The sequence below is a fragment of the Lutjanus erythropterus genome, chromosome 1, assembly GCF_056507025.1.
Source record: "Lutjanus erythropterus isolate fLutEry1 chromosome 1, fLutEry1.hap2, whole genome shotgun sequence".
NCBI lineage: Eukaryota > Metazoa > Chordata > Actinopteri > Lutjaniformes > Lutjanidae > Lutjanus > Lutjanus erythropterus.
Window position 1 is genome coordinate 48,235,775 of NC_139317.1, and position 72,089 is coordinate 48,307,863.

Here is a 72,089-nt window from a genome sequence, read left to right on the forward strand (position 1 = left end):
TATGTGTAACCCACTAGTTACTTCAGAGTTTGGACCAGGGACTAGGTTCGTGGAGGAGGACTTAAAGAGGAATTGACAGACACAATAACTAAATGGAGCCACAGGGTATGTTGGAAGCAGTCAACTATATTAGCAGTATGAAAAAAATAAAATAAAATAAAATAAAATTCAGTGCAATGGCATCTGATCACTCAGTGGTTCACAATTTTCTTTTTCAGTATAAAACCAAATAAAAGTGTCCCGTTGGAACAGTAACGTTCATGTAATCGTTCCTTGAATGTTCCTTTAATGTTCCTTTAATGTTCCTTGAATGTTCCTTTAATGTCTTGTCGTCGTTAGTCAGCGCGCTTTGTGTGTATGTCAAGTCAGGGGAAAGTTCAAAGAGTCAGGGGTCACGCGTCAAATGTGTGTGGTGGGCCTACCACAGACACTATCAGTTAAGGTGAAGAAGGGGTTGGATATCCTCTTCTGGCTCAGATGTGGATTCCCTACCCCGTTGGGCAAGGAAAATCTTCACTGGCTCGCCATCTCCCTCAACCAGGAGAATCCAGATCCACCTCTCAAGGCTTCTATAGGGTCTCAAAAACCTAGCCAAGCCTCTGCCAAAAATAATAATCCACAGATCCTCGACCACCTCTCTGCTGCAGGTAGGTACACTTCCACGGGTTATTCTGTGTTGATAAAGGAGTTAACAACCGCTGTTTTCGTGACTTCTTATTGACTTTCTCTTCCGTGATTTCCCTCTGCTCGTATCGCTGCTCTGACTCTGTAGCTCTGACTCCGCGCTGCACTACTCTGCATTCTCCCTCCGCACTGTAACTCTCGCGAGAAGAGGGTGGGACTACTTTCTCTCACAAACCATCTATATAATACAACAAATAAGATTTGAGAGTGTGCAAAATAATATTACTGACAGAATAATAACTAAAAAGGGTTAATTAAATAAAAAATAATATTTTAAGGGGAACAACAATAGTAACTGTTTTCTACTGGGTTACATATGCAAAAGATCTGCATGTGTAAACTTGCATTTTCTGGCACACAGGTGAAGAGAAGGAACTTCTAACCTGTTCTTCCCTAACAAACTTTACTGGGACTAAATGCCAGAAAACTTTCAGACAACAGTCTGAGAACACAAAGTCAATGGAGCCTCAGCGTTTTTTGTTGTGTTTAAATATTGAATGACCCTTCACTGATCTGTACAGTAAGTTAGTGTGAGTGTGAACAGAGGGCTGGGGGATGATTTCTGGATGCTACAGTGCTGTTTGAGGGCGTGTGGCAGAGCAGCGGTGCAGCATCACAGGATTTTGGTGCTCTCTCAGTTCGTCAGCAGTAAACTGTTGGTGACTGTGGTGTGATAGCCATTGACAGCTCACTAAGTCTCTCCCAGGAGTGGATCGGCTGCAGCTTTACTGCAGTTGCTGCAGCACTGTTGGCAGGCAGAGGAGAAAGTAATACATGCTGACACACATGCCAAGGGACAACTAAAACAAGAGTCAAACACAAGTGCTCAGACATTATGTTTCTGTGTGTGTGTGTGTGTGTGTGTGTATGATTGTGTGTGTTTTAAACAGAGTTGGGGCGGGGGGGGGGGACTAATTGAAACTGAAGTGAATATTTGAGAAGCCTAAAACTGAGTCATACAGTATGATTAATTTAGTTTAATCTCAGCTATTGGAGTTGAAAGAGAAACTGCTGTGGTTTGCTTTGGTTCTTCTGCGTCATTCTAAACAAAAGCAAATACAAGGGAATGAAACAGTCTGATGAATGTTAATAACATGTTAGCGGCAGAGGTGCACTTCAGTAAAACACAATTTAAGGAAGTCATTTTAATGGTTAATGGATGCTGAGCAACTAACGTTGGTTCCATTTTAGATATGTGATAGAGAGATATGATATAAAAATGATGTATGGACATCATTCTGTTACTCTTGATATATTCTGTATTGTAATTCATTGTGGAGGGAAGATGAATATCTGAACTAAATTCATGACAATCTATGCAATATATTTTGAGTCTAAACCACAAAAGTCAACCTCATGGTGGCACTTGAGAAAAAGAGAGATCACCAAAGTCAGTAGGATTCATCCCTTGGGGAACATGAATGTTTGTACAAAGCATGATATCAATCCATCCCATAGTTGTTGAGATATTCCAGTCTGAACCAACTGCCTGACACATTGAAACTGCATCCACAGAGCCACACAACACAAACTGCTTCAAGTGGCTGCATGTGTAAATCTGGTTCACTGTTGTCAGACTTAGAGACACAATCCATCAGATTTTCTGCTAAATTTCCTGTGGTGAGACACAGTGTTCAATATAGTGTGGCAGCTGTCTAACATTAAACTGTTGGGTCTGTGGGGCACGGCTGTGTCAAGTTCTGGCTGTGTCATGGCTGCCGGAACTGATCACGGCCATTATACACAATACCTGTGGTTCCACCAGCACCGCTGCAGCCCATCTAGGAAGTCAGACACAGGAACGGCGTAGAGCAGTGATTACCAAAGTGTGGTCCGCAACCAACTGGTGGGCTATGAAGGCCCTGCAGCTGGTCTTCGAGAAATGACGAAAAATACATAAAACCTTTTTACATTTCAATTTTCTAAATTTGAAATTACATTTAAGATTAATTTTTGAAAAGTAATCAGAACCAATAAAACAAAGCAAATTGAATTATGTGTTATTCTTCATTTATCTGAGCTTATTTAACAGGTGTTACACCTTTTCAGAATGGAAAAGATCACAGTGTCTGAGGGCAAACAACATTGTTTACCTGAACTGACATTAGCTGTCAGCCTGTGGCTAATGTTAGCAGTGCTAGCAGCAGCAGCTGCTCTGCTTGCAGGTTTTTGTCCATATCTGTGTTGAATGTGGTCACATGTTGCTCCAGTCGAGTGGTTATATACCTGTTTACTATGTCACAGTCTACATTTAACCTTATTTCAATTGTCTATATGAAAACCCTGCTAAACTGCGTTGGTTTTATGAACTGTCATCTGTCTGACTTTGCTGATAACAACATCAGGGTTGCATGGACCACTAGGGTATATTCGCTGGGTGAGGGGGGCTGCCGTCTGATGGGGCTGCAGCCCAGACTAGTGGTAACAGTTAACTGGCATTGCACATGAATAAAATGTTGGTAGAAAGTTTAACTGACTAGTATTTCTGGTTCCAACTAGTGAGGGTGGTGGCGTTTAATTATGTAGTCGACTAATTGCCAACATCCCTAAATATACTATGACAGAACTAAAGACAATATTTCAGTGAGCAGTCACCCATCATCTGTAGAGGAAGCAACTGAATCAAAAGGCTTGTGTCAACTTGAAAATGAGCTATACATCTTTCAAATTCATGCAACTGAAAACTGCAGCCTGCTGCAATTTCTTTCTCACTTCGGCTCTTTTCATCTTTTAATTGTCCCCAATGCATTATTGCAATTACAGAATAACAAGAAAAATTATAGTCCTTTCACAAGGAGAGAAATGTTGTGCTTTTTCTCCCTGTTAGAAAGAAAACATGTTCTTGTATGTCTCCCAACAGCAATAAATCACCCTGGATTATGATTAATATGCCACATCTGTAAAGGGATTATGTTTGGAATCAATGCTGCAGCTCGTTTTTCCTCTATCGAGATATGAATATTTTAGCCACAGTTATTAAGGATGCTATTCATCACCGCCCTTGTCACTGTTTGTTATGACTCGCTGAATGTCTCCATGGATACCAACAGAGCTGTCCGACTCATTAAATATACATGCCAAGGGCACACCTTTGAGGTATTAAATAAATTAATTGAAAGGAGATGATGTGAAAGCCTAACATATTCATCCTAATTAAATCATCATTGCCCTCCCTTAAAAACCTTATCTTCCTGCACAAGCATGGTCCAACAGGAAAAAAGAGCAGCTTACTGTTTGCTGTAAAATGCTGCACCACTGCTCTACCCAACACTCAGCAGTCCTGTTCCCTTCCCTATCTCCCTTGTCTCATCATGAAGACCTCATCGGTGTTCTCTGGGCTGATGCCTCCTCGGTCGCTCAATGAAATGGACACAGATTGAGGAAGCTGGCCAATATGTGGGGATGTGGGGGGTGGGGGGGCGTGAGAGGTGAACAACTCAATATAGCTGCCAACAGACCAGCTACCATCAGGTCAGACAAACAGAGCGGGCTTCACTCACACAGCAGCTTAAAGGCAAAGTAGCTGTCAGCATTGTCATTTAAAGTGCGTTTCAAATATTTCTTCAGCTAAATTCATGACACAATTATACTGACTGTGTCCACAGAGCCACAAGAATTAGTGTAATATTCATCATATGCCCAAGAAGCCCAGGATCCTGAAAAATTACTTGTCAGTTCTGGGCCTCACATGCAGGAAGTACTGTGGTAGAGCCTCTAAACGTCATGTGTAAGACTGGACTGGACTGGCCAGCCTTCAATTATTTTTAGTTATTTTTTAAAATTGATTAGTAAGAGCAATCTTGTCCCCCTACTGCACAATCTGTTGTTCTTCCTGCATCCAATGATGCCACAATGATGTCACAATGATGTCACTGGAGTTAGGGAAAAACTACAGATTATTTTAGCTTGGATTTCTAGTCTCCTCCTCTGGATGGCCAGGGGGGCGCTAGATGAATATTTTTGTTACCTAATGCTATGTTTTGTCCAACAAAGTAAACAAAGGGCATGGGCATCAGCAGCTCATGTGCAATGTATCCTGGTACATGTAGGCACTCCCAGTTCGGATCAGCAAGCAGGAGAGCTCAGCTTTTTTGGTCAGTATAGCAGCACTTTATTAGGTAAAGCTTTAATTTCCAGGTCCCACAATTTCATGGCAGATAAGTGGTAATTACCAAGTATTATATTTGAAATTTCTTAGAAATTACCTCCAAATTACCCCCAAATGTCATGGTTAATAATGTGATGTACCTATTTACTATGAAATTATGGGACCAATTTCCTGGGGAAAAATTGTTTTTGAGGAGTCTAGTGTTCATGCACAAAACATGTACAATATACACATTGTACACATGTACAATTGGTGCATACATGTGACTTGTGACACATCCTGCTGTCAATTATATTCTGCTGCTTGACACTTGGTGGCTGTTATACCCCAACAAAAGCTGAAATGTTTCAATAAAGACTGTGAAGAAGAAAAGCGCTAGTGAGTTAACATGGACGTAAACAATGCAGGATTTAAAACAGAAAATTGGCAATGCACATATTCTGTGAGGAGGGAAATGAATTCAACATGTTTATCAGACCTCAAGGATGCACACAATGGACGTCATGCATGAATGTTTTTTCATTTTTCTCTTATACTTTTTCAATCAGGAGAGACTAAGAGTAAAAGAGAAATGGTTTATTGGCACATGCATGATATATGAAACATGAACAGTCTTTGGCGAAACAAGTCTGAGTGAAACAATATGTATATATAAATGGGGGTGATGAAGCTGTAGTGAAGAGAAACCCCCGGGGTCTAGACACTGGTGGTGGTGGTGGTGATGATGAGGTGCAAAGCAGAGACTGGTGAGGTGAAGTGGCTCTGGACTCCTGCTGCCTGGACCTGAAGACTGGAGGAGAGGAAGTCAGGGAGGATCGAGGTGAACATCTTCTGCTACCTGGGTCCAATGACTGGAGGAGAGAGGGGTGGAGGAGGGTCGCGCGATTGACTGAATGACAACTGATGGAGCAAAGACAGAGGCGATTTAAAGATTTGGCAGCAGCAAATTGACTGGCTATCGCGACCGTGGCAAAATCTGATTGGATAGTAAAGACGAAGGTGAACGCCCACAAACAGCTGATTAGAGGGAATAGGAGGAGAGAGGCGGAGTAAAGGAAAGTTGTGAATGAAGGCAGCGTAATAGAAGGTCTTCCTGATTGAACTTACGCTAAGCTACATTTCTTAAACAAAGCATTAAGAGGAAAATTAGAAAATCCTATATGGGATTCATGAAACGTGCGTTTGCAGCTAAATTTATGTGAGTATGTTGATGAATCGCATTTGAGCCTAACTTGGATGTGCGTGCCAGGAACTTTGCAATTAGCATACAGAAACACTCCAGTATATCCATATAAAGGTGGCAGTGTGCAAACCACGAAACAACAAGCCAATGATGCTTGACAAGTGGAAAAAAAAGCCTCTCTTAACAGACATGGATGAGCGCATTGGAACATCATTGGAGAGGTTTTTCTATGGGGCTGCATGAAGGGCCAGGACAAAATAAATTAGGATGGTTTGAACTGTGAAGCAGCCAAAGCTACTCAAGGGACCCCCATAATTAAATCTGGATACGAGAATAATAGATTATATTTAATGTATTTTGGAAAGGTTTTGTAAATTAACGTTTGCATCTTGATCCACGTTTAACCCAGAGCTCTAACTGTGCCTGTAAAGTTAAGCTTGTCGAGGCCTGATGCTGACAAAATTGTCTGAAATGACCCAAACCCAACCCTCACTAGCATATTTCAGCCTCTATGTACCAGACAGTAGGATACATGCAGGGAATTGGCAAGGACTAAAATAATTTGTCAAATGAGTCCATGCAGATTTCAGTGTGCTGTTCTGTGAGAAGGCCTGCAGAACCTCTGTGGAGAGTGGAGCTGCTATTACACAGACCATCAGACTTCCCATAATGCAGAGCTCCTCACAGGATAACCAGCTTGAGGCATCAGTGCAGCTTTAACTTTAGCTGCTTTAGGGCCACCAGCTGCAGGGGGGCAGCCCTGATTTTATGTTCCCTATTGCATTAGAATGAAAATGTACAGAGCAGTTTTTGTACTGTCAGTTAACTCTGCAGTGTGAGAGGCACCACTGTAGCTCTGGGTTCCTCTCCTCATTCTCTATCATTGTTCTTCTCTGTAATTACACACACACTGTCAACACAAGCCTATCACGAATACATTCTTCTGCCTTATAGTTGTTGTAGCTTCTGTCGCTGCAGTAGCTCCCCCCTTCAGCTCTGGCAAACCAATCATCATCTTCATCTCCAGAGGTTGACACTTTGTCTGACCTCACAACCAACTGAGGAGAGTTAGATTTCTGCAAATCTCATGAAATCCTAATAAATCATGAAATGTATGACCCCTACCTGTCTCTGTGTTGCTTATATGTCAAAAACAGTCTTCTGATAATAACCAGATATATTTTGATTGATTCAGATATTTATCTATTTAAATTTAAATCTATTTATCTTGCTCGGGTGGGATTTGTTATCTCCTCAAAGATAATTTTTTTCTTTGCTAGTGTTTACAGCCAAATCTACATCAATCAAACTAAATGCAGTCCTTTACATTTTCTGATTTTATAGCCAAATTCTGCTGAATATTTTGAACTCTGGTTGACAGCACAACTTTGTCAGTATATCTGACAGGACTTTAATCTGTGTTTTCTTGTGTTTCCTCAAAGGTTTTTCTCCCTGTGGTCAGTAATTTGTTGTGAGATAGCATGTAACATGTAACCGACTTACAAAAATATGAATGGCCATATGCAGGTTCTAATAAAATATGTCGTTAAGCAAAAATAACATTTTTGAGATAACTAACCTCTTGTCTAGACTACAAATGTCACATCAGCATCATGCTCATGACATTGTTCATACCAAACTGAAGTGTCTATACTAACTCCATCTTGTCTGCAGTGTCAGCAGCAAATGGGCCAAAGTTTCTGTGCAGTCTGCAACTTTCCTTCGATATGTGTGAATATTTAGGCTGCATATGATCGTGTCATAAGCACAGTGGTGTGTGTGTGTGTGTGTGTGTGTGTGTGTGTGCATGTAGTGGGTGTGGTTGAGAGTGCTGGAGGCTACACTCAGGTAAGAAGGATAAAAGTTTAGCAGTGAATTTGTTTTGTGGCAGTAAATGTACAGTGAAGGTTAAAACAATGCAGAGGAAGTTAGCTAATATATTAATTCAGCACCTTTTTATTTCTGTGAGTTTTGCTGAAAAAATAGACTTGAAGCCTTGAAATGTTTCAGGTCGTGTTTATGCCTATGAGACGCAGTTGAGACACAAGACACATGAAGCTGGTGGAGACAGATGCAGCTGTTAAAATGAGTGTGAGATGTGCTTCTGATTCGCCTGCAACCTGTCTTGACCACAAGTGAATCAGACGCACATCACAGACATGACGTGTTCATGTCTAATAGTGCACATTACCATGTTGACAACAGCTAACACTGTGTTGAGGAATGGCAAGGATCCAGTATGTAAGATTTTAGGGGGATATAATATTCATAAGTATATTTTCATTGTATGTTGTATAATCACCTGAAATATTAGAATTGTTGTGTTTCCATTACCTTAGAATGAGCCCTACAGAGTGAGCTGCTCCTCGTCCGTGGAGACCTCCATGTCACCCCACCATGTTTCTACAGTAACCCAGTACAAACAAACCAAACACTGGCTTTTTGCATTTTTCATGGACACTGTAGGTTCTCCTACATGATTATAAGGGAATGGTGAGATGAGATCAGCTCACTGCTCGATGCCACTAAATTCTCCACACTGATCCTTTATATATCAACCGCACAAACAGTCAGTTGTCTCCAGCACTATGTTCTGTGGATCCATACAGACATGTTGAAAGGGTTTGTTTGTGTTTACTGATTTTGATGTCAGTCTATACTAGACTAAGTTTAGGTCACATCAAGTGGTGATAGAAGTACTCACATCTTCTCCTTAAGTAAAAGTAGCAATATCACAGTATATAAATACTACAAGTAAAGTTATTGCATGAGATCTTTACATACAAAATATACTTGAAGTAAGTAAAAGTATTCTTTATGCTGAACAGCCCATTTAAAAATATTGTGTCATTGGATTATAGGTAAAAAAAAAAAGTTGCAACTCATAAGGGTGGAGACAATTTAATTAAACCTTAATTTATAATAATACATCAGGAGTAATTATATTTTGTATTAATGATCTGCAAAGTAACAACTAATTGCAGTTGTTACATTAATGAAGTGGAATAAAAGGCTCAATTTTTCCCTCTGAAATGTAGTGGATTAATGTATAAAGTGATCATATAAAATTTAAATAGTCAAGTAAAGTACAAGTAGGCTACCTTAAAAATGTATTTAGTTATTTGTTGATTTGTTTGATCACTGGTCACTTGAGGGCCACTGCTTGTTGCTGAGGAATCAAGAGCGGGTGGAAGAGTCCTGAGCCGACCCCTGTGTGTATAAAAGAGAGTCAGATTATTGATATATTGCAAATAAAGCAGACAGAATTGTGTATCAATCACATACACACACAAATGCACACTCTAATTTCTGCTCTATCATTTGTGCATGTGGCCGCGGGAGCCATCAAGGCATAATAGAGTTGAAGAAGTTTTTCATGAGAGTGGAGACGAGGCCAGCATTGAGAAAAGAAGCCATCTCTTTCAGGCCGCCATTCTGAGAGCTCATCTTTATTATTCACTGTGGTAATCTGAGGAAACGGCTGCTGCAGCAGTCTGACTGCTCTGCTCACTGCCTCAGTAAACAGCCTCCAACTGATGCAACAGCTCCATTTCAATATTTCTCCTCTGCTTTGTTGAGAAAAACCAAATGTCTGTCAGAAAACAGGAGAGGACTTGGTATCACATGTTTGATTTGAGAAAGTCTGACAGGACTGTTTGCCTGAGTTGGATTGTAAAGTAAACTGATATGATTCAGTGTCCTCAGTCCTCTTGACCATCACACTTTCTTAGTGTTGACTAAAGTCTCAGATATGGTTCTTTCACTATGGATTCTGCAAAAATACAGACATAGCAGCACATCGTTGTTAGCAGCTTTCTGTGCAGCTTTTTGTCTCAGCTCCACATCATAATGTGTCTGTTTTCAGTTCTTGAAGGGCAAGTGGAAGCTGTCTTTTAGTCTACCAGAATCTAACACAGTACACTTATCTACCATTTTACTACATGACAGTTGAAATGTCCCTCCCAACTCACAGCACACATCATCACAGCTTCTCTTGTCTCTGGAAGAGTGCTGCTGTTACATCAGTCCAGACTACTGGATGATCCTTTTCTCCATGACATTATGTCCTGCCCCACTGTTCTACGTCACCATGCAATAGGTCACATAAAGAGGACGGCTGCTCTCATGATGCAATGTCATCCTGACTTAAAGCATTATTTATGCAGCAGCACCACTGTGCAGGGACATCATGTAATCTATGAATTATATCCAACAACATGAAGTAATGCTCCTCTGAAAAAGTATTTCCAACCATATGTCATAAAATGCAGCGCATGAAAGTAAGGATGTCTCATTGTCACAGGACAATAAAAATAGTACCTGGGACGCCAAGATGCGGTGTCTGGGACAATACAAAATTGTCTGAGCAAATTTCCAAATAGGAGTCATTTGGGTCCACTGACCGCATATTGGAAATGTAAAGGGTTACCTTCTCACCTGGAAAATATTCAAACTTAATAAAGTGACAGTTAACTGTTTGCCCACTATTGACAAGATGCAATTGACGAGCCATTCTGTCTGTTGCTGTTTTCACCGCCAGGAGGAAGGGGATGCTGTGATGGATCATCTAATAATTAGATTAATAACTAACAGCAGAAGAAGATGATGGTATTATGTAGCATGAAAACATCTGTGCTCAGCTGCAGATCCATGAACCAGTGAGCACCACGACCCAGCCACAGAGCCTGGCCACAGAGAGACTGCTCATATACTAGCTCCTGGAACTCACACTGCAGCAGGGGCAGAGAGCACTGCGACACAGACACAGGGCCCGGCCACAGAGTGGGGCTGCTAGTGCTGCAGTCCCCGGACTTCCGCCGCAGTCGGGGTACAGAGTGTTTCAGGCAGGGTGCAGGTGACACACAGAGCTAACGTTACCCACACTGGTGACAGTGATGTCACACATGTAATATGAAGTAAAAATAAAGATCTGTTCTTTCTTTTGATATGTTCCATGTTAACATATTCATTGAACTGAATATTCTGTGGGTGAAAAATCAGTGAATTTTGTCAAAAATGCTGGCCTCACATTCCTCACATTATGGAGTCTCATTGTTTGAAATCCAGCTGATGATGTTGGTGTCATCTGCAAACCTCACAATAAAGTTTTCTCCATGTCAGGCATTGCAGTGTTGGGTGTACAGCATGAACAAGAGGGGGCCACCTATCCAAACTGTCTGGGGTTTGTTTGTGAGGAAGTCCAATAAGCAGCTGCAGAGTGTGGTACTCAGGCCCAGAGTGTTCAGTTTGCCAATCAGCTTCACTGGGGAGAGTGTGGTGAGTGCTGAGTTGAAATCAAAAAATAGCATTCTGATGTAGGTGTTGTTTTTCTCAAGGATTTACCTTGTGCTATTTTTGTCTCAAAAAAGGTGTATCCACCAAGCTGGCAGCAGTAGACCTGAGGGCAGCCCAGTCTGCATCTCCCCAAATCCCTGAACCCATCGGCCATCATCTGATGACAGTTTAGCATTCCTGCTCATTCCCATATTCCCACAGATCCTGCATTCATATGCAGATATCGATATATAATGTCCAAAACTTGATGTTTAATAGTGTACCATGCAGGCTGCATACAGGCTGCAATGTAGCAGCAAAAGTAGAAGAAGACCAACATAAACAACATGGATGTACAGCACTGAGTGAAAGTTACAGTTACCAATGAACACAGCACTGACCCCTTTTAAAATAAAGGTCTGATAATGGTTTGATGGTAAACAAAATAATGTCTGTCTTTCCTAGATTTTTAATTTTTGGTGTTTCCATGAGGGCCACATGAAATGTTTCAGTGGGCCGCATCTGGCTGCATTTTGCCCAGGTCTGGTCTAAATAATAACTGCCCTATTTTATTCAGTTGTATATACCATATTATACTACAGTACATATTCAATATTTAGCATGCCTCAACCCTAAATCATCCAGTTCTGTATCACAATACGTTTTAGTGTGTTAATGGTAGGGACGGGAATCGAAAACCGGTTCTTGTTGAGCACCATTCCCAGCGTTTCAATTCCTTGGAATCATTTGCCAATTTTGCAAACGATTCCCTTATCGATTCCAGTGGGCGCGAATAACGTCACCACAAACGTGCAGCCAGCAGGAAACATGGCGCCCAAGCAGCACAAACGCTCAAAGGTTTGGTTACATTTCACGAGAAAGGATGACAACAGAGCAACTTGCAATACTTGCAAAGTGGATATTTCATCAAAGGGAGGAAATGCTACCACTATGCAGAAACATTTGCACACACAGCATGTGATAACTTTGAATGAATGTCGCATTTTCAATCCGCAAAAAATTACAAAACCGATAATTCTATTTATTTGTAAATGAAGAAGTGCATCAAGGGGTATTTCATAGAGAAGCAACTCAAACTCAAGCTCAAACTAAGTCAAAACAGCACAAGATTTTAAAATAAAAGTGCACAGAGCATTGAAAAATAATAATAATAAAACAAAACATTGCAAACAAACAAAATTAAACATTGCTTGATTGAGACATACATGTATGACATTTGCATGAAAACGTGCTGTGAGTGGTGGAGCTCACAGAAAGGTACAATGGTTGGTCAGATTTGCCGAAAAGTTGCAGAGTTCAGACAAAATTGTGTGAACTGTTGTGATCTGAACATCGCAGCTTCCTAGAGGGACTGACTGAAGCACATGACATGTAAAACTTAAACATCGTATTCCATTTAAATTAACCCAGATGTGTCTGTACTACCAGCAGGACAATCACCTGTCTGTAGTCACTTGTTTCTTCCTGTCCTCCATCTGTATTTCCCTCCAAATCAAAAGTCATGGGTAATGTTAATAAAGGACAAGACCAAAATAAATGTATTCAAAGTTTTTTGATTTAAGAATATGTATCAATAAACTTCAAATTTAGCAACTTGTTGTTCCAGACTTTTTTGAATGTGACATGTGATGTGCTGTGGAGATTCTAAGGTAGACTGGGTAGATTGTACAATATGGATTCATAGTGTATGTCCACAGAGACATACAACATTAGGCACTTTTACTTTTGATGGTTTGATGTGTGCTTTTTTTAAGCTTGATTCTTGAGTTACCTTTATCAAAAACCATCTGTTTTCTGGCTCAGTTGAAACAACCTGATATCAGTGTGCTCACAGTGAATCAGTCTGTAATGAACTCATTTCACTCAGTTCTTTCTTGTGACAGACACGTGTTCTACCACTGTGTCACATCTGCGCTCACTTTCCAATGAAAACGTGAATTAGGGGAAAAAAGAGTCTGTTACAAGCAAAGCAGTTAATTTTACTCTCAGTTTATTGCTGGACCCCATTAGCAACAATAGACTTTTAAACAGGCCTTTAAAGACACTAAGTAGCTCTCCAGATGATCACTGTCTGATATATTAGCCAGAACAGGAGGAGGCAGCTGATGCTGCTGCTGATACATGACGGGGAGAGATACATAAGACCACTTTTAGGATGTATTGGCTCAAGTGAGACATGTGCTGACATCCTCCACTGTTTATAGCAACTGGCAGTGGAACTACAGTACTGCTCACCTAAAGCATAAATAAGAATGAGGTTTACTAATCATCATACCTCCAACGCTAAACAAAAGACATTGTAATGATGTCTAACTGAAGGCACCTAATTAAACAGCTCTTCAGCTCAACAGCTCTCTTGCACTCATCAATACATCTTCACTCTCATAAAGATGCATCTGTGTGTACTGTATACTGACACCAAGTCATTTTAAGGTATCAAGGTCATTTCAGGTGCACAGGTGAGTCATCCCTGACTTATGCTGCTATAGGCCTAGATTGCAGGGTAAATGGAATGATTAAATTATAATGCATGCATCTCATGTCCACCATTGGCCCGCGGGCCGCAACTTGACAACCCCCCATGCTAAATCATGATTACCCAAAATTAATTACTAATGCTCAGATGCACAATGCACAGAGAGAGGGGGAGGTCAGCTGGGGCTCTTTTTTGCCATGTGCCCCCCAGAGGTGCCTGGTTTGGAAAGCATTTCAAGAGTTCAAACTGAAGCAGTAAATCAACATTTAAAGCTCATTTAAAGCCTGAAATGTTCAGTGTAAATGAGCCTCTTTATCACAGATCAGGGTATTCATGACTGTTAATGGGAACCAGACCAGGAGCTTTAGACAGACAGTGATGGGAACTCCACGGTAAATATTTCAGGAGCTGTTGTGGACACTTGGTGCTGATTTGAATCAGCTAGGGCACATTTTAGAAAACCTCCCAGCTAGTGAAGTGTGACACTACTGGGATTACACTTGACTTTGACGCTCCACAATATGAACATGGTGTGAAATGCATCACTTCTAGTCTATTGGCTGTGTTTCGAATGGACTTTAAGGGCATTGTCAGCCAGTACCCAACAAGTCACAGCATGCTAATCAATATTTCTCAGTATCAGAGAACAGATGACACATCCAAATATGCTCCACTTAAAGGGATAGTTCACCCAAAAATAAAAATTCAGTCAAAATGTACTCACCCTAGTGCTGATTGAAGATCAAGTTTATTTTGTTAGTCTGCAAAACACTGCTGGAGTTTTAGGGCCCTATCTTACACTGATCGAAAGCGCAAGTGACAAGCGCAAGGCACAATGGATTTAATTTATTAAGGCGTGTCCAAATCCACCTTTGCCAGGGGCGGGAGTGATATTTTGCCCTGCCCTGCCCTTTGCGCCGCCAGCGCAAAGCAGGATACACCTATCAGGTGTGCCCAAGTGCCCTCATTAATTCACAGGCGAGTTTAGGCCGAACATGCAATAAACCAATCAGAAAGTCAGCTCTCATCACCTTTAAGAGGCAAGCTGTAGCAGAATGATGGCAGAGTTACCAGGAGGAAACAAAGACAAACGATTTACGTGCGAGGAGACTGATCTCCTAGTTCGAGAAGTCAAAGCGCGAGAGCATCGCATTTATGGACAGGGCAGGGTACCACCAAAGCAGGCGGAGGTGAAGCAGGCGTGGGAGGAGATAGCGGCGAGCATTACCTCGTCTTCTGGCATCCACAGAACAGCTTCGCAGTGTCGAAAGCGATATAATGATGTCAGAAGACGAGGTAAGGAAAAGCTTGCTGCTAACCGGCAGCAGACTCTGGCCACGGGAGGTGGATCATCAGCCAGCCGGGAGCTGACGCCAGCAGAGGACATCGCTGACTCTCCCCGTAGCGGCTCAAAGCATAGAGGGATTTGGAGGGTTAGAGGTTGGCATCGAAGGTAATGCAATGTGTACAAACCATAGAGGCCTCGTGTGTGAATATGTGATTTAACATCAGAATCTACAATAATAGTAATACAATAAATTCACATTTACCAAACTTTTTATTCTGGGACATGCTTTTTAAAAATCATAAACCATCCTGACCCAATTCACCATAGGCCATATCAGTAAATTCTGCATAGATTTATTTTATACACAAATGAACATTCCTGACCATTTTACTGCCATTTCTGCAACATCTTATATTATCTTACACATGTTCTTGAAAACGCATAACTGAGTGAGAAATTACTGCATCAAGGCTGAGTTAATAGCTCATCTTGGTGATTTTATTTTCTTTTAACAGGACAACAATATAAATTAAAGCCTATTTCATAAATGGGAACATCACAGCACACAATTAAATATAAGAACACTGAAATTAAATTGTATTTTATAAATTGATTGTCGTCATCATCGTGCAGCTCCACCAGCTGAAGATCCGGGGGAAGGACCCAGCTCACAGGAGCCAGGGAGAATAGTGAGGAGTGGTGGAGAGCAGTCGGCGGCAGGAGGGGAGACCATGCGGTTGAGAGCAGAGGCAAGCCGACTACGCCGCGGGAACCTTAGGCAGGAGGAGCACCCATTCCTGGAGCTCCAGCAAGCTGGTTTTCATATGCTGCAGGAGGAATTGGGTGCCCTCCGCCGCAGCGTCCGCCAGCTCAACACCCACCTCAGGCGGATTGAGGTGCAGTTGAGGCCACTGCAAAGCATTGCGGACAGTCTGGGAAGGCTTGCTAATGCTGCCCAGCGCCGCCACGCTCCTGCATCCCCTCTCTGGCTGCCAGTTCTCCATTGCTGCCGTCGCCACCGTTGCCACCGCCCCCTCAGTCCCCTCCTCCTCCTATCCTCTCTCCTCCGTCCAGCCGCACCAGGTCCACGGCTCCACTGCCGCCTCCTCGTCCCGGACCCTCCCGTGGTCGGCCCTGCCGTGGTGCTCCTGCCCGTCTGCAAATCAGAAAAAGAAAACATTAGTTTTGTTATTTTTGTTTGTGAAATATCATTTGTAATTATAATTTTGGTTAACCTGTTTCTGAAATTATTTGATTTATTAAGAAAATAAATGCCTTATACACAAACCCAGCTTCATTGGGGGGTGGGGTGTAACTCAATGTCAGGGCACGGTTGACAGGGACTAAAAGACAAATAAAATGAAATTGATCAAGCTTTCAACATTTAACTTCAGTATATGCTGTGAAAAAAAAGTAGAGACAGCTTAAAATTTCAAGTCAACTTACTGCCAGATATTGTTGCATTTTGAAATCAAGTTCAGAAGTAAAACTTAAGTTTAAATTGGGCTCCCCACAAAAAACTCTTAAGTTTAAAGTTACCTTGAAATTGTATGGCCTTCAAGGTTTTGTTCTTTATAGTAAATTGCGAAATGAGTCCCGCACACTGTCGAACTTGCAATATATCATTTAATTTGGTTTGCAAGGTTTGCCTTGCGTGCGTTTCTCTCCAACGCACCTGTCTTATTTAATAGGTGTGCCAGGTGTTTCCCTTGTTTCTTTATACTATATAAAAGTGATAGTGTAATGTAACAATCCAAGTTTTTTCTGGACTATTTTTGATCAAATTAGTCAGTTTGCTTACCAGGCTACAGATGACGCAGCTCCTCTGCCAGCTGATCCCTCCTCGCCCGTGCTGCTGCTGTTGGCTGCATATTTGGGCCAATTGGCAGTGGCACATGCAGGTCAGCATCGCGTCTTCTCATGTCCCATAATGTGTCCTCATTTAGGTCCAAGACACATCCATGACGCATGGCAATGTTATGCAACACACAACATGCCACAAAGAATGCTGTGACCTTTTGAGGGCTGTATTGTAATGTTCCACCTGACTTATCTAGGCATCTGAAACGCATTTTCAGCAATCCAAGTGTTCTTTCTATTACAATGCGTGTTTTCGTGTGTTTGCGATTGAACGAAAGGTCACGCACTGTTGTAGGCATGAGAAACGGTGTTATCAGCCATGTCTTTAATGGATAGCCATTGTCCCCTAAAAGGCCACCCACTGGTGGGGGGGGGCGGTCCCCCTCAAAGACCGTAGGAATGACAGAATTAGCCAGTATGAAGGAGTCATGGCTAGATCCAGGATAATTTGCAAATACATGTGTAACTTTACACGATGCATCGCAAATTAACTGGATATTGATGGAATGGGTTCCCTTACGGTTGACATAGATGACTGCATTGTCAGCTGGGGCACGTAGATGCAAGTGAGTGCAATCTATGGCACCCAGGACCCCAGGGAACCCATACTTAGCCATGAACTCCTGTTTAACCCATTCTCGGGTGTCAGGTGTCATTGGGAACTTAATAAATTCATTAGCATGTCGGACTAGGCTTGATGTGACTGCATGTATGGCCGAACTTATGGCAGATTGAGACATGCCTCCAATCGAACTCAGCGGATGCTGAAACGACCCAGTGGCGAAGAAGTACAGCGCAGCAGTGATTTTGACAGCAACGGGGGGAGCATTTGGACAGGTAGAGGTGGTCTCCAGATCATCTGCCAAGAGATGGCAGATGTAGGTGACCACCTGGCGGGACAGGTGAAGCTTGTGGCGGCACTCGACTTCACTGAGGGCCAGATAAGTTGTTCGGGGCTGGTGGACCCTCAGGCGGCCCATCCTCTGCCTCCTCTGCCTCCTCTGCCTCCTCTCTATATCCGCCCCCAAGAGGTACTCCATTTGGCTGTGGAAATCAGCAATATATGAGCAAATGCACCGATATTTAACTGAGTAGATCAAGGAGTGATGTTTCTTTTTTTTTTTTTTTTTTTTTGAAGGGGGGGTCAACTTACACTTTTTAGTAATGCAGTTGTCCTCCTCTTCCTACAAAGAGGTGTGTGTGTGTGTGTGTGCATATCTATATATATTTGTGTGTGTGTGTGTGTGTGTGTGTGTGTGTGTGTATGTGTATGTACTGTGGGAAACAGGTGAAAACACTGATTACTTGGACAGGGCTATTGGCTGGGATTCCCGCTAACTCTACTGTGGGTGGAGGAAAGAGAATCATAAAGTTTATGCAGTTTGATTCATCCATGCGCAAAACTGCCCAAATTTCAAACAGCACCAGGCAGAAGTACACAGACCTTTTTTTTAATTGGGCCCTCCCTTGGTCAGATATAATGTATTGTTTATTTTATATGTTATGTATGATTATAATTGTTTAATCTTTGTTTTTATGGATCACAATAAACATGCAAACGCAAACACTACAGCTGCTCCAGCTGTCGTGCTGAGTGATCTTCTAAGGACAATCAGACAGCTGTGATCCCGTTTGCAGGTCTGCTGAGATTTATTGGGCTTTATAATTATAATAATAGTACTGCTGTACTTATTAGTGAGATTAACTTCAAAGACACGCGAGTGCACAACTTTTAAACATAAATGAAAGGTGTTTGGTGATTGTGGAGCCATTGCGCCGCCAGCGCAAGTGATTTTGCTATCTTACGCCAGCGCAAGTACCATTTTTGCCATGTGGGTAAGATAGCAAACGCACTTGCGCTGGGTCTGTGCCGCTGTGGGCGGGAGGTCTAAGCATTAAGGCAAAACGAAGGCGTGGCCGGGCGCATTTGCTATATTGTGCTCAGCGCATTGGAGTAAAACGTGCTTGCGCTTTAGACCAGCCAAAACCTGGTCGAAGCGCAAAGTCTGTGGTCTTTCAGCACAAGATCACAAGTTCTGTTCTTTGCGCCGGGCGTAAGATAGGGCCCTTAGTGTTGCAGAATCTCCCACACATTGAAAGTGAATGTTCACCAGTTTTCCAAGTTGATATGTAAGATCTGCAACACTGTTTTCCATTAAATTTGACATTTTTTCCATCACTAACAGGAAGTGTGAACATCAGGCTGTACTATATTGATTTATTTATTTAAAATTTTCTCCCCAGTTTAGTCATTGCAAACTCCAGTTCCCCCCGTGTAGTGTCCCTGTCACTGCCAACTGGCAGAATGTTGTTGGACTTAGGCCTTTTCGGGCTCAACTTTTCAGGCCTGATTAAAGTTCTAGAGAGGCCACAGTCTGCTCCAGCAGCCAGAGTATTCCTGCTGATCTGCAGCTCTACCGTTAACATCTGTCACTGTTCATGATTGTTTTGCTATAATATAACTGAATACATGTTTGTCTTTGAGTTATGTGGTGGAACTTGATTGATGACTATTATTTATGGCAACAATAAACATTTTTGTCTCCCATTGTATCAAAATAGAGGAAGGATTTGCTGGCAGAGGATGAAACATCTCCGCAGATCATCAACGGCTCATCACCTCCGTTTGCTCAAAGCCTCCTCGCTGCTCCCACATTGCAGCCACAGCTCACTTTAACAGATGAAATGCCTTCTGGGATTGTAAATGTAAATGTGCACCGCTCTACTGTTATTGACAGTGAAAAAAAAACATGCAACAAACAAAATGACTTGGGAACTGCCTACTAAATATTGCATTCATTCATTGCAATATGCAAATGGAAGCCATTAAAATTTATGAATGTGTATGTTTTTTTTGTTTTTTCTCAAACACTTCATGACAAGTGTTCCAGAGTGTCACAGTATGGCAGCTGGAGCAGAGCAGCAAATTAGCCATCTCAAGTAGCCGCCGAACAAGGCAGAAACGTGCTAATTGCTGAACTTGATGGGAGGAGAGAGCCACAGCTTCCCCGGCTGCTTTTATTGCAGCTCCTCTCCTGCTCACTGATGTTTCTGATGGTGATACTTCAAACCTATACAGTTGTGTTTTTGATTCGTTCTGAGCTTTGTGGCTCAGTGCTTCAGTGCTTTCCTTCAGCAGTTCTTTTCTTCAGAGGTAGTTATCAAATTACATATGACATTTGCAGAAATATATAAAATTGAGGTTTTATAAATGTTATATATGTACCTTTCTCTATGCTGTACTGCTGTATCAGAATCAAAATTGGGCAAGTAAGGTGAAAGCTTTTCACCACTAATAAGCATGTCATATGCACATGCGTACCTGGAAGAGTGAAGCAGTGCATCTTATTGCAGGGTTGCTATGAAAAACAATCCTGATGACTGTAAAAGGGATAGTTCACCCAAAACTCCTGATGACTGTAAAAGGGATGTTTCACCCAAAAATTAGGGCAGGTCAGGTTCAGTTTTTTAGTCCACAAAACAAAACAGTGTTGCAGAATCTTCCAAACAATGGAAGTGAATGGTGACCAGTTTTCAAACGTAAAAAAAAACAACAGAATAAAAACATAAAATGCCTCCATACCGCTTGTCTGGTGTAATCCAAGTCTCCTAAAGCTAAGTATGTTTTTAGCCTAAGTCTTAACTGTAGATCCCTATCTTGGCAGTTTATTGATATTTATCAGTTATCATAACTGATAAAACTGATGACCAGAGGCACAAATATAAAATCAATTTACTGGCCATCAGCAACTAGTTTACCTCAGTGAGCTGCTCTACAGAAACCCAGCTGATTCCATATAGAAGAACACAGTCTGTAAATAAGACAGTTCAGAGTTATTAGCGAGACATTCGAGTGTCTGTGGTTAGCATGTCTGCAGCAGGAGAGAGAACTGAATGATCTCTGGAACCTCAGACAGCAAAGATTACAACTAGACAATGACTTCATAAAAGAGAAGAACTGAGCAAGCAATCATCTGAAACGAGTATCTGGCCTGCACAGTGTCAGTTTTACACCAGTATACACCAGTATTATCAGAGAAGAATGAGTCTGAACTTGAGGACGGAAAACCCTAATGGTTAACTAACTCAGCATGCTGTATTCATTGATTCAGTTTATTGAATCAAGTTTATATAGAAATCCTTGTTCTGTAATAGTTCTCATGACCATATTTCTAATAGCTCTTATATTCTCATCTGAAGCTCAATTCTGAGAGGGTTCACTTCCAACAACCATCACTTTTAACACCACCCACATTTGTTCTGCCCACTCTGAGTATGAATACAGATCATTTAGTTGGTTGAACACATACAGAGACTGGCTCATCCCTAGAAAAGAGATTTGGTAAGTTTTATGTATACGGATTGAAAGGGTAGTTTACCCAAAAATGAAAATGAAGTCATTATCTACTCACTCTCATGCTGATTAGTCAGTAAAACAGTGCTGCAGTGTTGCAGAATCTCACAAACATAAAAAACAACTGGAAAAAATATATACATAAAATGCCTCCATACTGCCTGTTTGGCATAATCCAAGTCTCCTAAAGCCCTGACGTGCTGTTTGCACACGTCACCACACACACCCAGTTCAGACAGTGTGCATGTGAAAGTGGCTCCAAGTTAAGGATCTACAGTGAAGATTCAGACTAAAAACATGGTGGAAATAACATTTTTTTTAAGTCAACTTGGCATGTTGGGGCTTCAGGAGATGAGCAGTATGAAGGCATTTTATGTTTTTATTCTGTTGTTTTGGGGTTTTTTTTGTTTCTTTTTTACATTTGAAAACTGGTCACCATTCATTTCCATTGTTTGGGAGATTCTGCAACACTGTTTTCCTGTGAAACTCCAGCAGTTTTTTGTGGACTTACAAAATAAACCAGACCCTCAATCAGCATGAGGGTGAGTAGATAATGACTGAATTTTCATCTTTGGGTGAACTATCCCTTTACAGTTAGTTACAGTGATGCACAATACTCAGCAATTTATTAACCTCAGAGCTCCACACAGTGAAATTCTGTCACGTCAGTTAAAGTGTCAGAATTCACACTTTGTATGTCACACTGTAATAAAACCTTTTCTAGCTGTTCTGCAGCCTGCTGGGTGCACTGTGTCCTTTCAGAGGTCAGTGATTTAAAACCAAGTCAGTCTGAGCACAGATTATTATGCATGAGAAAAACGTATTCAGTTTGTTCACCTGTTTGGAATTAAATACCCTGCCTTGGGGAATTCTCTTCAGTCTTTTTTTAGATTCTATGCGATAGGCTGTGGCCACTTGATTCTTAATGATGTTAAATTCATCTCCCTGAATTTGCTGAACCAAATTATAACTGTGTCAACTTTAATCTTCCACTTCTGTTCCTTCTCCTTGTCTTGAAACCCTGCACTCATGGCTAATAGCTATTTTATCGATTTGAATGTGCTAAAGTCATTTGTCAAGTTAATTGATGTCCTCTGCAACCGTACATTGTGACTCATACATGAGGTTCACCTGCTCCTTCGGTTCAAATATATTTGGTGAAATTTATTTTACAGCGTATGTTCACAGTGGACCTCTCTGGATCTACTTTGTGTTTATGTCTATATTTTGTGAAAACTGAAGCTGACAGAAAATCAAACGCTTCTCAGGGAGGAGCAGCCTTTATCTTTGGCTCCATGCCTCTACTCAAATTTCTCTTATTGGTATTTTTTTTGACGGATACGGCAGAAGACAGTGCAGTGATCTGTAGTGCAGAGCAGCAAGGAGAAGCTGCTCTAACTAAATTAGGCTGATTAATAATTAGACAACTCCCACAGCAAACAAAAAGCATACAAACAACTTCTCTCTGCTTCACGCATGTATGTGTCAGACTGAACAGGAAACCACTGTCCTCTCTTCTGAGTGTAATCATCTGTTTTCAGTTGAATATGTCTTTTTTCCATGATAACAGGCTCCTGTTAAAGCAGACAGAGAGACAGATTCAGTGGTGCAGTTCAGTGGTGGAACTTGTCCAAGGATAGAGATATCAACAACTGCAGAAAACACAAAATGACTTGTATACATATCAGAATATTTTCATTCATTCATTTAACAAAGTCAAAATTCAACTCAACCTGAGAGCCATTACTTTGACTTTTATTAACAGTCAGTCGGTGCAGGATGAGTCATCACACAAACATCTCAGGAAATGAAAAGGTTTTTAAGTATCATTTTAAAAATGAGAAGAAATGTAGACAGCAGCTGGTGCTGTTATAACAATAAACAGTATTGTTGCCATGGTTCTGAGGACTGAACAAGATGGAGCAGTTTTTAATGTGGACACCAACATGCTGCTGGCTCTCATTCTGACTCCTGAAACTTCTGAAACCTCCATCTCTGTCTTAGGGATGTACATGTAATTGACCATTTGTTAAACCCTGCCTCTAAACAGTACCTGTCCAATCATACGTTAGCAACCATAACTAACGCTGTCAAGCTTTCCATTTCTCCACAGTCTGGATGGTGACGTCCTTTTGTCATCTCTCAAAAATGTGAAATACAAGAGCAGATGTGTGGGAAATGCACTCTTCATCTGCTCTAAGATAAGCTGTGAACATTAGCATGTCTGGCTAACTAACACTAGCTTACTGGCTGCAGTAATATACCTCCAAACAAACTTGTTAGATACCACTGCATTTACTTTTGTTCTGTGGGGGTTTGAGGAGGAGGATGTGGGCTGATGCAGAATCAAAGTGGGTCAACCATGATGCATCTCTCTCTGGCTTGCTGTCTCAGGTCTAAGCCAGGTTAGCTTAGCCTGAGTCTCTTCTGCGATCGTGGTCTGGCTGGTTTGGCTCGGTGACCCATCTCAAAGTCTGCTGTACTAATCAAGTCCCTGTGCTTCCGTTTTCCATGTTAATGAAACATTAAAACCTCAGCTGGAGACTTCTCAGCTAACTCAAGTCAAGTTAGCATTTGCTTACATCTACCAGCTACACTTATGAAAGTTGCTTGTGAGTTGTTGTTTAACCAACAAAATCCACTGTCATCAGCTAGAAATGAGAATCTGCTTTTATTTATGTCTCTAAGGAATCACACACCTCATGCTTCAGCAATTACTACCAACTTCAATGTTAAATCTGCCATCGTTATCAGCATAAACTGCATAAATACAGTGCAGAAAGAGTGTGGAAAGCTTGGCAGGATTAGTAACAGTGACCAAGCAGGGCGGGGCTTAGCAAAGGGTCAGTTGTATTTAGACTGTAATCTAGTTTCAGACCTAAACTTTAAATTCATCCAATCAAACCACGTGGTCCTGGTGTCAACAAGTGACAAGTGTGTGTTATTCCACAAACTGTGCACAGGAAGAGGAGGCAGGATATCACTGTAAAGTGTGTGAGAGACAGAGGATTAAAATACAGTGACAGGGAAGAAACAAAAATGTGCAGGAATGCTGGAAACCCAGTGATGGTGAGGTGTCTGTAAAAAAAAAAAGTTCTGCAGTGTGGAACTCAATTCATAGACAATGATAATGTCCAAAGCATCTTTAGTATGTCACCTTGTAACACTGAAAATATACTGTATACAACCACACAACAGAAAAAAAATAGTCTTCCCCCATATTTGCAGGTCTGTGAGGTTGTATTTGCTAATGCTAACATCAGCATGCTAATATACTCACAGTGAAAGTCCTAACATGCTAATGTTTAGCATACAAACATTTGCCAATTAGCAGTAAATACAAAGTACTATTGAAGCTACTCTCACATAGCCAGACCTCTCTCCACAATGCTCAGCGTTAAGGGAAAAGTCTGGCTCCACAAAAACACGTCCTGTCTTGTTTGCATTTCCAATCACAAACATCTTGGGCAGAGCCAAGCCCAAAATGCAGCAATAGCACTGCTGCAAAATAGTGTTGAGAGAAAGCTTGTTTTCGTGGAGCACATGCATGTTGACATCAATACAACAAAAGAAAAGCTAAGAGCTGTTAGCTTGTTTATGATTGTACCATTAGCATCCATGCTAATTCACTGTTTTCAGTATGTAGATTACAGCTCAGAAGTTGTTCTTGTTTCCTGGGGACTTCCTGGAAAACACAGATGACAGACACGGTGGGTTATTGAGTGTACTGGACACATTCAAAATTAGCCACAGCATTCCATCCAATTCTGATATTTTACTCAAACCAAAAATGTCCAAGGATCATCAATGTTGGTACAACTCCTCTAATGGGAAACATGAATGTCGGTACAAAATTTCAGTCTGGACCAAAGTGGCAACATACAGATAAACAGCTCCATTACCAGAGCCATGCCATCATTAAAAATACATACAAGAATGGTTTAGGTCAGAAACATCATAAAATCCCAGTTGCCAGCCACCATAAGGTCATGACTTCACCTAAATTATGACTCTGGTCAACACTACAACACAGGGGATTAATGTGTACAGACAAATACTACTTAATGCCTTCCTGCAGAGGTGGGAATGTGATGTCAGTTTTTTTGGAGATGGCAGATTTAGTTGTTGCAGGGACGTCACTCATCTGTTTGCTTTAGACTTTAAACAGCCTCATGATGATCTGCAGTGTATAAACAGACACCACAGAGCGATCTCCACAATGACTGAACTTGCAAAACAATGCTTTAGTGAAACACACTGTGTAAATGACCTGATGTAATTTCCCTCCAATCCATGAACGTACTTAGCGAGCATCACCTCATCTTCAAATCACATTCAGCAGGATTCTAAAAATAGCATTTCGTCAGAAGCTCTGTCTCATTAAACCTGATCTTAAGGCTTTATGTGCTCTCTCCAGGCTCACACCTCTCGCTGACTGAATGATTGAACATTGCAGTAATGAAGGCAGAGCTACAGCCTATTTACATGACAATGAAACAAGAGCTGCCTTCTGACTTGAATCTGAACTTGTAACCGAAAATGTAAATCATTTATGTGGTGTGCTGTTGAGCTGCTGGAGGTGTGTCTGTCTGGGTTACTGCAGGTCAGACTCTTTCTTTATCCAGATGTCCACAACAGAACATTGAGACAAAGACAGTTCTGATGAAACTATGACAGAGCCAGTCATGACCTGTGGCATGTGTTGCTCTGCTTGATTTGTCTGAGCTAGTCGTTCTTCCCTCTAGGATTTTGCAGGCTGTTTTTGGGATTGTTGCAGCTGAAAAAGCCTGATTTCATGGCAGCTTTTCTAAATAATTGTAATGCAATGTTTTTAGGCTTTTTTGCAATCGAATTGTGGGAGCAAGTGAAATTTGCAAGCAAAAGATGCATTTTTTTTCATATAATTAATTAAAATTAAAGGCAGCTTGTTCCAGGGAAAACAAAACTGTGCTCAATTATGAATATTCTAAATAAACTGTAACGAAATCTTTATTTGTAGATGGAGAAGTCCACCTGGGAGATATTTTCACAAAACAACAACAGCGTTTTTCCAGTCGCATCACAACATCTCACAGCTGCTCCACTGTCTGCACCTGCAGGCAGATGATTCGTCAAGACTTTCAAAGTTCATTTTGTGTTAGTGTACAGACTCACATTATCAGGCCAGCCCATCTCCTCTTCTCTCTTCTCTTATGAATTTGCATCTGGGGGAACAAAATGGCAGCAACAAGAAAGTGTTAATAATATGGTCAGTGTCCTAATAAAGGTATTTCTTTCTTCAGGGTGACAGTATTGTATCACTGCTAAAAACTTCATTCTACCTGACAAAAAAAAAAAAAGATGTGTTTACTGGCTCCAAATAGGGATGAAAATGAGGTATGGTCCTTTTGTGAGGAGCAGTCTGTCCTATAATGTAGGTTAATTAGTGCATGTAATATGATTTATTCTCAGAGTTAGACAAGGGCTGGATTAGGCATCTCAACTGTATTTATTTGGTAGAAACCTAAAGTATGTAAATATAAGTACAAAAGTCAGTGCTGCACAAAGCAGGTCTGTCAGTACATTTACATGCAGCAGCAACAGACACACACAACCTGCACAGTATAGGAGCTTTAATTCATCAACAAAACCAGCTGAACTGCTGCAGTTTGAAGTTCCACAAAAGGTAATATGATGTCCCACATCAGCCCTCTACTGTCGTTATTTATCAGACTTCAAATTAGACTTAATGGTCACACAATTTCTCCATACATGTCTATACATTGTCCCAGCACTCTGTAGGCGGGATAAAATATGCTGCTGCCAAACTAGTTGTTTGCTACCACAATTAAAATCAGAATCAGAAATACTTTATTGATCCTGGGAGGGAAATTGTTAGTATTACAGTTGCACCCATTCAAGAAATACTAGAATATAAGTATATATACATATATAAGCATATAGAAATATAGAGTTAAGATAGAAATATTATGCAGATAAAACTTTAAGAAATAAAAATAAAATATAAAAAAAAAATATGTGCATTGTAGATTAAACTATATACATCAATAGAAAAAAAATAAAACTAAGAGGTGTAAAAATATGTGAACATATACACTTGTATCTAAGTGATGTACAACAATATATACAGCAGTGGTACACATACTAGTGCAGTATAAATAAATAATGTAGTGATAATTTTGGTATAGTTCTTGTATTGCACTATCAAATCATTATTATTGCACAGAGTATTAAACAGTGGAAATTATTGCACATAACCACATTGAAAGGACAGTATTGCACATATGATAGATGAAATATAATTTTCGACAGTGTTCATGTAAGTCCAGGTCAGTTTGTTTATTTATTCTGAGTGTCAGACACTGAGGGAAGAGTTGTAGAGTTTGATGGCCACAGGTAGGAATGACTTTCTGGGGTGCACCGGTGCATTTTGGAGCAATCAGTCTCCTGCTGAATGTGCTCCTTTGTTTAACCAGCATGTCATGGAGTGGGTGGGAGACATTGTCCAAGATGACATGCAACTTACACAGCATCCTCCTCTCCAACGCTGTCATCAAAGAGTCCAGCTCCATCCCCACAACATCACTGGCCTTGCTTACCAGTTTGTTGAGTCTGTTGGCATCCACCACCCTCAGCCTGCTACCCCAGCATGCAACAGCATAGAGGATAGCACTGACCACCACAGACTCATAGAAGATCCTGAGTATAGTCTGGCAGATGTTGATGCCACAGTACAGCATGTTCATTTTATATGCTAGAACATGTATCACAGTAATGACAGCATAACAAAATCTATGTTGTGGGTGAGTGTGATGATGTCACCACCAATGACATACCAACCACCCTGGTGTGCTGTGGTGGAGCAGGTTTCTGCAAGACATGCAAGACAAGTCTCTGATTTCCTGTTACTAGGCCATCCACTGGTAACACTATATAAGGGTTAATAAAAGCATAATTAACATGTTTACTTTATGATCATAAGCACTTATAAGAAAATTGTTCACAGTTCATAGACTTCTTAAGAACATTAATAAAAGCCTTAAGATATTTGTATGAGTGTTTATAATAGCATTGCAAACACATTTAATCCTTAATTAATCCTTTATTATGCACTCATGAACAGTTAAGTATGCATTTTGAGGGTAGTGTATCTTAAGTATGAAAAGTGCACCTGGATGAGGTTTTCATTAACATCACAGGGGTTGAAGGAAGGTTTGATGAGGAGGAAAATGTGTTTAATGTGTTTTTAGACCCCGAGGAATTACATATGATTACTGCTGGGATTGCATTTTATAATAATACATTTTATAACATTTTAAATCCATAGTACGTTGTATTCTTTATGAGTAGTTTATAAATGTAGATTGTAAGGTACTTTATCATCCTTCTTGGGTCTCAAGCTAAAAGAATCACTGCAACCCCAGCACTCTTCATATAATCCTACACCTGATGCTGTGGAAAGTCTCAACAATATCAGTCAGTGTGTCTCTTTGTGTGTTTTCTGTCGAACTCTAAAGCTGAACTTTGAACACTTGTCTTTTGTTAAAAGATATAATGTAACACTGGCCTGTATTCACACCTTTGCAATAGAACACGATACAAAGAAATGACTTCTTCTTTTTCAGCCCACCTGTTCTGTCATTTCACTCATGATGAGCACAATGTGAACTAAAATGTACAATCTATGAGGATGAGTCATATAAGTGATGACAGTTTTTACATCTTCTGCCACATTTGTCAAGATAGTGGTGAAAATTAGCCAAACCATCCAATCATGCTGCAGAACAAGAGACCTCACTAAATTTTACATGCGCTGTAGGTGACAGTGGAAATTATGCCCTGCAACAGGTTATCCAGTGGAAAACGTGTCATTTCTATTGAGAGATGGCTGAAAGAATGACTTAAACCTCCACCTTGCCAGTTTTCCTCCTCTAAGCCATAAAGTAGGACATCCAAAGCTGCCATGTAATATATGATCTGTCCTGGTTCTCCATCCAAATGATGGCACAGCATAATAATCAGGGAAGAAGTGGCTCACTGCTGATGTAGCTGCAGAGATTATGTTTAGAAATGTGTCTTTGTCAAAGTGCACAAATTAGCTAATAGTGCTACATTTCTTATAACAGAAATGAATTCTGTGCGTTTAACTCCTCAGCAGGTTTCAGTAAACCTTTCTTGAAAGGTGAGCCATTAATGAAAATAAAAATGATTAGTTGGTGTGGATAGTGCCCTCGTGGATGTTAATAAAACAAAAATTGAACATGAAATTATGTCCAACATAATGTAAAGTACATAAGATCCAATGCCAAGGTATCACTGCTGCCATGTGCAGATATTGTACAGCAAAATATTGAGCTCTCCAAGTACCACCTTACTGTTTTGTGCCATTTAGTGCTAGCAGGCACTGTGGAAATGTCACTAGCACTTCTTAAGTTGGCACTATCACTTGTGCATGTTTCACTGTTGTCCATTTAATTTCATATTTGAAATATTCTCTGACAAATATACAGGAAAGGCTTAAATTATTTAAGGAATCTCATCTTTCATGTATTTCCATTTGAGATTTTGCAGTATTTTTATAGTATTTTATCTTTCTAATTTAGTTCATTTGATTTCCAAAAACTATTTCTGATATTTCTCCACTGATGAGAGCTTACGTACCACCAGTGGTACACCTACCACAGTTTGAGAATCAAGGCTGTAGAGAGAAGAATCAACATTCATGTCACCGTCAACTTGTTTCAGATGTCTTCTTGGCACGGGGCTCAGAACTCAGAGTTTCCCAATCCTTGGCCTTTAAGTGGTACCTGCCTCAAGAACATTCACTACTAGGCTGAATAATAATATTCAACTTGTTAAGTTTAGAGGAAGAATAAACTTTATTGGTCACTAACTTATATTACACATATATTTACTATTAAGTAATTAAGTACTTGCTTACACCTTAAATAAGTATATATAGTATATTTATTTACTTTTATTACATATATGACACTATTATTATATATATCCTACATTGTTATTATTGTTATCATATTATTATGCTATGCTATCATATTGTACTATTTATATCATATTATTGCTATTGCTATTACTACTATTATTTCTGCTGCTATTATTATATATTTTGAGGTATCTATTGCTCTACATTATTTTGTATTATATATAACTACATTATTATTTATCATTTAGTTATATTGCCACTGCGCGTACCTTGTGCATCCTTAGTATTTGTTGTTTATATTTTGTGTATTTTGTCTTTGTACTAGTTGCATGTATTTTTGCTGCTAGACAGTTTAATTTCCTTCAGTGGATTAATTAAGCTATCTATCTCTCTATCTATCTATCTATCTATCTATCTATCTATCTATCTATAACAATCCAACACAGTACAACGTACAGAAATGTTTGACCACAAGGAGCAGTGGGCAGCAGCCATCTGCATGATGATTTAATTACATTTATTTGCTATTTTTGCAGAAATTATCTTGAATCTGACACAGTCTGACCTGCATTTTTCTTCAACACTCCATGTGCCCAACGACAATAAACTGACTTTTACCTCCAGCGTATTTCTTTTGGTCAAAATTGACGCTGACATTCTTGACGTTCCTGATTCCCCTCATCAAACAGTCAATAGACACAATAAGAGATTAATTAATGAGGTTAAGAAGCAACACATTTTTATGATCCACAGCTGCCTTTTATAAGGTTACTGTCAAAAATGACAGGGTTTGGAAGCAAAATGGGAAGCTGTTGGAAGTTACAAGTAAGCAAACTGTCCTTCAGCTATATAGAAACAAAGCTGACTTTAGAAAATTGTATTTGTCAGGAATATATATCTTAGAAATTGAATTTACTCATCTGCAGAATACAAATCAAATGTTGTATTTATACTTCACCCTCACAGTTCTGTTCTGATGCATGTGAAAGAAACGTCTAAAATCCTGACAGAAATCCCTCCTGTGTGGACACTGGGGGTTTCGCAAACTAGTCGACTATCAGGGCCACTGTTCAACAATATGCATTGCTGTAGACAAATTATTCTTCTGTGGTTTTAGAAGGATTTAAGGTATTTAGAGAAGAGGAGACTCCTATTATTTCTTCAAGAAAGCGGTTGTGTTGTTAAGGTGGTCAAACAGAATCTGCAGCTCACACAAGCTGTGGATTTAGTCCAATCAGATTGCATCTCATTTGTAAACAGCTGCTCAGAGTCAGTTGAGGACTTTGCTATTTCACCAGCCCACAGGTTGGTCACACCTACATTATTGCTTTTTAATGGAAATTGATCATTGTTATTGGGTAAAAAAGATATATCTGATTGATTGGCATATTGTGAGATCATTTATGTGCAAATCTCCTCCAAGAAATCTTGAACAATGTAGTGGAATTTCACCTCTGTAGACTGCACTATATAACAAGTATACATGATACAAAATGCAGCATGGGTCGGTAGTAATCCCACAGAGGATTTAGTTACTGTAAAAAAAAGAAAATCTTGGCTGCCATCAGCCAATCAGCATGGTTGTCATGTGAGCTCTGATACAGATCCAGAAACAGATAAAAGAAAAAAAAGGAAATTCTTGGTTCTGAAAATAATCTGACATAAATGTGTGGCCTTGGCAGAGCTGTGCGTGCTGTGCTGTTGTGTGATTGGCCGCTGCCTCCACAGATCACTCTGATCTTGCTAATGGTAGCTGGAGCCGCTTCCACAGCTGTAATCTGCTGCCTATAGCCAGATTTAGCCGGGTGACTTCCTGACAACACAAAGAGGATTTCTAACCTCCGTCCCACCTCTGAGAGCACTGTTCTCCACTTGTCACTGTTCCACTCAAATGTAAATACATCTGCTCCTGCTCTCTGTTCTCCCATCCCACCCCCTCATTTCCCCTACATGATGTTGTGTCACACTGACCTCACAGACAGTGGCTGTCAAATCATACTGATTCAGGAAACGCTTTCAGCTGAAAGCTTTGCCACCAAGTGATTTGCACATAATACAGGAGACAAAAGTGTGTTGAAAAATTCAAAAAAGATGCAAAATTTGAACAAAAACACACACACACACATGCATGTTTGGATGCTCTAAATTTCCCTGTATTTTAACATCCACTGGGGATTTAGCAGTGAAAACACACCAGCCGAGGATACATTCCTCGAAGGCCAGCCCCCAACCCACAAGCAGACCTGCATCACTGTGAGTGAAGCTGAGCTGGCAGTGAGTCGTATGGCATGCCTCGGTCTGCTCCACCTATCAACATTAATAACATGTTTGTCAGGAGGAGTGCAGGTCAGTGTTAAGCTGTCCTCGGTGAGCGTGCTTTATCCAGATGATCACCACCAGTGCCTGGGCTTAAATGGGTCAAAGATCACAAACATACCAACCTGAGCCACTGCAAACAGAGTACACACAGTATCTGAGCACAGCAGTCTCCCAGCACCTGCTCCACAGGAGGATCTGCACCGCAAAACAAAAACACATGTTACAGTTTAGTTTTCACTGTAGGTCTGTTTCAACCACCTACATCCTGTATGCCATTCATTCCCAAAGACTGGGCGGGGACCCACAGGTGGGTCACAGGAGATTTTTTTTGGGTCACCAAATAAAGACTATAGAAGAAATAGAAGAAATTCAGCAAAATCAAGATTCAACATGTGTATACTGTTTTACTGATGAGAGGAAAAAATGAGAGCCTGTTAATTCTGCCAAAATGCATGTATTGTGTGCTAAAATGTCCTATATTTTTTCTTGATGAAAGGAAGTAAAAATAATAAGATGGCCTTTTAACTGCCTAAATAAATTTCTCATTTATGAAACATTTAAAATGTGTATGATTTCAACAAAATGTGTCAAGATAACAGACAAGGTGATGCAGAAAGGGCAGAAAATGTTTATTTATGCACAAATGAACTCCTCCCAAGATTTACTGTTAGGGCTTAAATTGGGTCACGATGGTTTGTCATTTGTCAAAAGTGGGTCACCAGAAAAAAAGTTTGGGAAACATTGCTGTACGCTGTGCAGTGACTGAATTCTGTCACTGAACTGGAGTTATTTAAGTTGAAAATTTATGTGCTTTTACCAGTTCCAGTGTGGCTGCTTTCCTTTGTGTGATACTAGAATATCTAATAGGACTAAAAGTGATACATCACTTCTGAATTATGTGGCTCAGCTTTTAAATTTTGTCGCAGTGTTTCAGAGCATCTATCCAACCCAACTGAGACTATTAAAATACTCCACCCCCTTCAGAATTATGGTATTGGGGGTGGAGTATAGTCGAATGTATTTTTCTAAAATCTTGTGCTGGCAGATTTTAGAAAAATACATTCTTGTCAAAAAGCACAGTTTCTATTTCTCCAAATCTTCAGTCTGAATTCCTCCAAAATCCTGCACTGTTCTGTTCAGTGGTCACACTCACCGCTACAAACTACAAAAACTGTGCAATCAACTGATCATTAATAATTTATAAGATACAAAACATGTTTTTTTCTCATTTTCAGTTTTTCAGTTTTTTTGTAATTTTAAATTTCTTCATTCAACAAATGGCTCTGCCACACATTACTGCCATTTCTAGCCTATTGATTAAATATTGAATAATACATTTTTAATTGATTAAGTTCTTAGAGGAAATTGATGTATTAATGATAAATCATTAACCATTAAGATTCTTATTTCAAACCTGTGCTGCTGCAGTGTTGTGTTTTCCGCCCATATGGTTGGTTGGTTTTCATTGGCTTGTTTGTAATCAGATCACCTTAATGGCCACTAAAATGCAGATGAAAGGTTTGGATATGAATTGAACTTGTAGTCAGTACACAATGGTTTTAAAAGTAATTAAATACATGTGTAATACATACTTGAGTGCAAGAAAAGTACAGGCTTCACAATCTACTCAGAACTACAAGCACCCAAAAAAAGCAATTAAATTACAGTAATTTGAGTATGTGTAATTAGTTACTTCCACCCCTGATTTTTTTCAAATTTGTCTTCAAGCGACATCACTTGAGGAAATTGTTGAAGTTCATGATTGAAAAGACAAGCTCAGTTCACAGATCAAAGGTCAAAATTAACTAGTTCACGATTACATCAAGTTTTTTCACCACAGCAGCCAGCAAACTACAGTAATGTATTACTATTTGCTGTAACACAGTAATATAACGCATTACTAATAACATTTCTGTAATATTATACCAGTTACAATCTCAGTAACGCGCGTTACAAAGCATTTTAACCTGATTAAGTATTGTTTTTTAAGAATTCACCAACACCGCTAGACATCCTGACAACAGAAAAAAAATCTGCGAGAGTCATTTCCTGTTGCTGGAACTCGCAAAAATGACTACAGACATGGATTCTACATTTGCGAGATGGACCTACTCACATTATTTTCAGTTCTTCAGAGAAAAGGACAAGAGCATAATAGTCAGGTGCAATCTGTGTGCAACACCGAGGCAACTCTCTACTTCAAAAAATAGCACTAGTAAACTGGACCGGTGCCACGCTAACATTAAGCTAAAGGAAAGACAACCGAGGACGAGCATACAGGAAAGACAAAGCAACAAAAAAAAAGTTAAGTTTCTCTCGGTCTGCCATGCTTCTTGAAGCCAGAGAAGTGAGGAGACTGGTGGCAATGTATATTGTGGAAGACATGCTCCCCCTATCAACGGTAGAATCACCGATGTTCATAAAGCTTGTCAACAAAATCCCTGTGAACACCAGCAATGACAAGGTAAGCTAACGTTGTCATAGAGCAGAGGTAGCCAACACGGTGCCCGCGATCACCTGGTTGCCCACATGGGCCCAAGGAGTCGCCCGCAGGGCATGTTCTAAAAATAGCATGAGTCACCATAGAGCTCAGTCTAAAAATTGTCTAAATTATTTTTTTTCTTATCAACAACACTTGCATAATTGTAGAAAATGGCAAGTTTGCATATAACATTTTAAAAATAAAAATAAATTATGTAGTAACATTACATCATCTGGGGTCAAAGTTTAACGTGACGTAATTATCGCGCGAGACCTTGCACGTCCATAGCGAGCGGCCAGGCGAGCTAAGTAAGTCAGCGGTTAAGATGGCAGAAAAGCGAAAGAAAACGTACTATTATCAAGAGGAGTGGGAGGAAGAGTTCTTCTTCACAAAAGTGAAAGAAAAGAGTGTATGTCTCATCTGCGGGGCGACTGTGGCGATGGCGAAGCGGCACAATGTCGAGAGACACTTCATTACATGCCACAAGAGTTTCAATGCTAGCTACGCACCTGGCAGCGCATTGAGGGCAGAAAAAGCCCACGAGTTAAAGGCAGCTTTGGGCAAACAGCAGTCTTTTTTCACGAGGCCAGTGAAAAAGTCCAAAAAAGCAACTGAAGCTTCGTTTAGAGCTGCGCATTTTTTGACGAAGAACAAGAAACCCTTTTCAGATGGAGATGTACTCAAAGGAGCAATGATGGTGATTGCAGACACCGTGCTCAAAGATGAGAAGAATGGTGCCGAAGCCATCTCTGCTCTCTCCGACGTCCAACTGGGGACAAGTACGATCGCCAGAAGAGTGTCAGCTATGTCCGGTAACTTGACAGCAACTGGACCGGGATCTGAGTACGTGCAGGTGGTTTAGCATCCAGTGTGATGAGTCAGTGGACACCAGCAGTACAGCGCAGCTGATGGTGTTTGTCCGAATGGTGTTTAATGATTTCTCCACGAAAGAGGAACTCCTGACGCTACTGCCACTGAAGACAACAACAAGGGGTGCGGACATCTACAACGCGGTAAAGGAGTATTTCGTGGAGAAAAGGGTACCATTGGAAAAGCTGGTGTCTGTGACAACAGACGGCGCTCCCGCCATGACAGGCCGACATTCAGGCTTCATTGCGCACTGTTAAGGTGACCCAGATTTCCCCAAATTTCTACACTACCACTGCATCATTCACCAGCAGGCAATATGTGCAAAGGTGACCAGCTTTGATCATGTGATGACTCCAGTCATTAAGATCATAAACAGCATCCGCTCAAAAGCCAAACAACACAGGTCATTCAAGGTGCTGTTGGAGGAGCTGTCAGCTGAATATGGTGACCTGTTACTACACACAGAAATCCGATGGCTCAGCAGGGGACGGGTTTTACAGCGTTTTTTGTCACTTTTGGGTGAAATCAAAGACTTCATGGAATCCAGAGGGGAAGATGCCTCGCTGCTTGAGGACACTGAGTGGATACTTGACCTTGCATTTCTAACAGACATAACTGGGAAACTGAATCATTTGAACTGTGAACTGCAAGGCAAAGATAAGACTGTCTCTGACATGATCAGTGCTGTAAATGCATTTAAAGCCAAAATGAACATTTTCTCTGTGCATTTACAGAGAAAAAAAATGCTGCACTTCCCCTCTGTGCAGTCAGTGTTGAATGACTATGCTTCAGCATCTGGAGCTTTTGACCGAACTGCAGAAAAGTACTCTCAACTCATAAACAGACTTGGGCAAGAATTTGAGGTGTGTGAGGTGTGTCATTCATTTCAAATCCTTTCATGCAAGTTGACATGACATGCATTGCTGAGCAACTAAGTGCAACATTTGACTTGGATGCTGGAGAGTTAGAGATCGAAATTCTCACATTGCAAAGTGACATTCACCTCAAAACCCACCAAGGTGCACCAAACTTTTGGTGCCTTGTGAACCCAGATAAGTAAAAAGGTGTGTGCACAGCAGCTATGAAAGTTGCCTGTCTTTTTGGTTCAACCTACCTGTGTGAATCAGCCTTTTCTGACATGAACTTTATTAAGAACAAACACAGAACACGCCTTACTGATGCACATCTGCAAGATGCAATTAGAGTTGCAGTGTCAGGTTATACCCCTGATTACAGTATACTTGTGAACAGTATGCAATGCCAGGCTTCTCACTAACAGTGGGACCAATGAGGGGTTTATAGACGTGTCAGATGTGATGATTTGTCCAAAAATGTGACAAATTTGTTAAAAATGTGACAGAAGTGATTGTTTGTTCAGAAATGTTTGTTCAGATGTGACTTTTGTACAAAATTGTCAAATTATTTGTACAAAAATGTGACAAATGTTGTTATTTGTGCAAAACTCTCAAATTATATGAAAAAAATATCAGAAATGTGATAACTTACTTTCAAATGTTGGAACACATTGTTCAAATGAACAGGAAATAAATGAACTGGCATGTTTAAATATATATATCTTTGTTTCCTATGGTGGTAAATCATTATTAATAGTTAATGATTGTGAGGAATTAGGACAGTCAGTATGCTATTAAATGAATAATATTTATTTAAAGGTAAACAGTGCAAATTTATGTTGTTGGGTAACAAGTAGCCCTTCATATTACTCAGAACCTTTGAGGTAGCACTCAGTTTAAAAAAGGTTGGTGACCCCTGTCATAGAGAGTGGGTCATGCAGCCATCAACCGTGTTATTATTACAAACAGCAACCTAAACCACAAGTCCACATGCTGTTGAGGAAGAGTGAATCTGTGCACCTCAGGTTCAGATGCTGATTTTTGCTTACTTGATCAAATGTAAATCAATTTCTAACCTTTATATGATGATATTATTTCTGGATTTTTTTTGTTGATATTCTGTCTCACTCTGTTAAAATAAACTTACCATAAAGTAAAAGTAACTCAAAAGTAATACAAAAGTAGTGTAACGCATTACAATTCAGAGACAGTAATATTGTAATGTAACTAATTACTTTCAAATGACAGTAACTAATAATATATAATGTGTTACATTTTGGATGTAACTTGCCCAACACTGCTTGTACACCAACAGGCTGCTGAAATGTTCAACTGGCAAGTCAAAATTCCAACTTTCTTGTTCCAATTGAATACACCACAATGCATGAGAACTGCAAGGAGATGCAGAGGCAGATGAGACAGAGGAGATGAGAGAATTTGATGCAGACCTGTCATTTCCTCACTGTAACACAGGCTCCAGTCTGCAGTGTTTTTCACATACTTCATACTACATGATCAACCAAAGTTTTTATATCACATCAACATTTCTGTCTATTATTGCATGCTCTCTTTCTCTACAGCGATCACACTTCTGTTATAATCAGTGGATGATGTTGGGAAACAGAGGTCCGGACTGGGACAGTAAATAAATTTATCTACTGCTCCAACACTATGTCTATGTGAATATTACACAGCTATTGGAGTCCCAGAATGTTCAAGGAAGTTGCTGGAAATGGTCAAAGATACAATAGAGTTTAGGGATGCACTGATTGACCAGCCAGAGATGGGAACCAGACGGTTTTCACGTGACCGGCCCTGACTGGTGACCAGCCAGTCAGCGTCACATATCCGATTCTGTGTCTGTCATATTCACACACGTGTTCTGCATGATGGTCACGTCATGCGCGCAGCAGACAAGCTGATATCACACCCACCACCACACTGATCTCAGTTACACACACTTAGACACATGCTTGCATGAAGTTGGTGTTAGCAACAGATTCCAAGAACAGGATAAAGAAAAGACAGACAGTCTACAACGAGACAGAGGAGCTGACAATGTCACAGAACAGCTGTAAACTGTGTAGCTCTTCATGCTAATGTCATGTAAGCCAGCAGCAGACTGCTGTTCACAGAGGGACACTTAAAATCTCACCTCCTGTCCTCCTAAAATATTTTCTCATCCAGACTCATTTAACTTCTGTATCTGTTTGTCTCACAGCAAAGTTTTACTGCAGCCAACTGTTGCACCGTGTCAGTCTCGGTTTATTTACATCTGCTTCCACAGGCGATCACGTGAAATCACGTCCTGCGAAGATTCCATGATCTTGCGAGATCGCATTCCCCCTATTCATAATCTTAATATAAAACTATATTAAGGCCTGGCTGTAACCTGGAGGACTTTGAATGTAAATTATAAAATAGTATTTAATTAATATTTAATAGTCAGTGTCTTATTATGAACATCCAATTTAATTTTTACAAGAAAAGTTGCAAAAATATTTGTGAATGCTGTCAATTACAGTTCTTAGGAAGACTGAAAATCAGAATCAGCAGGTCAGACCCTTAAAAAAATCGGCCAAGAAAATTGAAATTGGTGCATCTCTAATAGAGTTTATTCCTTAGTCAGTCCCTTCAGGTTGCAATTGCAACCAATCCCTGTGAATTCTGTGCAAGTTTATCATGTTCTCTTGTTAGCATTTTAAATAACGGAGTTGCTGTTCTCCGCAGTGGTAAGCAATGCTGATGGGTTTTGGCTAATAGAACATGATTTGTCTCCTTAGCTGCATATACAGTTAATGGTGTGTCTCTTCTGGCACACACACTACCTGTCATAAAATTCTTCAATGTGTACAAATGAAATCACACTTACTGTGATGAAGAGTCCCCTCAGGTTGGTATTTATCAGAGTGTCTGAAATGAACTGACTGTACTTTAGAGAAGCTGTGGCAGGTACTCTGCCCAAGGACATGGCTGCCCTTCATATTTGTATGACACATAAGCTGCAGATACACCCACTGTAACCAAGTTGCAGAGTGAGCTTTCCAAGAAAAGGATACCCAGAACGTGTGGCAGCCAGAGCTATGACCTCTGCTTCTCTCCAGACTCCAGAGAGTAGTACTAATCCTGCAATGGAACAGCTGAGAAAGAAGACATCCTGGTGTTAATTTCAGTTTTGGTGCTGGGGAGGCATGCAACACTAGAGGCACTGTTTACTGACCCTACTACTTGGAGTAAAGCCCCAATTTCTGGAAGAGCTGGGGTGGACACAAAGGAGATGTAGGCCTGGGACCAAATGCAGTGCCAGGAGGAGAAGATGTATGCCCTTTTTTCTGTAACTGCCCGATTCCACCAGGTACCCCCTGCATGGAGCTGCTCAAACAGACAGGAAGTCAGACTCTGGAACAGCATTGAGAAACCAATGAATTTTCAAAATAAAATGCAGTGTGCAGACTGCCAGCCATGAAAACAGGCAAAAAATAAAGCAATTAACTACATAGCATATATACCAATGGCAGACGCACAGCAAATTCAAGGAAAAGTGAACAAGCTGACAAAACCAGGTGGGCAAAATGGGCCATAAAGAGGACAGATCAAAATGGATCAGTGAAATCAAGGTATGAGATCGTCACCAAATAAAATGGACAAGCTTGCCAAACTAACCAATAAACAATATATACCTGATGGAAAAACAACCACTGCTGACTCTTACCCCTAATTTACACCAGGTGTGGCTGTGTCACGGCACTCAGTGAGATACGCTGTCATTCTAGTCAATGCTGTAATTTACACCAGAAGCACCGTGCGTCTCAGCAGCGTCCCAGAAGCGGCTCGGCACTCCGCTCCGCAGAGACGTGCAGCAAGTCTGTTTTTGATGGATGGCGCGTCAATTGGCACAGAGCAGGTCGAACGGGTAGGAAGTCAGGCACGGAAAACGGGAGAATCTGGTTGATTTTCTGAATAAAAGACCCCGTGCAGACTCACAATCATAAAGACAGACAGAAAATAAACAATTTAACTACATAGCCTGCTTATCCATGGTAGAAGAACAAAGAGCAAGGAAAGAGGACTTAATCAACAAAATCAGAGCAAATAAACATAATCAGACGGACAAAATGCTCTGCTGCTGAAATGCCTCTGAAACCCTGCTGATATAAATTGAAGTTGCGTCCATGGCGGAGCAAAACCGCAGCGCAGCTGTGACGCAGCGCTGCCGTGCCTGGTGTAACTTACAGGTGTGACTGTACATGTGGACAGAAGACCTCGGGAGGAGTGATGAAAAGAAAGAATCAGTCAACCAATCAATAAATTATGTTATCATATTAGTCTTAGCTCTTTCCCCACCAGCGTTTTTTTAAAAAGTTGCCAGCCAGCGCCAGCATTTTTGACAAAATTCACAGATTTTTCAACACCCACAGAATATTCAGTTCTATGAATATGTTAACATGGAAAATATCAAAAGAAAAAACAGATCTTCTAGTTTCAGACAAACAAAACATTTTGTTTGAGCTTCTTTCATTCTTTTTTTCAAAGCATTTGAATGATGGTTGGTTGTATCTATCTATCTATATACATATATTTATATATGTATATATATATATGGTTCAGGCTGTTATTATTGTTTTTTTATGACTTCATATTATGCATGTGACATCACTGTCACCAGTGTAGCTGTGTGTGTCTCCTGCACACCCACCTGAAACACTCTGTCTGAGAGGCCTGGGAGATTGAGCTCTGCCCCGGCTGTGGCACGAGCAGGGCCGTGCAGAGACCTTTGGAGGGGCAGGTGCTCAAAGTTAAAAGGGGGCCATGAATTTGCTCCATGGTGCTGGTTCATAATCTGCTCTTGTAGTGCTAATAATAAAGTAAAAAAATAATTAAATGGTATAGAAATCATGTATTTAAATGTATTTGTGCTTTTATTCAGTTTGACTATCCACTTTGCGCAAGACAGCAAGGTTATAAAAGTTATATATTTTATATTTCTGCATATTATATTGAATTTGTGTGTATATATACAAATGTTAGAAACAAGTACTGATATATTTAAATGAGAGGTTGAGAAAATCACAATTCAAATTCTTCTAATTATTATTGTTATTGTTGTTGTATTTATACTGTAATAGTCCAAAGTTATGTGAATATGCATGTACATCGCATAGTTTTAGTGAAATAACAGCCTTTGCCTCATTGCCTCTAGAAACAGGAAAAACACTGCAACTCACTTGACAGTAAAATGATACATCTCTCTAATGCACTTTGCCCGTGACAAAAGAAACATATAGAAACAAAAAGAGGCCTGACATACTTTTTCCCCTCAGCACGCTGTGTGTGGTTAACTAGTGGCTATAACTTATGAGAGGTGTGTGCAGAGTCACACACACACACAGGATGCTCACGGATCGTATCACGGTTTTGAGTAACGGATCGGATAATTTTTCAGATCAGCAAAAAAGAAAAAAGTGGTGGGATTAGGGTTAAATTATTTTAAAAATGCACTTATCACCATAATTATGTAATATAATAATAATGATAATAGTGATGATAATGGTAATAATATTAAAAACTTCAAATTTATACAGTGCTGTACTATGTATATACTACACATATTTCAATCAGGAGAGACTAAGAGTAAAAGGGAAAATGGTTTATTGGCACATGCATGACATATATGAAACATGAACAGTCTTTGGCGGTTAGACCCAATTGAGGTGAAACAATATGTATATACTATATGTATATATATAAATGGGGGTGATGAAGCTGTAGAGAAGAGAACCCCCCGGGGTCTAGACACTGGTGGTGGTGGTGAAGAGGTGCGAAGCAGAGACTGGTGAGGTGAAGTGGCTCTGGACTCCTGCTGCCTGGACCTGAAGACTGGAGGAGAGGGCTTCAGGGAGGATCGAGGTGAACATCTTGTGGCTACCTGGGTCCAATGACTGGAGGAGAGAGGGGTGGAGGAGGGTCGCGCTACTGACTGAATGACAACTGATGGAGCAAAGACAGAGACGATTTAAAGTTTGGCAGCAGCAAATTGACTGGCTATCGCGACCGTGGCAAAATCTGATTGGATAGTAAAGACGAAGGTGAACGCCCACAAACAGCTGATTAGAGGGAATAGAAGGGGAGAGCTGGAGTAAAGGAAATTTATGAATGAAGGCAGTGTAATAGAAGGTCTTCCTGATTGAACTTACGCTGAGCTTCATATTAGATCATTATACACTGTACAGTATAATACACAACTACACTCTGTAGTCTGGCTCAATGTCCCGCCTACAGCAGCACATCTGATTGGTTAGAAGTCATGATCAATCAATCAGCAGACACACTGTGTCACAGACGGGGTGAGACAGAACTGCAGCAGTGAGCAGAGAGGAGCTGTGTAGAAGTTAAGACAGCTGATATCACCAAAGTTTCAATGAACATCACAGTTTTATGATCTGTTTCTTTGGTGATAGCAGAGTTACATCAGTGAAAAAAGTTATGGTCTGGATTTCACTCAAGGCGACGTGACGTCGCTCTTCACAGAGATGCGCTGCACACAGCAGCATCTGTCTTTTCACTGCAACTCTGCATTGAGATTTTGCATATTATAACTTATACAAAAGTAACAGTGGCAGTAAAACTATGATGCTCACATGTGGTCTGCGGATCACATGCGTGCCGAACTGTAGAGGGCGATCCGTTGCTTAGCTACAGCTAATCTGGGCAGTGAGGGCACATCTACGTGGATCATGTGACCAACCGAGGGTAGATCTGAATTATTATTATTTTGTTTTATTTATTATTTTGGGCCACACAGACAGACTTTTACACACACACTTACAAAAAACAAACAAACAAACAAAAAAACACTTTGACAAAAGGGCACTTTGGGCATCAAGGGTCAAAGGGGCAGGTGCTCCAGCACCCTCCCCCCCCCCCTCTGCACATGCCTGGGCACCAGTCCCAGGGTCTGCAGTGCGAGCAGCCCTGCTCTGTGCCTGGGTTCTGCATGCAGGATCGTGATGCTCTCTGTCCCGCAGATCTGCAGCTGAACACCAATGTTTTCATTCTTTATAACACCTTCTTCTTCTGCTATTAAATTCCCATGGTTCTATTCTCCTTCAAATGACTCATTTTTGTCAGATGATGTGTCACAGCGTCCCCTACCACCTAGCAGTGAAAACAGCAATTTACGGAATATCTTGTCCATGGCAGGGAAAGAGTTTAACTTTGCTGCTACTAATCACACCACCATGTCAATTCACAGTTCTTAACTATTAATTTGAGTATTACACCAGGTGTGGGTGATCCATGTGTACTGCTTTTGCCTGCTGTTGTAAATTTGAGTGCAGCTGCTCTGTGTAGTTTCTATCTTGTTCTATTCTTTTTTTATTTTCTATTTTTTAACTATTAATTTGTATTGAGTTCTCCATTTATCTGTATTTCTTTCTGTCCTTGTGCTGCTGTAATACCTAAATTTCCCCTCTGGGGCATCAATAAAGGGTTTTCTTATCTTATCTCTGACCTTAATGCCCCAGCAGAGGCAAGATTCACAATGTCAGAGAGACTGCTTGAAGTATATACTAAGTATACGATGAATGTGCCAAAGACAGTTGTGCTACTGTCTCTTATGCAAAGTGATGGACCCTCACACTTTGTCTGTGTTAATATCCTGTGCACCTGTGCTTCCAGAGGTTGGACATGAAAGCCTTCTTGCTACAGATGTGGAGAGGATAAACACTAAAAACCTGAAGTAATGGCGCACCACAGAAAACCTTTACCAAGTGTGTATCCAAGGAGGGAGCAATGATTCATTGCTGCCAAGCAGAACAGTAAGAAGAGATTTGACCAGACTCTGCGCTGTTGTGAACTAATGCCTTGTGACAGTTCTCTCATTAGAAACCAAAGTTTGCAAGGAGAACATACAGTGAGCCTGCTGACAGCTGGATGTCTCTACCACGTGTTGTAAGCTGCTGAAAGTCCAACATGGAAGTGGAATTACCTTGTTGCTGCAAGGACTGTATAAGGAAGGAGTGTCAAACTCAATCTCATCCAGGGCCACATCAGCATTCTGGTTGCCCTCAAAGGGCAACTTGTAAATATAAGACTGTATCTACATCATATAATATTACATGATTGTTTCTGCATTCAATTATCATTGATTGTAGAAATAACTTTCTAACAATTAATAATTAGCTCTGTAAGCCTAAGGCTAGAAAGAATTATGGAAATTAAAGTGTACACACCGGCTTATCTCCTTTAACTCTTTCCCCACCATTGAGAAAATATTCCGTCAATTGTTTTCGCTGCCAAATTGTAGGGGACACTGATGCATCATCTGATAAAAATTTGTCATCGAAGAAGAAGAGAACCACCATGACTGAACAGCAGAAGAAGATGTTATTAGAGATGCACCAATTTCAATTTTCTTGACTAATAACGATTTCTGATATTTTGAAGGGTCTGACCTGCCGATTCTGATTTTGGCCGATTCCGATTTTCAGTCTTTTTTTTCAATTATAATTGAAAGCATTCACAGACATTTTTGCAACTTTTCTTGTAAAAATTAAATTGGATGTTCATAATAAAACCCCTTTAAATATTCATTAAATACTATTTAAATTTTCCCCAAAGTCCTCCAGGTTACAACCAGGCCTTGTTATAGATTAATATTAAGATTATAAATTGGGTGAACACGATCTTGCAAGATCATGGTATCTTGTAGGATTTCGCCGGACATGATTTCACCTGATCTGTTGTGGAAGCAGATTTAAACAAACCAGAGACTGACGCAGTGCAACAGTTTACTGCAGTAAAACTTTGCTGTGAGAAAAACAGACGCAGAAGTTACACGAGTCTGGATGAGAAAATGTTTGAGGAGACACATCAACACAGGTTGCTTATTCTTCAGACAGAACAGGAGGTGAAATTTTAACTGTCCCTCTGTGAACAACAGTCTGCTGCTAGCTAACATTAGCCTGAAGAGCTGCAAAGTTTACAGCTGTTTTGCGACATTGTCAGCTGCTCTGTCTCATTGTAGACTGTCTGTCTTTTCTTTATCCTGTTCTTGGAATATGTTGCTAACACCAACTTCATGCAAGCATGTGTCTGAGTGTGTGTAACTGAGATCAGCGTGGTGGTGCTGCGTGCATGACGTGACCATCATGCAGAACACGTGTGTGAATATGACAGACACAGAATCGGATATGTGACGCTGACTGGCTGGTCACCAGTCAGGGCTGGTCATACTGAAAACCGTGTGGTTCTGGTCTCTGGCTGGTCGATCGGTGCATCCCTAGATGTTATATAGCATGAAAACATCAGTGCTTAAAGAGGACAGAGAACACTGTGACCCTGAGGTGAAGAACCCAGGGTGGGGGTGCTGGTGCTACAGTCCCCAGACCTCCACAGCAGCCAGGACACAGTGAGGCTGCTTACATCGCAGCCCCTGGGCTGTTTGGGCTGGGGGTCAGGGGGCACACACAGCTAATGTTAACCACATTAAGTATCAAGTGATAAAAAAAACAAAATTAAAAATGTGAAGTCAATATTCCACTTAAAAATGCCTCTTTTTTTCTTGTTTTCTCAGTTTTTTGTCTCAAAAGTGGATTTTCTGATGCAACCAACCAACATTCAAGTGCTTATAAAAAACAATTTATGAAGGGTTATGAATATAACCAATGTTCCCTGAGGGAGGGAAACGTGGTACAACACATGAGTATGGGGATTGCGCCCTCGCGAGACCAACCTGAAGAACTTTATCAACACACCTGTCAAGGCCAATGAGACTGTAGCAGGCAGGGGAAGCCCCGCCTTCTCCTCAGAGAATAAGACATCTTGCTCAGTCTCACCCCCTCCAATCTAAACTGCACTTCACCGAGGAAAGGTGGTGAGGGGCCAACCTGTGTTGTACCTCGTTTCCCTCCCTCAGGGAACATTGGTTATATTCATAACCCTCAGTTCCCTTTCGGTCAGTACACTCGGTACAACACATGAGTATGGGGATCTATCATCACGCCCCAAGGCACCCTAGCAGCTAGACTGAGAAGTTCCAGCGATGCAGCTACATCACTTCCCTGCTGAGAGCACAGTGACATCTGAGTGACATCTTGTGCTGTCACATCCAGGCAGTAAAATTTCATGGCCAACAGTGTGCCAGCACGTCTATCCCTAGGGGCGTGCCTTCGTCCTGCATCGAGAAAAACATAGGACAGTGTGTGTTTTCCCTTGAGGCGAAGAGATCTATGGTGGCCCTGCCGAACCATGCCCACACCTGTTCTACTACCTCCGGGTAGAGTCTCCATTCTCTCGCCACAGGGAACCCCCTGGAGAGAAGGTCCGCTCCGCTGTTCAGCACCCCCCGGGATGTTATGGAGCAGCCACGTGCTGCTCCATAACAGCAAAGGGAGGGAGAGGGAGAGCAATGGAAGGGAACGTGTCCCCCCCTGTTTGTTTATGTGCGCAACCACGCACACATTGTCGCTGCGCACCAGGACATGGTGACCGGCCAGCAGTCCCACACTGTAAAAATGTTTCAGTGATAGAAAAACAGCATATAGCAGCCCAGAGGGATCGACGGCCTGGTGGAGGAACTCCAAGCGCTGCGCCTCGGGGAGCTCGGTCAGTGTGAGCCACAGATGACGCTGAGCAACGACAGTGTCGGCTATGCCCTTTCCCAGAGCCACCGCTGCCATGCTAGAAAGCCTCAAAATAAAATCGACTGTCCTACGCACTTCATCCAGTAGCCCCGGCCATGCTCTCCTTCTTTGCAAGAGCCTTGTGCAGGTCCCGCAGCTTCTCTGCTTGGTACGCCTGCAGCATGGAGGCTGTATTGAGCGCACGGGCGGTGAGCCCCTGGGAGGTAGGGAGAGTGGAGCCTCGGGGGACGCCCAGGGCTGCAACAGCTCCAGTGTAAAGTCGGGGAAGATTGGCAGCTTGTGTCTTACCTGGTTGTTGTGGGAGAAAGTAGTTTCCCATGAGCCGGGTCTGCTGCGGGCGGGGAGGAGGGGTGGGCCACGGCACCACAAGGCGCTTGGCCACACGGCGGCACAAGTCGACCAGAGCCGGGGTGGAGCCGTCCGCCTCAGTAGGAAAATCTCCGGCGTTGACAGCCTGGCACTGCTCCTCTCCCTCATCTTCCCCTTCAGCTTCAGCCTCTCCCTCCAAGAAACCGCCTGAGGCAGCGAGAGACAGCTCGTCATCAGAAGGCACACCCAGCGATGCCACCTCCGTAACGGCATAGCTGATAGGGTCCTCTTCGGCACCCTCGTATTCCATGGTGGGATGAACTTCATCCATGTGTTCCCCCCACGACTACCCTGCTCCGCACTCGTAGTCTCCACCTGCCAGGGCCATACCTGCAGGGGACTCGGTGCCTTCGGACAGCATGGGGTCGTCCCGAGCAGCCTGGCTTCCTAACACTTTCATCAGGAAAGCCATGCGTCTCTCCAGAGTCGATTTACAGAGCAGGCGACAGTGCGCACAAGACTCTGGGTTAGCAAGTGCCGTCTTAGTGTGCAACATGCCAAGACAGACAGGGCACACCTCGTGCGTGTCCGTCTCCGACAGAGAGTAACCGCAGGTGCTCGGGCAGTGACGAGGTTTGGGCTTTCTAGACACACTAGCTCGGTTAGATGCACTACGTAAGCCTCTCTTTTTTCGGGGGCCATTCCAGTCTCGTGTCAGCGTAGCTAAACAGACAAAAGTGGTATGGCGGAGCGTATTAGTTAGCGTGGCTAAACTAACACACTGTTAGCACTGCTAAACGGTTAAGTACGGCCAGTTAGCAAGCTAAACCATGGCACAAAAATGAACTTTGCTAACGACGCCCTGGTAGGGAGCTAGCTCACCTCCTGGAGGACAGTTGAGTTGCTAGCAAGAGTTACATGTCAGGTTTGCAAGGTGAAATGTAAAAAGATTGGGGGGGTGAGACTGAGCAGGATGTGTTATTCTCCGAGGAGAAGGCGGGGCTTCCCCTGCCTGCTACAGTCTCATTGGCCTTGACAGGCGTGTTGATAAAGTTCTTCAGGTTGGTCTCGCGAGGACGCAATCCCCATACTCATGTGTTGTACCGAGTGTACCGACCGAAAGTGAAATAAAAGATCTGTTCTTTGGAACAAAATATTCTGTGGGCGAATTTAGTCAAAAATGCTGGTGCTGGCTAGCAACTGTTTTTGTAAAACGCTGGCAGGAAAATAGATAAAGTATGTTTATTGCTGAAAGACATTGGACTCTCCTCCTGTCCCTGTAAATGAAGCTCAGCGTAAGTTCAATCAGGAAGACCTTCTATTACGCTGCCTTCATTCATAAATTTCCTTTACTCCAGCTCTCCCCTTCTATTCCCTCTAATCAGCTGTTTGTGGGCGTTCACCTTCGTCTTTACTATCCAATCAGATTTTGCCACGGTCGCGATAGCCAGTCAATTTGCTGCTGCCAAACTTTAAATCGCCTCTGTCTTTGCTCCATCAGTTGTCATTCAGTCAGTAGCGCGACCCTCCTCCACCCCTCTCTCCTCCAGTCATTGGACCCAGGTAGCCACAAGATGTTCACCTCGATCCTCCCTGAAGCCCTCTCCTCAAGTCTTCAGGTCCAGGCAGCAGTAGTCTAGAGCCACACGGTGTTCACCTCGATCCTCCCGGACGCCCTCTCCTCCAATCTTCAGGTCCAGGCAGCAGGAGTCCAGAGCCACTTCACCTCACCAGTCTCTGCTTCGCATCTCTTCACCACCACCACCAGTGTCTAGACCCCGGGGGGTTCTCTTCTCTACAGCTTCATCATCCCCATTTATATATATACATATAGTATATACATATTGTTTCACCTCAATGGGGTCTAACCGCCAAAGACTGTTCATGTTTCATATATGTCATGCATGTGCCAATAAACCATTTCCCTTTTACTCTTAGTCTCTCCTGATTGAAATAAGGTTATTCATGATGCAGATGAAATAACTGAGGATCAAATCAAACATGTGGGAGTCTTGAGTTGATTCTGTTATCAAACTGCAATGATGTGTATCAGATCAGTCCAATCACCTGCAGCGTCCAATCTAATAAAGCTGTGTGTTGGTCTGATAAAAGACTTCAGCTAAGGTTAGGCTCATGTCTCCTCAGAGACCCCTTCTCACTCCTTGATCATCAGAGCAGAAATAAGAGCAATGGAACGTCCTTCATGGTGGACCGGAACCATTTCCAGGTCAAGTGAGGAGTGTAGAGCAAATCCTCCATCAAATCTGTACTAACTGGCCCATATAATCACCCATGGATAACATTGCCTGTGTTGGTGCTGCTGTGTGTGTCTGTGTGCAGTCAGAGCGGGAGAATATCAGTACATGTCAGTGATATTTCTACAGTTGTGTGTCTTTAAAGTCGTGAAACTTGGTACACAGATTCTCCATGAAAATGTGTGCAATGCTCCATACTTAACCTATTAAGTATGTGTTCAGTGGTGTAGAAAAAATGGTTTTATACATTAGGTTCCTTGAATGAAGCTGGTTCAAATGATATAGGCCACACCCATTTCAAAATATTTCTGACGTTTTTCTATTGGTACATATTTCATCCAGTCTTCACCAAATCTGGTACATACCATTTTTAGAAGACCTTGAACAAAACTTCACTGACTCTCTCTCACTGACCGCTGGTCTGTAATGGTCTGTAATTGGCTTTCAAACTTTTGAAGGCGTGGCCAAATGTACTTAACAGCCCATAACTCTGTCTTTTTGTCATTTTCTATATCAAAACACTGATAAACTGCACCGGTTTTACGAGCTGTTATCTGTCTGAGTTTGCTGATAAAAACATCTGGGGTTGCACAGACCACTGGGGCATATGCACTGGGGGAGAGGGGCTGCAGCCCCGACTTGTTTAACCGACTAGTATTTCTGGAGCTGACTAGCAAGGGTGGCAAAGTTTAATCGTGTAGTCGACTAATCGCAGATATTCCTAAAAAATAAACCTTTCGTGTGCACAGAAGGACAACAATTTTTGTTGAATTGTACATGCTTGAGGGAGCCGCTGGCCTCTGCAACTGCACTTCATCACCATGGTAAAGAGCTTTCTGGGATACTTTGGGTTATATGATAATTAATGTTTCATTGTTAAACATTTTCTCTTGCTCGCTTAAAAAAAAAAAGCGCTAAATATGTTTACAATCATACATCACATATATGCTTATAAACAGCACCATGCCATGTTTTATGGCTGGTGATGATCTGAATTCAGACTTCAGTTTAAGACATTCATCTTTTCTGTTCCAAACACCCAAACCTATTCACACGCTTTTTCATCTATACTTTATCTCTACCTCATTCCCTCTCTGCTTCCCTGTGACACACTTCTCTAAGCACTTCTCTCTCTCTCACAGTGTGTGTTTCTGGAGGGGGGGCAGGAGAGAGAGATTGAGCTTTTTCCAAGATGTATTTGCAGAGGCAGTCTACCTGAATAGCAAACCTTCATTGACAATGTGGCACATTTGGAGGAGAATTATTTTCAGTCAACAACAAACTGCATATCCGCCTTCTCTTTACCAAACACAATAATGATGGAGAACATGGTGACGAAGACAATATGAATCTGAATGCTGCTTGGATACACCTATGGAATAACTGAGCTTCAGTTTGTCCAGTCAGGATAAATATGGGCGCTTGTGCGCTGCGCTCTCTGGTGAAAAACAGTTCATTTTTTGTTGAAAATGTGCAAGATACTCAACAAAATGTTAAATATATTACAAGCAAAAGATTATCAATGAGGGTTCGTCTTAAAGCAGCTCTTCCAAATGGCAAAAGAAACATCGACCAGTGAGTGCAGCAGAGTAGCCAATTACTGACTGAAGATATGCACATAATCACATACATTTAGCCAATCAGCATCCCCTGATCTGATTTGAAATAGGCAATTATTTTACAGTGTTACGTCCCTTAGCTCATGGGAAGGAACATAAAACCAGTTGTAATTGGTAAGTTAAAGTTGTTCATTTGTACAGGCAGTTGAAGAGGCAAGTACACAAAAAAAAAGGAGGCATCAAAGCAGGCGGCAGGGCCGATGAGTGCTGCTCAACTCAGAGAAAATAATAAAACAGAAAGAGAGCTCCCAAAATGGGGCTTAACAACTACCTACAGTGGCTAAGAAGAAAAAAAAACAAAAGGGAAGCCTGTAGCTATCTACCTGGTCGAGTTTAAACAAAAATACAAACGAGACAGCACCCCTATGCCTGGTGTAGTCTAATACAAGACAAAATCCTCGCAAGTGTGTGAGTCAACTTCAATCAGTTTTTGAAACTGTTCCATGGCCTAGTCCCTTTCATCGAGTACCTCATACAAAATGTCTTAATACAGAACAACAACGAGAGGCACATGTGGCAAGCTGTCTATGGCAAAGGCAGCCGCCATGACTGGCACGCTCCCTGAGCTTAAATCTCTTCAACTTCCAGCTGCACTCCTGTGATTGGTGGACAGGCGATCAAGAGACACCAATCAACAGGCCAACCAACAGTGTAGATGACGCAGCTAACGCCCTGCGTAGCTGGAAGCCAATCACGGCCGGAGTTCACACACTGCAATATACAAACAGAACTACACGGCAAAAGGGTTAAGCACACGGGGGGCAGAAACGGTGGTGGCTGTAAGATACAGCCTCAATCAGAGTCAATAAGCAGTGGAGAAGTGACAATGAGGGATGAGGATACTCAAGACTCAGGACTTTAGCCTCCTCCTAATGCAATCAAATCTCTGCTGCACAGCGGCATAGTGAGTCAGCAGCGGGCCCTACTGCAGGGATATCAAGCCAGGTCCAACCCATCACAACCATCATAACCAGACACAAGTGACGTATTGTCACAAGTGAATGAAAGAAGTAAAAACATGCAGCAACAGAGAAATGCACTGCACAGTTAGCACCAAAATAAAATAAGATTACTGGGGAAACAGACTGCTGTGATAAAGGGCCCTATCTTACGCCCGGCGCAAAGCCATTGCGCCGCCAGCGCAAATGATTTTGCTATCTTACGCCAGCGTGCCATTTTTGCCATGTGGGTAAGATAGCAAACACACTTGCGCTGGGTCTGTGCCGCTGTGGGCGGGAGGTCTAAGCATGACGGCAAAATGAAGGCGTGGCCGGGCGCATTTGCTATCTTGTGCTCAGCGCATTGGGGTAAAACGTGCTTGTGCCTTAGGATCCTGTCTTGTGCTGATCGAAAGCAAGTGCGAGACGCAATGGATTTAATTTATTCAAGGTGTGTCCAAATCCACCTTTGCCGTCCTGTGTCAGGGGCGGGAGTGATATTTTACCCTGCCCCGCCCTTTGCGCCACCAGCGCAAAGCAGGATACACCTATCAGGTGTGCCCAAGTGCCCTCATTAATTCACAGGCCAATTTGGGCCGATCTTGCAATAAACCAATCAGAAAGTCAGCTCTCATCACCTTTTAAGAGGCAGGTGCGCCAGCAGCACAAGCGGTGTCAGCATGACGGCGGATTTCCCAGGAGGAAACAAAGAGAAAAGATTTTCAAAGCAAGAAGACAGATCTGGTTCGAGAAAAGAATGAGCAAGAGCACGCAATATATGGAGACAGCAGGACGTCTCCAAAACAGCTTCACGCCGAAATAGTTTACTTTACAGTAATGCCTGCAAAAACCAATACAATAAATATGAACTGCCAATGTCATGCAGATATGTAACTGGTTATGTTTTACACCGAAGCACCTTGTTTATCATTAATTATTAGCATCATCATCATTATTAATTTTACTGGCTGAGGAGCAGGGAGAGAGATGGTGCAGTAGAGAGGGGAGGCGAACAGATCCAGTCCAGCCGCGAAGCTTCCCGGTTCCGCTGGTCCACCTGAGCCAGGTGGAGGAGCAGTTAAGCGGTGGTCTGTGCTCCTCCTTCTTCTCCTCTCCCACCTAATCCTCATCTCCTCCTCTCATCCTCCCTCCTCTGCTTCGATGCTGCTGTGGGAATATACTTTACAGAGACACGGACAGCTGCTGTAATTCCACTCCTTGGTGAGAACCGATTTTGTTATATTTTAAAAAGCTTGCTGTGGAAAGCGCGTGAAGTGAGACAAATTTTACCGTCAGTGAAGTCGGGCGTTGCAGGCTAGCTAGCTAAGATACATAAGGGAGAATGAAGTTTGACAACGTGTCTGTGGTTTCTCTTACTACTCTTTTTTTTACCAGTACAAAATGAGAAGCTGTGGCACAAACCTCATTTCATATTGTCAGGAAAACAAGGTGTGTAAATGTCTGTTACATGAACATGAGGTTATATGAGCTATAAAGCATTACAGCTAATGTTAGCATTGCACTGTAAACTGTTAGCTTGTGTTAACTCCAAACTAGTCTTGTCTTAAGTTAGCCATAGAAGTTTTATATTTTAATGGTCTGGTAGACCTACGAGCAGTGGTAACACCAGTGGCAAGTTTAATGAACAGTTAGTGTTGCATGGGATGCTGGATTAAATATCTGAACATTTTAGAACACCTGATGCTGCATATTAATTAGCCATGTGCTTCTGTTTGTTTGAGAGAAGATGGAAGATTCAGTCTGATTGATGGACAGATGAAGAAAGATACATTTGCTTCAGGGGAGATATATTTTATTAGATTAATTTCAGATGAAATTAGAATAATTTTAAAAACATCATATGCAGGCTCTGTCTTTTAATTGAGCAAACAGCGCCTGCTGTAGGGCAAATAAGGAGTATTTGGTATGCTGTCATGACATGATGAAATCTGCAGCATCATTGTAGCTGTAATTTATTTTTTTCTTGTCCTTTCAAAATGTCCCCCTCCACTCAAAAATTAGAGTTTCTATTCCTAAAATGTCTGCCCTTGAAGACACTCACTTGTAGTTGTACAAAGTTTGTCACTATAGAGGTGTTGTGACTTTCCTCTACTGAAGGAAGGGATTTCCTTCTCTAAAATCTGAGATTCAAAGGTACACAGAGCAAGGTAAATTCTGTATGTAACACATCAAAGCCAATGGCTGCCTAATACACAATGTCAGCATGAAAACAGTGGATTTTTCATTACAGAATAGAAATTTCAAGAAGATATTTTTGTTGTTTCTTTTTTACATTTTATGTGGGAAAATAATATTAAACTTGGCAAGTGCTTTAATGAAATGCTGTCTACTTGGTGAAATTATGAGTATCCCATCATTTGCACTGAATATGTTTGTCTCATCTTTTTCAGTTTCATCAATGGTACCAAGCTACTGGAGGCAACCTCTCAGTGATTGTAAGTAATAGATTGCCTACTTAATGCTGGCACATGATCTGTATCATTGTCACATGTTCAGTTTTTATTGTGCTAATTGTCTTTGGGCATGGGCATTTTAGGGGCAGTTATCGCTTATCATTATCATTATTATTGTTATTATTATTATTATTATTATTATTATTATTATTATTATATTTTTTCCACATGTAATGACAGCCCAAAAAACACTGATATTCAGACTGCTCTAATCCCTGCACCACCATCACAATCAGATGTCTTTATTTGTCACCCATGTTTTAGTGTGATGACATCAACATAAGGAGGGAGTGCATCCTGAGAAGCCTTGCTGTCTATGGCAATGAAGACCTGGATGTGTTTTTCAAGGAATATTTGGTAAGTTTATTACAGTTCTTTCTCATGTAGTATAATTGTAACCCATACGTATCATAAGATACACACATAGTACACACAGACACACCTACCTTTATAAGTGGGAATGGATTTGGTTTCTCACTCTTGAGTTTTGTTGAATATTTTCTGTGGTAGATTCAAAAGGGATCACTGCTTCAGCTTTACAACTGAAAAATGTTGGCCATTAAGCTTCTAACATTATGTTGCCACTCAGCTCTCTTGCACTTATATAGCCTTGGCTCTGACAGCTCCAGTTTCAGGCACTGATGGAGCTGTCATCCATGTTGTGTGCTTCAGATTCTGGAGGTGAAAAAACATCCACCTCTGTAGAATAGGTGACCTGAGAGTCTGTGTTGCCTTTTATCTGTCAGCATCTGCCCACTTTTTAAACATTTTTCAAAATTATGCAGCAGGTGAAGTTAGGCTCTGACTGCAGGGGTTAGTTACTCTATAATATTGAGACTAATCTAATTCCATGCTTCATTTATGAGAAATACTATGAAACAGCCAATGACTTCAGGAAACAACACTGATGTGTGCATCAGAAGATTCTGTGAAAGCCTGACACACCACCATCACTAACCATGGCCAGGTATCTTAGGTCAAATGCTGACGGCTAAAGCTATCTTAGAATTGGCACCTGTTTTTTGACCAAGACAACTGATGAACTGTTGCTCTAAACTGCTGTATGTAGTAATTGTACATTTATATTTTGTATATGATTTTCTGTTTGTTGTTTAGCATTTTACTTAAATTTGTTTTCTGTGTTGTTGTTCAATCCTCTGCAGCTGAGGATGCAGAGAGGGACATCGCCACCACAGTCATGGGGATTTACACAATCCAAAGAGATGGACATGAGGAGCCAGAGGACATGGAAGTTGTGTCCTCAACAATGTTGGCAGTGTCATCATGAGGTTCATCATGCTGTTTGGGCTCATTTATGACCTTGATCTAGCCTTTCCCGAAAAATTCAAGTACACCTTCAAGTTTTTCCAGAAGATCATTATGAAGTTGGATGGACACAAGCTGAAAGCAAAGATACAGCAGCTGAAAATCAAGCTGTTTTCATAAGGGGCAAACACTGTCCACACAGTCAGTGACAGTCAGGGCCCTATCTTACGCCCGGCACAAAGCCATTTTGCTATCTTATGCCAGCGCAAGTGCCATTTTTGCCATGTGGGTAAGATAGCAAACGCGCTTGTGCTGAGTCTGTGCCGCTGTGGGCGAAGGTCTAAGCATGAAGGCAAAACGAAGGCGGGGCCGGGCGCGTTTGCTATCTTGTGCTCAGCGCAACGCACTTGTGCCTTAGGGCCGCGACTTACGCTGATCGAAAGCGTGAGTGGAAAGCGCAATGCGCAGTGGATTTAATTTATTCAAGGCGTGTCCAAATCCTCCTTTGCCGTCCTGTGCCTGGGGCGGGAGTGATATTTTACCCTGCCTCGCCCTTTGCGCCACCAGCGCAAAGCAGGATACACCTATCAGGTGTGCCCAAGTGCCCTCATTAATTCACAGGCGAGTTTAGGCCGAACATGCAATAAACCAATCAGAAAGTCAGCTCTCATCACCTTTTAAGAGGCAGGTGCGCCAGCAGCACAAGCGGTGTCAGCATGACGGCGGATTTCCCAGGAGGAAACAAAGAGAAAAGATTTTCAAAGCAAGGAGACAGATCTGGTTCGAGAAGAGAATGAGCAAGAGCACGCAATATATGGAGACAGCAGGACGTCTCCAAAACAGCTTCACGCCGAAATAGTTTACTCTACAGTAATGCCTGCAAAAACCAATACAATAAATATGAACTGCCAATGTCATGCAGATATGTAACTGGTTATGTTTTACACTGAAGCACCTTGAAATTGTGTTGTATTTTATCATTAATTTTTAGCATCAGCATCATTATTAATTTTACTGGCTGAGGAGCAGGGAGAGAGATGGTGTAGTAGAGAGGGGAGGCGAACAGATCCAGTCCAGCCGCGAAGCTTCCCGGTTCCGCTGGTCCACCTGAGCCAGGTGGAGGAGCAGATACGCGGCTGTCTGTGCTCCTCCTTCTTCTCCTCTCCCACCTAATCCTCATCTCCTCCTCTCATCCTCCCTCCTCTGTCCCGCTGCGAAACAAGTTGTTCTGTTCTGAAGTTTGAAGTGCGCAAAATTACGCACAGATCTATCCAACCAGTTCTGTTAGAAGCACACATAACTTTTTTCTCCTGTGGGCTGGAGTCCTGTGGTCAAATATAGTGTCTTGTATATTTTGTATGTTATAGATCATAACTGTTCAATCATTGTTTTTCTGGATCATAACAAACATGCAGACACAAACACTACAGCTGCTCCACCTGTCATGCTGACTCATCCGATAAAGACAATCTGACAGCAGTGATCCTGTCCCGTGCTCACTTCGCAGGTCTATTTAGATTTATTAGGCTTTATAATTATAATTCTTTTCCTCATTAGTGAGTTTATCTTTAAAGACACATGCGCACACGACTGTTAAACATTGATGAAAAGTGTTCTGTGATTGTGGAGACGTGTGTGCGCCTCAGCCAAGGGCGAGACACACGTGAACGCTTTTAATTTCAATATTTACATTTTATTGCTGATAAAAAAATATGTTCGAATAACACTTAACTAATCCACACTCCCTTGGGAGGAAGAGAATGACCATAAATGAAGGTGTTTTGTGATTGTAAAGACGTGTGTGTGTTTCAGTCAAGCCCACCGGGTGCTATCTTGTGCTGAAAGACCACAGACTTTGCGCTTCGACCAGGTTTTGGCTGGTCTAAAGCGCAAGCGCGTTTTACTCCAATGCGCTGAGCACAAGATAGCAAATGCGCCCGGCCACGCCTTCGTTTTGCCTTCATGTTTAGACCTCACACCCACAGCGGCACGGACCCAGCGCAAGTGCGTTTGCTATCTTACCCACATGGCAAAAATGGTACTTGCGCTGGTGTAAGATAGCAAAATCACTTGCGCTGGCGGCGCAATGGCTCCACAATCACCAAACACCTTAATTTACATGAGTCTTTATTCTCCACAGGAGTGTCGATTAGTGAAGTGTCCTTTGAACATATCCACCAACAATAAAGTGTGAATATTGAAGTTAATAGTGCAGGTATGTGTGTGTCTTGCCCTTGGCTGAGGTGCGCACACTCATCTCTACAGTCACCAAACACCTTTCATTTATGTTTAAAAGTCGTGCACGCGCGTGTGTCTTTGAAGTTAATCTCACTAATAAGCACAACAGTACTATTATTATAATAATAAGCCCAATAAATCTCAGCAGACCTACAAACGGGATCACAGCTGATCGTCTTTATCAGATGAGTCAGCATGACAGGTGTAGTGTTTATGTCTGCTGTTTGTTATGATCCATAAAAACAATGTTTAAAGAATTATGATCTATAACATATAAAGTATACAAGACACTATATTTGATTTGAGTCTGGCCCAACCTGAGAGAAAAAGGTCTGTGTGCTTCTATCATAGCTGGTTGGATATATCAGTGTGTAATTTTGCGCACTTCAAACTTAAAAATCTCTTTCTGATTATTTCGCAGCGGGTCAGACGAGCGAGGATGGGAGGAGGAGATGATGATTAGGTGGGAGAGGAGAAGAAGGAGGAGCACAGACAGCCGTGTTTCTGCTCCTCCACCTGGCTCAGGTGGACCAGCGGAACCGGGAAGCTTCGCGGCTGGACTGGATCTGTTCGCCTCCCCTCTCTACTGCACCATCTCTCTCCCTGCTCCTCAGCCAGCAGAGTTAATGATGATGATCATGATGATAATAATTAATTATAAAATACAACATACTTTCAGCGTGCTTCAGGTTAAAATATAAGCAGTTACATATCTGCATGACATTTGCGGTTCATTTATTGTATTGTTTTTTGCAGGCGTTAATGTAAAATAAATTATTTACACGTGAAGGTGTTTTAGAGACGTCCTGCTGTCTCTCCGTTTTCACTCCTCGAAATAGGAGATCTGTCTCCTCACTTTAAAAACCTTTTCTCTTTGTTTCTTCCTGGTAAATCCGCCGTCATGCTGCCTCTGCTTGCTGTATGTTTGAAGTTTTTAATATTATTACCATTATCATTACTATTATCATTATTATTACATTACATAACTATGGTGATAATTACAGACAGACAAAGATCAAAGACAAGTGCATTTTTAAAGTAATTTAACCCTAATCCCACCATTTTTTTTCTTTTTTGCTGATCTGAAAACTTATCCGATCCGTTACTCAAAACCGTGATACGATCCGCGAGCATCCTGTGTGTGTGTATCTGACTCTGCACACACCTCTCATAAGTTATAGCCACTAGTTAACCACACACAGCGTGCTGAGGGGAAAAAGTGTGTCAGGCCTCTTTTTGTATCTATATGTTTCTTTTGTCGTGGGCAAAGTGCATTAGAGAGATGTATCATTTTACTGTCAAGTGAGTTGCAGTGTTTTTCCTGTTTCTAGAGGCAATAAGGCAAAGGCTGTTATTTCACTAAAACTATGCGATGTACATGCATATTCACATAATTTTGGACTATTACAGTATAAATACAACAACAATAACAATAATAATTAGAAGAATTTGAATTGTGACTTTCTCATCCTCTCATTTAAACATATCAGTACTTGTTTCTAACATTTGTATATATACACACAAATTCAATACAATATGCATAAATATAAAATATATAACTTTTATAACCTTGCTGTCTTGCACAAACTGGATAGTCAAACTGAATAAAAGCACAAATACATTTAAATAATACATGATTTCTATATCATTTAATTATTTTTTACTTTATTATTATTATTTTTGGGGCTTTTTGCCTTTTAGATAGGTCCAGCTGAAGATTTGACATTCCTGTCATATCTTCAGCTGTAGGGGGTAGAGAGAGGGGGAATGACATGCAGCAAATGGGTCACAGGTGGGAATTGAACCAGCGAGCGCTGCAGAGGACCAATACCCTACATACAATACATGGGTGACACTCTACCAACTGAGCTATGGGAGCACCCCTATTTTTTACTTTATTATTAGCACTACAAATAATAAAGGGCAGATTATGAATCAGCACCATGGAGCAAATTCGTGGCCCCCTTTTAACTTTGAGCACCTGACCCTCCAAAGGTCTCTGCACGGCCCTGCTCCTTAGCCAGCAGAGTTAATGATGATGATGATGATGATGATGATAATTAATGATAAAATACAACATACTTTTAACGTGCTTCAGGTTAAAATATAAACAGTTACATATCTGCATGACATTTGCGGTTCATTTATTGTATTGTTTTTTGCAGGCGTTAATGTAAAATAAATTATTACACGTGAAGCTGTTTTAGAGACGTCCTGCTGTCTCCATATATCACGTTTTCACTCCTCGAAACAGGAGATCTGTCTCCTCACTTTAAAAAACTTTTCTCTTTGTTTCTTCCTGGTAAATCCATCGTTATGCTGCCTCCGCTTGCGCTGTCGGCGCACCTGCCTCTCAAAGGCGATGAGAGCTGACTTTGTGATTGGTTTATTGCATGTTCGGTCTCACACACTCCCACCCCTGACACAAGACGGCAAAGGAGGATTTGGACACGCCTTGAATAAATTAAATCCATTGCGCCTCGCGCTTGCCACTTGCGCTTTCGATCAGTGTAAGATAGGGCCCAGAGAATGAGAGTGAGCAAACCCTGAACACAAAGCTACCCAGAATCCCTCAAGACATTTTTTCTTAGTATCTGGTGGCTGACAAATACCAGAGGGGAACCCTGAGGGCCTTCTAGGACTTCAGAGAAGGCCAAACATTTCAGCATTTCAAATATGATATTTAAATATATTCCATTTGATTTTTTTCATTTGATTATTAAAATATTCTATTTTAATTGTAATTTCAACTTCATATTCTATCAAGTTTGCTTCAAAAATGAAAGGGTTACTGTTCTGAAAAAAGCAGAATGGAGTTATCCAATTTTTGTTGTTGTCTCTAGGCAGAGAAAGGTTAGATCTGGCTCAGTCATTGGTTAGGACTTCATCACTGAAACAGAAGGCCACGGCCTGTGTGTTTGTTTAGAAAGTGAATTAACCAATCATATTTTGATTTGCAGTGGGACTAAAAATAATCCCCTTAGGCCTTCCTGATGGACAGATATCATGCTTGCAGTCTAGAGATGAAGCAAATGAATCTAATGCAGTTGCTAGGTGGCTAACTTGACAGCACTGCCTTTTTCAAGTGGAGCGTAGCAGAGGAGGACTGTGAATAAAGTATTGTGTGTTATTTAGGAGACTGAAATTGCACTCATCCCTGAGTTTGTTAGAAAACAATTTTCAAATTTTGTTTATTAAAGCTACTTCCAACAGCACATCATAGTAGACGGAGTTGTTGGTAAACAGAAATATTATTATCAGGGATATATGCTACATGTAATGTGTGGTAGTGAAACTCACATATACATATACATATATATATACATATACATATATATATACATATATATATATATATATATATATATATATATATATATATATATATATATATATATATATACATATATATACGTACATATATATAGACTCACAGCTACAGTCACAAGCTACCTGCTACCTGCCATTTAATCCTGGCAAAATCTTTTGCCCTTTTGCTGCATTTTTGGTGGCTAAGTTTTGGTCAAACTGAAGTCCCAGCTCTAACAGTCACATTCATCACTGGTTAAAAACCCTCATACTCAACTGCTGCATGTGGATCTGCATTAACTGGTTACACAGCTCTATACTCCTTACTACCCTTAAAGGTATAGCTCACCCACAAAATGAAAATTCAGTCAATATCTGCTATTTTTTTGGTCCACAAAACACTGCTGGAGTTTCACAGGAAAACAGTGTTGCAGAATCTCCCAAACAGCAGCAGCTTCTGTAACACCTGAGCTGCTGATTGCTTGTATTGGACCTCTTTTGAGCATTCTTTCATTCTGTTGGATTCTGTTTAATTCTGTGAAGTCATATTGAATTAGTAGCCATGTTGCATGGTCACAAATTACTTATCCATCAAAATGATGGACATATACCAAATTATGTAGTCAAGGCTTTTAAAATATGGTCACTTGTGGGAATATTCTCAGTTAACATCATAAAATTCAGAGCCCACCTTCAAAAGCCAGTGCTGGTCAAAGCGTAATTAGTGGTTAAGCCCAGAGGCGGTGGTGCCAGCATGTCACTGTGCAGAGACAGATACATGTACAAGGTTAATTGGATGAAAGGGCGTCTTGTGATTTTCATGGCTGAAACCTCGGGAGCATCATTTCTGCAAGGCTGTTAAAATATATCAGATGTATGCATGGTGATAACAGTAATGCGAAAAAGTAAAGCACATAGTGCCTGTAGCATCTTTCATCCTGATGCACATGGCACTGTTTCATTATGTAAGGGCATGGGTCTCATACAGAGAGGGATTGCCTGCAGAGGATCTTCAATAGCTGATCAACACTGCTGAATGACATGTTGGCTTTTCAGTGTCAATTACAGAATCATGCACACATAAACAAACATGCAAAGCCACTGCACCATGAAAAGCATCACGTGTTCTCTGTCTAGATTGCTCCACATGCATTTATCATTCATGGCCACACAACGAAGCAAATCACAGTACATATTGTGGTATTTATTGCCAAATGGACTGTATTTCATTTCAAGCCTCATTAGTCAACAGAGGCCACAAAGCCAGCGCCTGGATCACCTTTACCATTAGTGTTGTTATCATCTAACACTGACTGATGGGGGCTGGTACTCAGCTCCTTGCACTGATGTGGCTTCAGAGAGATCAGCGTGACTTCACTGCTTGACACACTGCAGGTCGACAGTGACCTGACAAGGCTGTGACTCAACCTTATCGACTGGATTGTTACATATGGTCGAGATATTCACACAGATCATGAACACATTCTCCTGTCCAATCTCCAATGAGGAGTTGGAAGAACTTGAGCACCACATATTCAAAGAATAGTAAACAACTTTTAATACATTTGGGGATGGATAGCTGGTGCTGATAAGAGCATTGTTTTCATGTGATGTTGTCTTTGTTATATTCATGATGATGACTGTGTTTTTCTTTGCAAATCACATGACCATGACCTGGAAGTTTAAGCAAGGAAAAGGAAAACAGAAAGTGAGGGAAATGCCAAGTGTAAACAGTGGACTTTTATGCTCCCGTCTATTATTCTACAGCTGGTCTACTGTACACGGTAATAATTGATTAGATTAAAGGTTATTTTTTGGGCATTTTTGCCTTTATTGACAGTGACAGCTGAAGGTATGACAGGAAAGGGGGGTGAAGAGACAGGGGATGACACGCAGCAAATGAGCCATAGGCGGGATTCGAACCAGCAGCCGCTGCAGAGGACTAACAGCCTCAATACATGGTGCGCACACCTTATATATTGTTATACTTTTTTTTTGTTATACTTTTTTTTTACTTTGTTTTATAACATAAATAATGTTATTGTCGTCACAGTGTTGTGTTGTCAGTAGGTCTGTAGAGCATTGTTTTGTCTGGCAGAGACATTTGTTGAATAAGGAAACTAAAACTTAAAATGAGAAAAAAAAAAGACTATAATTTTATGGTAAATACATGGTAATTACCAAGTAATATATTTGAAGTTACTGACAAAATTAACCCAAAATTTCATGGTAAGAATGTAATAATTCATAAGTGAAATTTTTATGTAAGTAGGTGGTAATTACCATGTCACATATTTGAACTTACTTTTAAATTAACTGCAAATTTAATATGTTACTTGGTGATTACCACCCACTAAACTACTACTATGACTACTACTACTTTCTAATTATTGGGGCAGTTCCAAGAAACTGGTAATTAGCACTTATTTACATGAAATTGTGGGACTAAAGAAACATATACTTTGTACTTTCAGTTTTTTTTAGTATTTTTCTAACACCGGTAATTTTACTTGTAATTGTGTAATATTTTAGTAATGTAACACTGCTTGTACTTAGTACATTTTTTCAGTATTCTTTCCACCACTGCATGAATGTATGTATATATGTAGGCACATATTCAGAATGTGCTAATGTATGTAGGCCGTGTGTGTGTGTGTGTGTGTGTGTATTGTTATGACCCTGTGGGTCATTTTGTGAATGTGTTTTTGTTTTCTCCTTTTGCTATAGTGTCTCCTCTCCCGTGTGTGTGTGTGTGTGTGTTGCTGCTCCAGTGTGAATTGGGAACAGGTGGCGCTGGATGATGATGATGATGATGACGATTGCTGTCAATTGCGATTGACGATTGGTCAGGGGGCGGAGCCCTAGGCCTACATGAGCGCCGACGGCCTGCATTCTCCCTCTCTCCAGCCTCCCCACCGCAAAGAACCGCCAGCACGGTGTTAAGAGTTGTTTGGTTTTGGTAATCTTTGTAGATCAGTAGATGACTGTAGTAGCTTCGAGTAATTAGTTGATAGCACTGTGAGCATATTTCGAGTAAGCCTTGAATCCTTGAAACCTTTGTAAATACGTGTAAATAGCAGGGCAGTTTAGTAGGGGGGGAGCAGCCTTTATTTTGTGAACCTGTTTTCTCCTGTTTATGTTTTTGTTAGGAGATCAGGGTAGTATTTTGTCATTCTTTCCCCTTTTGTTTTTTTCTTCGTTAGGTAAGTTTAGGGTTTTCCTTAGATTGTTTTGTTTATTGTTTTGGCCTGTGTTTCCCCCTGAAGCAAAATAAAAACTGCTCCTTTTTTTTGAACCTGAAAACGTGGTTGCTGGCCTTCTTTGGTGTGGGAAGACGGAGGGAGCACATTATCTGTTGTGTCCAGGGTTCCCCTAGACCGGGACATAACATGATTTGGGGGCTCGTCCGTTTTTTCTATCGTTGTTCGTTGTTCGTCGTTGTTCGGTAAGTTGAATTGTTTTTCTTCCTCTGGTCTCTGCTTGTTGGTTGGCAGTTTTTTCTTTGTGGGGGTGGCGGAAATGGAGTTTATATTGGAGGAATTCGTTAGCAATCCTACTGTTGCTACATTTGAAAAGTGCAATAAAAGTGATTTGGTTCAGATAGCCGGTGCTTTTGATGTGGATGTGCCGCCGAACATTAAGAAACAGGAGCTGAAAGAGCTTCTGCATAAAAAGCTGAGTGACAGGGGTTTGTTTGGTGAGCCAGCCCCTGCAGTGGGTGCTGAGCTTGGTGCGGTATCTGGTATTCCTACCCCACTCCGTACCCTCCCAGCTCAAACCGCCATGACGACAGAGGAGCTCAGGTTAACTCTGCGCATAAGGGAGGTGGAGGTGAGAAACCGGGAGCTGGAGGTGGAAGCCATGCATCTCAGGTTGAAGGCTCTGGAGCTAGAGCGGGGAGCCGCTGTGGCAGCCAGTTCCTCAACCTCTCAGTCACCGCCTAGTTCACCCCATGACAGCTTTGATGTAAGCCGGCACATCGCATTAGTCCCACCTTTTCGAGAGTCCGAGGTGGATTCTTACTTTAATGCCTTTGAACGCATTGCGGCTACTTTAAATTGGCCCAAAAGTGTTTGGCCTCTTTTGCTACAATGTAAATTGGTGGGCAAAGCTCAAGAAGTGTGCACCTCTCTGACAATTGAGGATAGTCTAAACTATGACATTGTTAAAGCCACAGTCCTCCGTGCTTATGAATTAGTGCCAGAAGCATATAGGCAAAAATTTAGGAAATGTGAAAAAACTGCCACCCAAACTTATGTAGAGTATGCGAGGGAGAAAAGCGTTCTGTTTGACAAATGGTGCCAGGCCAGTAAAGTTCAAACTTTCGATAACTTGCGCGAGCTTATGTTGATGGAAGAATTTAAGAATCGGCTTCCTGAGAGAATTGTAGTTTACTTGAATGAACAGAAAACTACGTGTCTTGCTGACGCCGCTGTGTTAGCGTATGAATTCGCGTTGACGCACAAAAACGTTTTCTCTCCGCTTATTCGTTGTGATCCGGTCCCCGCTGACCGCAAAATTAGATCCCCAAAAAGCAATCGCCGCAACCCTGTTGCTGTCTCTGCAGTTACAGACTCTCGTGAGTGTTTTTACTGCTGCGAACAGGGACACCTGATCGGCTCTTGTCCCATTTTGAAAAGAAAAGAGCAAGCCAAAAGTGTCAAAACTCTGTCGCCAATCGGTTTAATCCAAACCAAAACATCTTCAGTGCAAAGCATGAATTTGGCAGAACCGAAAATAGACCAAATTGACGCGGATTTCAGACCATTTGTTTCGGACGGCTCTGTTTCATTGGGGGAAGATAAAGAGCCCGTTCCTATCACTATCCTGCGGGATACCGGGGCAAAACAATCACTCATTCGCGGCGATGTTCTCCCTTTTTCAGCTGAGTCTTATTGCGGCTCAGATGTGTTGGCGTGGGGGGTAAAAATGTGTGTGGTGTGTGCGCCTTTGCATTTTGTATATTTGACTTCAAATCTGGTGTCGGGCAAATTCAAAATTGCTGTCAGGCCACAGCTACCGATAGCTGGGGTTGATCTGATCCTCGGGAATGATTTGGCCGGCGGAAAAGTTTTCCCTCCGCCCGAGGTGATTGAAAATCCGTGCGCAGATGTGTGTGTTTCTGACCCGGTTGGGCCAGACGCGTTGCCCCTATTCCCTGTGTGTGCCGTCACTCGTGCTCAGGCACGGAAGCTTGGTGACTTGGTGGACCTTAGTGACTTCTTCATGAGTTCCTCTGATCCAACAAGCACCGAGCCAGAGTCAAAAGAAAACGCACCTGTCTCTGCTGCACTTCAGCCAAATGAGAACCTTACTCTTGCTGTAAACAAAGAACAGCTGATTGCCGCTTAGAGATCCGATGTTAGCCTGTCCCACTGTTTTTCTCTGATAGAAAGTCCTAAGTGTGAAAAGTCTGTGTCTTACCGCCTTGATGGGGATGTCCTAATGCGCCACTGGACCCCTGGCTCTGGTTTTACGCAAGAGTCCGTGTGCCAAATTGTAGTCCCACAGCCGTACCGTCCTCAAGTCCTGAGTTTGGCTCATGACCATTGCATGTCCGGTCACTTAGGAATTAAGAAAACATACAATCGTGTCCTCCGTTATTTCTTCTGGCCGGGACTTAAGTCTGATGTTGTGAAATTCTGTTGCTCGTGTGATACTTGTCAAGTCGCTGGTAAACCGAACCAGGTGATTCCTTCTGCTCCGCTGAAGCCAATCCCTGCGGTCGGTGAGCCCTTCGAGCATGTTATCGTGGACTGTGTTGGTCCTCTTCCTAAAACAAAGTCTGGTAATCAGTACATTCTCACTGTGATGTGTGCCGCTACACGTTACCCTGAGGCTGTACCGTTACGTAATTCTGAAGTTCTGGCAAATTTGGATGCGTACTTGGGGCATCTTTCTGATTCCGCCCGATCTGACATTTGTGAACTCATCAGAGAAAATTTGATTCTGTTCGGTGATATTCCCTCTCAAACTAATGCGCTGGAACATGATATTGACGTGGGAATTCACCAACCTATTAAACAACACACATATCGTGTGCACCCGGCGAAACGCGCCATTATGCAGCAGGAGGTTAAGTATCTCCTTGACCATGGTTTCGCCGTCCCGAGCTGTAGCTCGTGGAGCTCTCCTTCGCTTCTCGTGCCCAAATCTGATCAGACCCCGCGTTTTTGTAATGACTACCGAAAGGTTAATGCCGTCACAAAACCAGACTCGTTCCCGCTACCCCGAATGGATGACTGCGTCGACCGTGTGGGTTCTGCCAAATACGTCACGAAATTAGACCTCCTTAAGGGCTATTGGCAGGTCCCACTCACTAGACGCGCATCTGAAATCAGCACCTTTGTCACTCCTGATCATTTTTTACAGTACACGGTCATGCCATTCTGGTTGCGAAACGCACCAGCCACTTTTCAGCGGCTGATGAACACTGTCCTTTGTGGGGTCAGGAATTGTGAGGTCTACCTCGATGACATAGTGGCCTATTCATCGACGTGGACTGAACACATGAAAACACTTCGTGAGATTTTTGACCGTTTGTGTGCCGCCTCTTTGACGCTCAACCTGACCAAATGCGAGTTTGGTAAGGCTGTTGTCACCTACCTAGGTAAGAAAGTAGGGCAAGGCCAAGTTTGCCCTGTTATGGCCAAGGTAAAGGCCATCGTTGATTTTCCGGCTCCCCAGACGCGCCGCGAGCTCCGCCGTTTTTTGGAGATGGCTGGGTACTACCGGGAGTTTTGTAAAAATTTTTCTGATGTTGTTGCTCCGCTCACCAGCTTAGCAAGTCCCAAATCCCTGTTTAAGTGGTCAGAAACATGTCAAGCGGCCTTTGAAGCTGCCAAAGCTCTCCTCTGCAGCGCTCCTGTGCTCGCGGCGCCAAACTTCACGCGCCCCTTTAAGTTGGAGGTGGACGCCAGCACGCTTATTGCGGGCGCAGTGCTCCTGCAGGAGGATGAGCAAGGCATCGATCATCCAGTCTGCTACTTTTCTAAAAAGTTCAAAAAACACCAGTTGCACTACAGCACTATTGAAAAAGAAGCATTGGCTTTGTTGTTGGCTTTACAACATTTTGAAGTGTACATTGGGTCCAGCTCACCGCCAACCGTCGTGTTCTCTGACCACAACCCTCTTGTGTTTTTGACCCAGATGCAGAACAGTAACCAACGCCTTATGCGCTGGTCGTTGTTGCTTCAGGACTTTAGTGTTGAGATCCGTTACAAGAAGGGACTAGAGAACATCATTGCTGATCCCCTTTCTAGAGCTCATTGAATCGCACATTTACTGTAGGGGGTAAATGTCCGATTTTTAGGTAGGGAGGTGTTATGACCCTGTGGGTCATTTTGTGAATGTGTTTTTGTTTTTTCCTTTTGCTATAGTGTCTCCTCTCCCTAGTGTGTGTGTGTGTGTGTTGCTGCTCCAGTGTGAATTGGGAACAGGTGGCGCTGGATGATGATGATGATGATGATGACGACGATTGCTGCTGCGCGATTGGTCAGGGGGCGGAGCCCTAGGCCTACATGAGCGCCGACGGCCTGCATTCTCCCTCTCTCCAGCCTCCCCACCGCAAAGAACCGCCAGCACGGTGTTAAGAGTTGTTTGGTTTTGGTAATCTTTGTAGATCAGTAGATGACTGTAGTAGCTTCGAGTAATTAGTTGATAGCACTGTGAGCATATTTCGAGTAAGCCTTGAATCCTTGAAACCTTTGTAAATATGTGTAAATAGCAGGGCAGTTTAGTAGGGGGGGAGCAGCCTTTATTTTGTGAACCTGTTTTCTCCTGTTTATGTTTTTGTTAGGAGATCAGGGTAGTATTTTGTCATTCTTTCCCCTTTTGTTTTTTTCTTTGTTAGGTAAGTTTAGGGTTTTCCTTAGATTGTTTTGTTTATTGTTTTGGCCTGTGTTTCCCCCTGAAGCAAAATAAAAACTGCTCCCTTTTTTTGAACCTGAAAACGTGGTTGCTGGCGTTCTTTGGTGTGGGAAGACGGAGGGAGCACATTATCTGTTGTGTCCAGGGTTCCCCTAGACCGGGACATAACAGTATTTATACATGTATATGATTAAATATTGAAGTATTAAGAATTAGTCTATGCTTAATTGTTTTTGTGGACTATTGGAAGATTAGCTTATGGCTAAAGGAGATCCAAATAAAATCTAATTCAAATGATCAATCATTTAATGTCATTTGATTGTGGATTTTATAGATGATGACACATACTGTGTTTGTGTTTTATGTATTTTATGGTAGCATAATATCCTACATGGACTCCAGCATCAATGCTCTAATTACATGAAGAAGAAAAAATAGCACACATTTTTTCCAGATATGTATGACCTGGGATTCACTCTCTCACTGTGACAGTTAAACTAAAGTAACACCCAACTACTGCCCTCCTCTTTCAGTCTGGAACTCTGGAGTCACCCTGCACAAAGGCCACACATCTCCAGGTCATATAACAATGGTCCATCTCCCTCTGCCTGTTGCCCAACACGGACTGATAAACTCGCAGCTCCCAGCCCACCCTGCTGCCCCTAAACCACACCTACAAAATTCCTCCTGAGTAACAGCAGTGGTTGCTGATAACAGAGTCTGTGAGCTCCATCCCATCAATATGAGACAGAAATGGCTGTTACACATCTACCAGCAGAGTGTCAGGAGAAAATAAGTTCCAGTCATGTTAAAAAGATTAATCCATGATGCCGTGGCTGGTGGAAGTGCATGAAATGATGAAGACATCAGAGATTTCAAAATCTTTGAATTGTTTCCACATCAAGATTAGATCAGATTTGCCCTTATTGTCTTATTGACTGTGTGCTGTAGGTTAAACATTCTTAAATTGCTATGAATTATTGTTAATAACTATAGATATGAGTAATCCTTGGACTTCATATTAAAACATGAATATCATACAAGCATGACATCATTATTAAGACTCCAGCATCAAGGTTCTATTTTCTGTAGTCCCAAAAATGTGAAACACTAGTGCACACATGTGGTGAATGGATTAAACTCTGTCTTCATCTGGTCTAAGCTGTGAATGTTGAATGTCCAGCTAACTAATTCTAGCTTTAACTTCACCTCCAGTCAAGCTTGGCAGGCTTAGTAACAGTAACTGAGGAGGGTGGTGCTTTGCAAAGGGTCAATTATAGTGCTGTCACCTTGGTTACTACATAATGTTTTTGAAAGCTTCTACATGTGTTTAGTGTCATGAAATGATGCCATTGGCTTTGGCTTTGTGGTATAATCAAATCCACAGTTGTGATATTATCGGACAAAATGCATCAGATCAAGTGAGGAGATCACATTTTGTTGAGTAGTGATCAGATGTCTGACAAGGTAACGGCAGCAGGCAGCCGATGTGCTTGTCTCTGGCGTTCTGATTTTGGATTCCTCCCGTGCAGCCACTTTTCCTTATCAGACACCAGGGATCAGATCAAAGATATGGGAGCTTCAGGGAGGCATGCTTTTAGTCCAACAAGTCACCCACAATGGAGGAATGCTTACAGGGGGGTAGCGCTGTGAGGAGCTGACAATTCTGTCCAACACGCCTGTGTTGATTGTAGTAAACATGTCAAACTAGAATCAGAACAGACAGAGTGTACACAGCCAACACAAACACAGTCTGTGTGTCCGCCTGAAGAAAAGAAATGAATATTTTATTGTTAATATTATGTTTCAGGCTCCATTTTACAAAAAAACTTAGATGTTGTGTAACCATAGTCATCACAGTTATTGGACAGAAACTAAAAAAATCACCCTGTGAACTAACTGTGTTAGAATGAACTGCATGTCCCCCCCTCCCACAGTTATTGCCCCTTAGCAGTAAATAAATTGCACAGTCAGAGCATAATAATGGCACCGTCACATCAAAGAAAAGGCAATTCCTTATCACTTGAGTTTAATTTATTGCTTTATTCTTTACTCTGTTTCAGTCTGATAGGATGGGGGGGCACTTTCTCCTCCTATCAGACTGAGACTTCATGTGTTGAATATTAACAGAGACACAACCTGGTTATGTATAGTGTTTGCATAGCTATTACTGCTTTCACATTATAGCTATTATTTCAAATAAAACAAATTAATCCAAATACTTTGAAATAGAGAGAACCTCCTGCTCAGTCAGCCAACTCACATGGAATAGATTATTATGTTAATGTGGAATATGTACAGAATTAATGTCTGGTGTCAAGGCTCCAATCTCATCACTCCCTACAAGGAAACATTGAGCTCAGCACAGCAGGGAGTGACGATAATAAGTTAACAAGTTTTAACAACAAGACTCAGAGCCCACAGGTGGATGCTGGGTGGCTTTTCAAATGCA